At 43.6% G+C, this 52,787-nt stretch overlaps 1 protein-coding gene across 6 annotated transcripts; it reads right to left on the bottom strand.

Annotated features, from left to right (window-relative positions):
- Window positions 1-14,335: 14,335 nt before the first annotated feature.
- Window positions 14,336-45,230, bottom strand: FAM110C (family with sequence similarity 110 member C). Of its 6 annotated transcripts, none has more exons than XR_014234871.1 (3): window positions 32,191-45,230; window positions 29,567-29,891; window positions 14,336-28,340 (listed from the first exon to the last, which is right to left on the bottom strand). XR_014234871.1 is itself a non-coding variant. In XM_082357075.1 (2 exons), exon 1 carries the CDS (start codon window positions 33,183-33,185, stop codon window positions 32,220-32,222), a length of 966 nt encoding a protein of 321 aa, XP_082213201.1. In that variant the 5' UTR covers window positions 33,186-45,230; the 3' UTR covers window positions 14,336-28,340; window positions 32,191-32,219. The 6 variants fall into 6 exon arrangements, 2 of the variants coding, with proteins under 2 accessions (XP_082213201.1, XP_082213202.1); XR_014234872.1 differs by having other exon boundaries at window positions 29,567-29,854; XR_014234873.1 differs by lacking the exon at window positions 29,567-29,891 and having other exon boundaries at window positions 14,336-25,474; window positions 27,017-28,340.
- Window positions 45,231-52,787: the final 7,557 nt, after the last annotated feature.

Below are 52,787 nucleotides of genomic sequence, written 5' to 3'. Positions count from 1 at the left end.
AGAATGCAGCATTCCACCCGCCCTGGCACAGCATGGGGGAAGCACATACACATGCACACACACAGCCCTACACTAGATGCCAACCTCTTAGAACCCTCCCCTGACTCAGACTGGGGTGGCACAGGCTGTCGTAGACAAAGTGGAGTTCTCAGCCCCACCACAGGGGCAGCATACACTTCACAGGAAGGTGACGGGCTCTGCCCACAGACTGTGGCAGTTGCACCAGTGGCTACTGTATACTTTGGAAGGGCAGCAGCTGGGGGGTCCAGCACTCCAAGACTCCCTCTCACATCACTAGAGACTTTCTCAGCAAGGACACATTGTCACTCATTGTCATCTCCTGTCAGGCCAGCAGAACCACTTCAAGAGATGGCAGGACTGGGCTGCAGCTGGGGCGTTTGTGGCATGGGTAAGCAAACGCCCAACCTGAGCATTTATGGTGAGGACGGGAAAAAGTCTGCGCTGCCTCAGGCTCACCTGTTTGCCACATGAGAGGGCTCGCCTGAAGTCTGAGCCCCTCACTGTGCTGCCCAGCCTGCGACTATTGCACCCAAGTCCTGGCAAAAAAAGGTATTCATGGCATTCACCGGGCAACCTCAGTCCCTCTAGCACAGTAAGGATGACCACAATGAGGTACTTCCCCCAAAAGTGGGACAAGTGTGCCACCTTACCATCAAGGCGCCCAGGAAAGCTACTCACAGGACACACCACCACAATGGTGACACAAGGGGCTTGCTGGGAATAGGAAACAGCACTGCTTGGTTTTCAGCACCTGAGGGACAACCCGTACAACTCCAGAGGCACCACAGAGAGTAGGTGACACATGCTCACACACCAAGGAGACATGCAGCAGAGCGGTGGGATGGCTCTCCCCAGGGCACGGAGGGCCACTTGCAAGACACGCCAGGAAGGTGAAAAAAGTGTCTGTTGCATCAGAGGACCACAGCCACACTGATGCCCTGAAGCAAAGGACAAGAGACTAAGGTCGGGATAGAGTCGGCACTCCTGCGTTCCACACACCACCAATAGGCAGGGGGAGAGAGGCAAGGGCCCCAAGGGCAGGACAAGAGTTGCCCCATTTACTTTGAACTGCCAGCCCTCATCTGGTTCAGCTCAGCCCCAGCCCTGGAGAGCATGACAGAACCACCAATCCATGTGCATGGAATCCCCAAAGAGGAGACCCAGGGAGACCGTCACCAGCAGGGCCTGCTTCAGCCTCACCAGACACCTCTTCTCAGGTGACACTGCCTAACACTTCTGGGAACATTACATCTCACACATGACATGACACCTGTGAGATGAAGTTATCACAGCCACAGCAGAGTAGAGGACCCACACTGCATGGCCTCACTGCCCTTAGATTGCCAGGGGCCAGAGATGGAGTATGATGTAGGATCAGGTCAGCTGCACGCACACCTAAGAGCCAAAGCACACGCCCAGGCAGGCAGCTCAAGAAGCAAGGGGAGAGCCAGGTGCAAAGTTGTGGTCAAACCCAGAGCACTACGCGCGTCCAGAAGCCCAATGTCCCTGGCAACACGCACTGAAGAAAACCACACCTCCCTAGCAGCAAAAACAAATGCCCACATTAGGTGAAAAACTTACCACACCCAGCAATGGGGGCTGGCTATTGACAAATTGCAGGGGTCCCCCGGCACCTCAGTCCAGCCACTGGTTCCCAGCACTACCTCATCACTGCCAGCCCAGAGCCCTCACGGCCATCTCAGGGTAGCGGGGCAGCAAAGGGGGGTGGGGGGAGGAGCGGCAGGAATGAGGGAGAGAGTGGGCGGGGTATGCCCTCTCCAGTTCGCCCAAGCTGGCAGGTACCCGTCCGTCAACGTCTCCAGATGGGGACTTGGGGAAAATTCTGCAGACGCACCTCTGACGACTGGGCCCCAAGACGGACAACACCCAGACCCGTGCCACCCTATCGAGGTTATCTCTCATGGCCCGGGGCGGTCCCCACCTCCTGAGCGCGACTCCGAAAAGTCTATCAGAAAGAATCCAACCCCCAGGACTTAAGCGTGCCCGCCACTGAGTCCATTCCACGCTCCACGGGCCTCAGCACATACCGGTCAGTCTTCACCTCGGGAGCAGGAAGTGTAGAGGGAGTGGGGAAATTAGTAAGGTTGACAAAGAACCACCGCGCCACAGGCGTCTGGGTGCAGGACACTCTCGCTTTCCTCCCCGCAGCGCCGGGCCATCGTAGCGTGGGTCCGTGCAGCCAAAGGGGCGCTGGCGGATACCGGTACGCCGGCCAGGCGGCTCCACGTCCGGGCGGAAGCGCGGCGCGGACCGCTCCCCTGTGAGCCTGCGCGCCCAGCCTCCGGCGAGAGAACGACACGCCCACGCCCCTGCCTGACCAGGAGAGTTGCCGCCAGCTTCGCCGGACGCCCGGAACTCCGCTTCCCGCTTGGAGGCCGCGTCCCATCCATCGCAAAGGTCGCCGGAGCTCCAGAGAGAAGAGACGATATAAAAGAGGCCGCCAGATGGCGGCCGACAACCGGCGCGAACGTAAGCGGGAAGATCCCGAGCGCCCGGGACCGAGGACGCAGCGCTGGCCGCCCCAAAGCCAGAGCTTGTCCCGGGGCGGGTGCAGGGCGTCCGCCCCGGCCCTGAGGCATCCTCGTGGGACTTAGCTCCCGGTTTTGCGCGGCACAGCACGGCACGACCGACCCCGGCAGCACACAGGGGGAGCGGGGGCGGGGAGAGGAGGCTGGGAAGGTGTTGGCTGGCGTCTGCCGCCATGGAAACACACTACCCACGCGATTTCCAGGTGGTTAAAATTCCACGGAGACGCTGGCGCGGCCTGGTGGCCACCAAGGGCTGCCCAGAGTGCAAAAGCGAGATCCTGGCTCCTGGGAAGGAGGGAAGCCGTGGACTGGCAAACCGAAACCCAGCAAGTGCTCAGAGAACAACAATGCATGAGTCGGTTTTCATTCCATACTTTCGAACGGAGGAGGTCTTTCGAATGTACAGGGAAAGGCCAGAAGCTGGAAAGGAAAGGCTGACACGCTCACACCCATACAAGTGGAAATAAAAATCTATCTCTGCATAGACCGTGACAAAGTCCAAAGACAACAAATTGGTGTGTGGGGGACGCTGGGGAAAATGCACTTGTGGTCATGAGGACATGGATTTCAGCATGACTTACCACAATAACTGGGGGAAAAGAAGTGTGTGTGTGTCAATAGCTATCCACTATACACCGAGTTCCAGTCAATCTATACAATGCAACATTGTGTGTTGTGTGTTTGAAATATGTTAAATGATGATGATAAACTGTAGTCCAAAAAAAAAAAAAACAAAATAAAACAACCACCCAAAACTCAACATGTAGAACTTCCAATATCGGGCATTAAAAAATAAATTTTAAAAAATAGAAAAAATATATATATCTCATAAGGGGTTCCTATCCTATCCCTAACCCTAAACCTAACCGTAAACCCTAACCCTAAACCGTGCCCTAACCCGTACCCTAATCCTAACCTGAACCCTCACCCTAACCCTCCCCCTAACCCTAACCCGGACCCGAACCCGAACCCGAACCCTACCCCTAAACCCTAACCCCTCTCAGCTGCGCTCAGAATTGATTCCGCCGGGAATGCACAGGCGCTGTGGTTCGGAGGGGGGCGAACTCAGCGCCACTTTTTGGTCAGTCTCGGAAGTGCGGGCCGCGCCTCCCTCCCATGTCACTTGAGACAGCGCCCCCTGCTGGCAGAACTGCTGAATCCATTAAACTGTGGAAATTCAAACTGAACTGGAGACTATACCCCATAAGTTCTCCAAAGTAGTTAAGGAACAATTAATTGGAAACCATATGGAATGAAATGAATGTAGATGCAAACTTTAAAACTTACCCCAATTCACTCAAAATTTTTCATACACAAATTTTAAATGCAAAACTATTCAAAATTATAGAAGAAAACAGAGAAGAAAATCTACATGTCCTTGGGTTTGGTCATGTAGATCATGAGCTTCGAGTTTTAACACACAACACAAAAAGCCTATCCACAAAAAAAAGAGCAAGGAATACTGTGGACTTTATAAAATTAAAGATTTCTACTCTGTGAAAGACCTTATTCAGAAAATCAAAATACAAGCCACAAACTGGGAGAAAAAATATTTGCAAACACATATCTAATAAAGGCTCTGTCTCAAATATACAAAAAACTCTAACACAACCCCATTAAAGATAGGTAGAGATATGAACAGTCTCCTGACCAAAGAAAATATACAGAGAGTATTAAAAAATTTGCTCAACATCATACACCACTGGGGAATTACAAATTAATACTACACTGAGATATCGCTGCAAACCTATTAGAACTCTTGAGTTCTATCCCTCTTGAAATCTTGTGGCTGGACTCATAATAAAATTGACACAATACAGATCAAAAGAAGAAAAAGAAACAAATTTAATTCCTGCACACAGAGGTCTCATAGAAATGAGACGTAAGAAGTAGTCAACACAGGCAGGAAAGAAAAAAAAAAAACTCACAGATGGAATGATGTCAAAAGAAACAGGGGCCAAACAAAACGGATATCAATAGCCAAAACAGGAGTAAACTAAGCAACCAAATACTGCAGTGCTGGGTTATACCCAAAACCTTAAACTACCTATCCACGTGTCCACACTGGTAAAAATAAATGATTGCACAGGTATTTTATTAATAGGATTGAATAGAAATCTCCTATGCAGGAGAATTCCTGAGAATTGATGAGGTTAAATAGAAATCTCCTATGCCAGAGAATTCCAAATAATTCATATAGACACTCAGCCATCCTTCAAGGAGGTGGAGCTAAAACACCTCTCCTGAAGTGTGGGTTCCACATAGTGCCTTCCTCCTGTCAAGGTAATTGAAACAAAAAAAGTCTGAGCAACTGTCAAGGACAAGAGCTTAAATAGTCATGATGACTACATATCATTCAGTACCATGGATGGAATCCTGGAACAGAAAAACAGAATGAAGGGAACTGGAAAAAATACGGACTTTAGTTACTAGTAAGGTATTTATATTTGTTTGTTAGTTGTAAGAATTATGTAGAAAACTAGAAAGAGAGGAGAAAATAAAAATCAAATAAGAGAAACCTATTGCATCAAACCGAAAACCAAGAGGAAATGGGCGATTTCTTACTAAAAACACACATTAACAAGATGGACCCTAAAATAAAGAAAATATAGACAAACCAATTAGCCATCCAGGGACCTCTTTCCCCTTCTGGTCCTCCTCTCATTATTCTGGGGTTTTTCATTCCTGGGAGAGGGAAGGAACAGGGACAGAGAAGTTCGGCAGCTCCCCTAAGATCTGAGCCCAGCCACTGTCGTCACATCCCCAGTCAGGCCCCGCCCAGTGAGGACACCATGTGCGGGAGACTCAGAGAGCTTCGATGCTGATGAGTCAGCAAGGACTTTTCGGATTCCAAGGAACTGGACACACTTACTGAAGCAAGATAATTTAATATATTGTAAATGGTAGAAATAAATTCATACCTTTATGCGGCAAGTTTAACAGTGGGTTTGGACCTGGCAGGTCTAGGGGCTCACACTCGCACAGGGTGACCTGCTCCCTCTCCAGCCCTGTGTCCTGCTATGTGACTTCGGGTGGCTCCATTCACAGGCACAGTCTCACTGCATCCAGGGCCTCCACCAACTCCAGGCTGACACCAACTCACCGTCTATTCTACTAGAAAAGGTTTTTCCTTCCTTTGTGTTCCACAGAAATTCATGGCTTTAAATGCCATTGGCCTGGCTTGGGTCGTATTATCATCTTTGAACCCATCAGAGCACCCAGCGGATGGAACATGAGATTGGCTATATGTGGATGATATGCCCATCTTCACTGTGGATGGAAGATGAGGTCAGCCCTCTGGAACTGTTTGGATTGCAAGCAGGTAAGAAGTTCCCAAAGGAAAGCTGGGGTGCTGGACTTTGGCGTGAGAACAGAGGCTGGCTCGGGGAAAGCGGCATATTCCACGTCTCTGACAGCCCACTGCCCAGCTCTGGGGTCTGACGGCGTTGACTTAGGGTCAGGGCTGCAGCCACCCATCCAGTGCCCTTGCTGTCCTCCCACGACAGCAAGAAGCTCTTCCTCTTGCAAAAGGCACAGCCCTCATTGATGCCCCTGGTGGTGGGAGCCCAGAAGTCACACCTGCCCCCCGGCCACATTGCTCACCCATCCCCCAAGAACAGTGTTGCTCATTTATCCAGTCTCCTCCCTCCTTTACAGAGAGCAGAGACTAAATGCTATGGTGGTAAAGAAATTATTCCTCAATGAAGCAGTGGGAGGCTCAAGGATTATTTCATACCAGGGAATGCAGAGTTGACCGGCTTTCAGGAGGCCACATGAATGCATGTGGCTCTCTGGGACCTTCGGGCCTTAGTGTAAAACTGCCAGGTTGGAGGTACAGTTGCTCCCATACATTTGATTCTCAGTGAGTATGAATGTCAAAGGTTATTATAACCAGAAGGCCACAGGATAGCTCGCCACAATCTGCTGTGTGGTGGTTGGGACCAGGGCCATATTCAATGCTTGCTGGGTTATGACCTCTCTTGGCAGGCTAAGAGGCTGTGAGGGAGTGGACACTTGTCTCAACCACATGAATGCTGGAAACTGAAAAATTCCAGGGACTGTCTAGGCTGCCCAGGTAGCTGTTCATTTGCCCAGCAGCAAGGTCAGCTCAGTGACTGGCCACAGGAGCGTGACAGCGCCCAGACTGGCCTGAGCAGGAGGACCACAGGCGGCTGCCTGGATGTCCGGAAGCCAAGGGCTTTCCTGTCTCAGACCTGACCGTCTACTGCTGCCCACTCGGAAGGGCAGGAGGGTCCACCGCGTCCCAGGAGGGCCTCACCAGCCCTCAAGGAGGCAGCACCTGGGGCCTGGCAGCTTGCTGCACCAAGTCTACATACACCCACACCTATCTACTGAGAGCTCTGCTGGTCAAGGCTACGCAGGAACCAGGCAGAGTGGGGCCAGCACCACCTTCCCCAAGTGCGAGAGCAGAAGAAAATCAAACCTTATGTGACCTCTGGGGCCCTAACACCCTTGACTGAGGTTGAGTTGGGTTTAAAACCATCTGTGGCCTGAGCAGACATTTCATTCTTCTATATGAGCCCAGGCCTGGGGGGCAGGCAAGCAATGGTCCACATCAACCAATTTCCACCAGAGAGGTCTCTTGTCTGAGGTGTCATCTATTCATTGCTGCATACCTGTGGTCCTTCCAAGCACACTCAGAGGAATATAGGGAATTGTAAATACTGCTGCAATGAACACTGCGGTGCATGTATCTTTTTGAATTATAGTTTTCTCCAGATATATGCCCTGGATCATATGATAACTCCATTTTTAGTTTGTTAAGGAATCTCCATACTGTTCTCCACAGAGGCTGCACCAATTTACATTCCCACCAACAGTGCAAGAGGGTCCCCTTTTCTCCACACCCTTTGCAACAGTGGTCCCCAACATTTTTTGGCACCAGAGACCGCTTCTGTGGAAGACAATTTTTCCATGGACGAGGGTTGGGGGTGGTCAGGTGGTAATGCGATTGATGGGGAGTGATGGGGAATGATGGGGAGTGATGGGGAGTGATGGGGAACAGCAGATGAAGCTTCGCTTGCTTGCCCACTGCTCACCTCCTGCTGTGCAGCCTGGGGGTTGGGGACCCCTGCTCTACAGCTTTTATTATTTGTAGACTTTTTGATCATGGCCATTCTAACAGATATGAAGTGATAACTCAATGTAGTTTTGAGTTGCATTTCTCTAATAATTAGCAATGTTGAGCATTTTTTCATGTGCCTCTTGGCCATCTGTATGTCTTCTTTGGAGTAATATCTATTCAGATCTTTTGCCCGTTTTTAGACTAGGTTGTTTGTGTTTTTGATATTAAGCTGTATGAGCTGTTTGTATATTTTGGAAATTAATCCCTTGTCGGCCACAACATTTGCAAATATTTTCACTCATTCTATAGGCTGTCTTTTCATTTTGCTTATGGTTTTCTTTGCTGTGCAAAAGCTTTTAAGTTTAATTAGGTGCCATTTGTTTATTTTTGTTTTTATTTCCATTACCCTAGGAGACAGATCCAAAAAGATTTTGCTGAGATTTATGTCAAAGACTGTTCTGCCTATATTTTCCTCTAGGAGTTTTATAGTACCCAGTCTTACATTTAGGTCTTTAATCCATTTCAAGAAGATACACGCACTCTAAAGTTCATTGCAACACTATTTACAATAGCCAAGACATGGAAGCAATCTAAATGTCCATCGATACATAAATTGATAAAGATGTGGCATACACACACACACACACACACACACACACACACAATAGAATGTCATTAGCCATAAAAAAGGATGAAATAATGTCATTTGCAGCAATATAAATGGGCCTAGAGATAATCATACTAAGTGAAGTAAGCCAGATAGAGAAAGACAACTATCATATGATATCACTTATATGTGGAACCTAAAAAAATGACACAAATGAACTTATTTACAACAATAGAAATATACCCACAGACATAGAAAACAAACTTATGGTTACCAAAGGAGAATGGGAGGGAGGGATAAATTGAGAGTTTGGGATTAACATATACACACTACTATATATAAAACAGATAACTAGCAAGAACCTACTCTATAGTACAGGGAACTACACTCAATATTTTGTAATAACCTATAAGGGAAAAAAAATCTGAAAAAGAACATATATATATGTATATATATGTATACATACACACACACACACATATAGAACTGAATCACTTTGCTGTACACCTGAAACTAACACAACATTGTAAGTCAACTGTACTTCTATAAAAATATTATAAAAAAAATAAAGAACAACAACAAAAAAGAATATAGGGAAGTCTTTACTAAGGGTCAAATGCTAGTTTTGCAGAGTAACCCAGACACTTGAATTAGATCTTAGTACACTAGTATGAACCCTACAGAATATTAGACAAATTAATCATATATACATTTGAGAAAGAACCAATCATACAACATAAAGGCCTTGAGTTTCCACAGGAATACCCACAAGACACTCCATAGCAGTGATGAACAATAAAAAAGCAAATTCACATTTACCATAGAATCATTGGTGGTCACTGTGACCATCAGAGGGGCACAATGATCAAATGTGCTAGAGATATTCTGCTCACTTTCCAGAGCCACTCTCAGCCACATTTACCTGCTTAGTATCCCGGAGAGCTGGCCTGTATGGACAGTCCACAGGCTCTCCTGCCTTCTGGCTTCCCATCAGCTCAGTCAGTGGGTGTTCACTGCTCTGCACGCCAACGAGGGCCACGGTGATTCTTGACCCAAGGTCGCAGCTCCTGTCAGATCGCATATTTCACAAAGTTTTCTCTCTGGGTTTGAGTCCTATTAAGAGCCAGCTCAGGCCTGAGGAGATGATGCTTCTGTCCCCCTCATTACTCACCTGTGGTGTAGCATTATTCCTTTGGATTCCTTACACTCTGCTCTTACACCTTTGCCAGCAGTGCCTTTATCAACAGTTTTCTATCAGAACTCTGAATCATACAGTTAGCACCATTCTTCTGATTTTACAGATGAGAAAGCTGAGATAGGAAGCATTTAGAGACTTCTCAGAGATCACTCAGCTGGCATGTACCCAGGCCCAAATGCATGTTTGTCTTACTTTAAACCAGTGCTTGTGACTACTCTCATGCCTCCCCAAAGACGCGTTCCATGTAGGAGAATGCCATGAGCCATATGGGTTCAGATAAGAAATCCTAAAACTTTGCAGGAAGGATTAATATCTGCGGGCCAACTGCATGCAGTGGTGGGAATACGCCTTGTGTTTGTGACAGTCATTAGAGCCGTTCACCAAATATTTCCAGGTCTTCTTCCAGGGACGCATCTGATTGTGCTTTCCCATCTCCCTACACTCAGGCATGGTCATGCAACTTTCTTTCGCCAGTGCAGGTGAAGGGGAAATGGCATGTGAGTATTCCAGGAGAAATCTCCAAAAACCAGTGTGTGAGTCACCTCTCTTCTTTTCCATTTCATAGTAATTGGGGGGATTATTGACAACACCTCCCTCATCCTGGGGTTCTGAGTTTGGATGCCATAATATAGAGGTCCCTCCCACCTGACCTTTGAGGAGCATGTATATTATGGAGAAGCTTCTTTGAGCCACTGAGATTTGGGGGTTGCTTGTTACCACAGTATAACTGAGCCTACCTGACTGCTGCAGGCTGAAAGGTGGGCAGAAGCTGCATCTGGAGAAAAGATGCAAAGAGCAGAGTAAAATGCAAGTCTTATCTCAAAAATGACAATGAGCATTGTGTGCTGTTGAGGTGGATGAAGAACACATAAGGAAAACCACATGCAATAATGAGCAACTAGACTTCAAGAGAAAGTTTCAGTTTGGGTTCATGGAGACTCCAGTGTCTGGCTGAGCATTTGGGGCTGTGATGGCCAAACAAAGATATTAAAAGCCCTGGTTCATCCAAGGATGGACCAGAGGCTCTGCTCTAGGAGACTTCCAGAGGAGAAAATCACCCACGTCCTCCAACTACATGCAATGAGATACTCTCCTACAGCTGCACCCTCGGCAAAGCTGTCGGCTTTCATTCTCTCCTCCAAGGTTTAGGAAAACACCTTTCACTTTTTATAGACCTAAAATTACTAAGTGGTCCTTGCAATTCCCTTCTGTAGGTGGAAGAGTCTAATAATCAGGAGATCTGAAGCCAACACCAGTGCATAGGCATGCATATTCACTGCAAAATGATTCACACTTGCCAGGGCTTGTTAAATACAGATATTCTGCAGTATCGGTTAACACATAGGGTTGACCTCCTCATCTGCTCCCTTCCTTCCCCTCTTGGAACTCTTGGGGGTGATGAAATGAGTCACAGGGGTGCAAGTCAAACCACTGCAAAATGGAGATTCATAAAAAAATCCATTGCCTTGAGAGGACATTTGGCTGGGAGGTTCTAGAACATGTGTGTTTAGGGGGAGGTGTGCGCCTTCACAGTGGCTGGGAAAGAAACATGTGGGCAAACAGGTCACATTGGAGCTTTCTCACACAGACCTAGAAAGAGAGAGAAGTGCAGGTGGCACCAGTGCTGGAAATGAAAGCCGGTGTTTCGAGATCCGTTGTACTGAAGACAGAAACTAAAGTTGAGCTACAATTAATCTGACAATAGGTCAGGGGAACAGAAGGGCACAGACAGATTTGAACACTTCTCCACTAAAAATATGCTAAAATTCAGAATAAATTGATTTCAAGTTTTAAAAAATATTAAATGATTAATAATGAAAAGCAGAAGACTACAGTAGGAGCTGAAGCAAATCTCACAAAAAGGTTTTTGTTTTAAAGGAATGTCTCTGGCTTTATCTCATCTTCACGTGTTCCAATTGTATATATTATGACAAAAGAAAAAAAAAACAGAAGGATTTCACAGATTAGGTTGTGAGAATTCAGTGGATTCTCTAGGAAGTCTGGGATTCCGCTGCTGGAAAAAGAAGTTTGTTGAGAAAAACTGAGGCTGCTATTGGAATGAAGCAGAACTTCAATATCTGCTTATTACCCATTCTACAGTCTGCAGACAAAAGATTAGAGCTAGATTATTCATGAATGGGGCCCTTGCTTTCCCCAGAATGCAATGGAAAGAGAACAGACCAGTTTTGCTCCCTCAAAACACAATTGACATTTACAAACACTCAACATTAGATGAGATATTGCTTACTCATTTTCAAGAACTTATTTTTTTTAAGCTGTTATATTGTTTTGCCTTCAGTAAAACTGAACTTAAGTCAGTTGCTTAAGGAATCTAAGAATGATTACAGTGTGATTTTGGAAACAAAACTAAATTTCAAATAACACCAGAGAGGTAATACTAACATGAAAGAGAAACTTATTATGTTGTAAATCAAAATTTTAAATAAAGTTATAGATACCTGTTTTTCAAAGAAAACCAACAAAAAAAATTAGATGTAATGTTTACAATAAAATAAAGTGTGCTGGAAATAGAGGCATCTAGGCCATAACTATATTAGAGCTACATTGTTTCCCCTCTCACTGAGATTAAAACAATAACATCTTCCACAGTGCAGAAGAGACTAGAAGAGGGGAGGGATGGCCAGGCCTACAATGGTTTCAGGGTTTCGCCCCCAGAGAAGCGGCTGTGTGCATTGCAGCTGTGTACAAGGTGAAGGCTGCTGCAAGAAGAAGTGAACACAAGGGCGCCTTTGTCCATCTTGCTTCTGCAGAAGACAAAGTTTCAGGTCTGTTGCATTTTTAGTTGAAAATTTATTATAAATTTTTACTCAAAAAAGAGAAAACTCACAGTGTTTGAACTGACAAAGGCTGCTGTGTTCAAAAATCAAGGAAGAGGAGAAAAAATAAAGTTGAAACATTTGGTGGACTTGAAGCACCCGCCCACCCCCGTACTCCCATCACCACCAAAAACAGAAGAAAAAGCTGTGATTACAAAAGCACCTTTCTGTATGATTTGTGCTTGGGGAGAGATCATGGTAGAATTATGAGCTGCTGAAACTCTTCTTAGATCTCTGACACTGAAGTTATCTACTTAATAGATAGGTTCCCTACGTTTCTATTTTCATTTTGTCTTACTTAGTAAAGGTGGTCTTCAGTGCTTCCAGAATTGCTCAGTTGCACCATTTCCAAGACATTATTTTCCTTTGTATTGAACACGGCTGGTTACAAACTAGCTGTGCTATTGCAGAGCCTATGGGTCACACATCTTTTAGCAGGGAAATGCATGTAGTAGGTGGGAGCAGGCCTTACTTCAGGATTTCTCTTTGCTCCAACACCTGTTCTGTGCAGGTTTTCCATCATTTTAGCCCTGCCTTCACATCCAGCCTCACTCATTTCCACTCCTTCTTGGCACTTTCCTTGTAACCATACCTATGGAATAGCAGCCCCCAAATGTGATATAATCTCTCACTCATTCTGGGCATTGTACTCTAACTAACTCCAAATACCTTTCTGTTCTGGGACAAATTCCTTCTTTACTCTTGAAGAGGCAGCCCATGTGTCCCCACCTCACACATGTCTGTCTGCCACCCCAGTGTCTCCTAGACAGTCTGGGCACTCACTGCACCTCTTTATGTCTGTTTCTTGCTTCTGTGCAGGAACACGTCAGAGTTTGTGGTGGCAGCAGTAACCAGCTGGTGCGCTCATGCGTGGTTCAGTTCTAGATTCCCGCCTGCCACTCTAAAAGTGTTTGAAGTTTAAAATTCACATGAAGATTTTCCTTAGGAAGAGAATAGTTGACTTGAGTAGGCTCTTGAGTCTAGCTCATTTCTGTGTTCGGCAGCTATTGAGATGCAGGTCTAAGCCATGATTCTGCCCCTAGCAGCTGTGTGGCCCTGGGAGGTCACTTGGTGTTTCTCACCTTAAGTCCCAGCATGAGTAACACTTTCTCATGGCCTTGTCAGTTGTATCTGGTGAATAATAAACAAGCACACAAAACAGTTAGTTTTCTGGAACCTGGAACGCAGCAGTTCCTTGCTAAGTATCAGCTGTGTTGACAAGATTGGACTGAAAGGAGCTTTCAGAAGTAATGGGAATATCGTTGAGGTAAAGTATATAGAAGAAAAACATCTGCTGTAGTGTGCCTTTTGTTGAAAGGCACGTTTCATCAGCTATTCAGCAAGAAAAGAAGTACTGCCTATAGACACTGAGGTCAGTCTTTGAAGAGAAACATGTTCTAATAGCCTTTAAAATTATCTACACCATGCTTTTTAAGGGCCTTTACACCTGGAAATTCTGGAGAAAGAAGACTTTGAGTGGGATCAAGAGTGATGACTCACATGTTTTGATCTAGGGTCCAAAAGCCAGGAGCACTCCTGCGATTTGTGCATTTCAAATGCACCAGGATGCCTCAGGAGTGCATTTTCCTGCCATCCAAGAGTCCAACAAGTTCCTATGGCCACAGTGTATCCAGACAGCCATTCTATTAACTCACTGAGAGACAAGAATGTTGCCCACTTAAGCAATGGTTTTACTTTTATATAGGAAGACAACCCTAACCCTAACTTTTGAGGCTATTGGTTCACATAGCTCATTTTCAAAATTTTCTCAAATTATCAGGGTCATAGCTAATGTCACTGGCACCTACGATAAGAGGGCTATTTTTAAAGAAACATTTTGTGAGAGGAAAAGATCACCACATTTCAAACTTTAATGTCTCATATTATGCATTGGTAAATTAGAAATGAACACGTTCCCCTTCCAGCCCTCGTCATAGCTAATGATCAAGATCTCCTGCCTGAGTATTTTTAAACCCAGCATTTGCTGGCTGGCTGTGGGCAGTAGGTAGCACAGCTAACACCTCATTTCTCTTTGCCCTCCTGCCACACAGTTGAGGACAAACCTGAAGCAGCGTGGATGGCGACTGGCTGAACACAATGGCAGCAGCAGACCTGGTTCTGGTCTCTCCTGATTTTTGCATTATCATCTTGATTTAACACAGGTGCCTCACATGTGGGGATTAGGAGGACACCTCTTTCTGGATGAGCACATAGCACTGAAAAGGACTTTTGTTTCTGTGATTTGCAGACTTTGGAATATAGTGTGTCTACACACTGAGGCAGGTGGTTCTGTGGTAGCACCACCTGTGTAGGTCTCAGGCCCACAGTGGCTGAGTCGCCTCACTGCCTGGCCCACTGCCAACCTGGACCATGCAAAGCTTCGCCCAACACATCTGTAACTTCTGAGCACATCTCTCCCCCAGCCGCAGGTGACAAATTGACAGTGGAGCCGAAGGGAACAGGCTCCAGGAAATGGGATGTAATTCTTAGAAATGAAGGGTTGAGTCTTGGACAAGCCTGGTGGACAGAGGCAAACTTGTGTAATGAGTAAACACAATGTGTGTCTTTTAATTAAATATTAAACCATAATGGAATGAGTGTAGAGAAGTGCCTAACATGGCTCAAATCCCAGATTTCAGATGCAGAAGTGCTGCTGTTTCAATCTGAACGAGCATAGCCATGGTTGAGGGGCTAGGGACTAAGGGATGGGCTGCACTCCCAGCCCCCTTCAATCAGCACTGCACCAGTTTTATTTATTTTCTAAATAAGGATTCTCTTTGAAAAATGATTTAAACAACTCATTCCAATTTCCTATTTTACAAATGAAATGTAATGAAGCCCAGAGTGGTGAACTGCTTTGGTCACAGTCATCTAGTGCTCAGTCTTCTTTCATCTACAAAAGCAGAAAAGCAGTAAAACCTCCTGTGGTGATGGAATTTAGATATAACACTGTTGTCTCCCAACCTCCATCCAGCCATTCTGCTCATGTGAGGATGGCTAAAGTCCTCATCTTTTGGGGAAGGGGTGGCTAGAAAGGGACTAGCTCTTGATTACTTCAGATGTAATGCAGTTGTAAACAGCATAAGTTTTAGTGTTGTTATTTTTGTGCTTTTTGTCATAGTAATGACCAACAGCAAATTACTTTTCATTTACCTTGCGAAGACAAGACTCCATATTTCACACAGTTGAATTTTTTGGATCCTATTCATTGAATAATGGTAGAGTTTTACTATACTAACAGTGACATTTGAACCGGTAACTCTTCCAGCTTTAGATCAGAGTCAAAAGTGAAAATGAAAGAAACAATGACCCACAAAGGAAACAGTGGACTGTTTACTTAATTTCTGCCTGTCCTAGGTAACATTCAACACTGGCAGTGCTTGGTCCAGCCCCACATCTTGCTCATAGGTGAGACCGGTCCTATTACCTAAAGCCTCCATAAGCTGGTTTCTTTCTGTTCACTCAATTTTAGTTCTAATTCCCAAGGAACACTATTTTCTACGTTACGAGCATTTTCTGTAATAAAATAAGTGTTCTAATTTAAATTTAATTTAAATTAAATTCATACTTTTAATTTAACTATGTTTTTTTCCCAGTTTTATTGAGCTATGATTGACATATAACATTGTACAAGATTGTGTACAACATAATGATTTTATATTTGTATACAGTGCAGAATGATTACCACAATAAATTTAGTTGATGTCCATCACCTCACATATTATATTTTTTTTCTTGTGATAAGAAGTTTTAAGATCTACAATCTTATCAACTTTCAAATATACAATCCAGTATTGTTAACTATAGTCATTATACTATATGCTATCAATACATTCTTGACTGTGTCCTTCTGGGTGGCCAATCATTCCAAATATCCAGGACAGTCCTGGGCAAACCAGAGCAGCTGGTCACCTACTGTGACATAACTTTCCACTACCAATTGGAATTTAGCCAAATCAGAGTGTTTTCAAACTAGATTAGTTTTCCAAGTCTTTATACCCGGTACTCTTTAGTACTACACTTGTGTTTTGATTTATCAGAGTGCTTTCAGCCCCACACAATGGAGTCACATTGGAACTCCATTGCATGTGTCCAACTTAGTAAAGTAGCAAACATACACAAAAAAAGTTGCTAAGAGTCCTTGGAGTTCCACCTCAGCGCAGACCCTCTTTGTACACACTGCCTTATCTTCATGGAAGTGGGAGGTACTAACCCCACAGTTTTACCTGGAAATTAGCAGATTAAGCAGTAATGGGGCCACTTGAACTCCTTGAGGAAATAAATAACTCCTTTATTTCCCACTTGGCCCCTGAGGCACCACAGCCGATTGTGATTTATTCCTTAATTATTTTACCGCCTCCCATTAATCACTTGGATCTAGTCTGGGCTTGTACAGCCCTGTTCAGAGTGGCTGATTTGCAGAAACCTGATCAGGGCTCTCCTAGTTAAAGGGAAGTTCTTTGCTAATGGTAATAGAGTACGCAAAAAAGCTGGAGCTATAGGAACACCTTGGCATTCAAGGACCAAGGGTGCTACGGGGCTGGCTGAGAACACTGGGTGGAGGGGAGAGAGAGCTTATTCTCATTGATTCGGCAATTTTACTTACTTAAGGGTGTGGTGACACTTGGGGCTTCTCAGGGCCTCTCTCAGAGAGTCAATAAAGAGCCATCTCCTAATTCTGCGTATTTATTTTAACTCTCCTTCTGGACCTTTTGCCAGATGAACATGGGGAAAAGGCGGGGACAGGGATGTTGACAGAGGAAAGTTAAGATAAAGTCTGAATCCATTATTTATTGAGCATCTACCAGAAACGATTCACCACAAAACAGTTATTTCCTGAGATGGTGGGTGATCCTGCAACTGGTCCAGTGGGACAAATAAAGCAGACTCAGCAGCTGGGATCCTGTTTTTGGAAGATTCTTCCTCAATCAGTCTTATTCTGCAATCGTGCCTCATTCCATCTCTTTATTCAGTTCACTCTCCCCTCAGTGCACACACATGCACGTACACATGCATGTTCAAACACACACACACACTGCCCACAGCAGGTTTCAGTCTTATCCTGAGAGTCAGAGCAGTGTCAGTATCAGTCTGGATAATTGTTTGTTCTTGAGTCACTTCACCCATTGGCTTCTAATTATACTAAGTTATTTGTCACTCTCTGCATGTGCTAGAGGATCCCATGCCTATCAACCTTTGGAAACGTTATTCTCTCTGCCTCAGATGCAACCCTCCTCTTCCATGAAAACGAATTCCCATTGATCCTTTTGGACTCAGAAGCAGTTCATGACTGTGGCTGGGCATCACCAGTCTGGAGTGAGAGGGTCTGGATCTAAACATGGTTCTGTGGATCAGTAGCTTGTGACCATAGGCCACCTGCTTCATCTCAGCAAGCCTCCATTTTCACCTACTGATGAAATGATGTGATGATAATAACTGTAGCCAAGCAGAGTTGTGTAAAGGATGGTGATGGGCCGAAGAACACCAGGGGCCTCTAGCTGGGGCACCTTACTATGGCAGCTCCTGGGACCTTGACAGCCCGCAAGTCTCCTTTTGCCGTTACTCACACTGACTGTTCAACATTATTGCCTGTGCAATCTCGGCCTCAGAGTTTTCCTCCATCGCATATCTTCACGGTAGTGCTTGCAAGTTCCAACTCAGAAGAGGAGACATCCAAGTGCAATGTGCGTTGACCAGTGAGTGGGATCAAGAAGACACCAGGGATGGAAGCCAAAGATCAGCTAAAGAGACTGGATGCCACAAGAGAGAGGGCATGTTTCTTGGCAATTTTAATGAGGATACAGTATGTCCGGGCAGTTTATCAAGTAGGACTTGCATTTAACCTAGGCTCATTCTAATTGTGTCTGGTTTTCCATGAACATCTCTCATCAGGAAACCCAAGCTTATTCCCTGAGGCTGAGAACACCTTTGTATAAACGTACATATCTGCCTCTGATTTCAGTAAACCATTAAATTTTTTAGACTTTCCTATTCTTCAAATTGAGATTTTAACTTTAATTGTCAACTGAGGAGTACCAGGGGGGTAAAAGGCCTGTCAATGAGGGTTTACCTCTTCTGGCTGATAATCAATTCAGGGAAATGAACTGGAGAGCCCACAAGTCTGAGAAAATTAAAAGACACTATTCTCATCTACATAGAAATACACTTCAGGATGAAAAGGAGGAGAATAAACTGTCATGACAAAGCAATACTACTGATGCATATTGGCCCAGTTACAAAGGGGATAAATGGCTCACAAAAGTAGTTAATCCCTTTTGCTTTTAATAAAAGGAACAGACAGAAATCTGGGTGTGTACAATGCTGATTAATCATTTCCCAAATACTTTATGGTGCAGGTCTTGTTTTGAGTTGTCCTAGAATTAAATAAAGATCTCAGCCTTGGGAAATATTGTTTTTGAGCTCTTTAACTGTAATAACCCATCCTTCTAAATGAGGTTCAAGTCCTTGCAATGAGGCCCTAGGCTGGTACAATTTTCCTAGACGCTTTCACTGGGGAATCTTAAGAAGTGCACAGTGTGGGTACTCTGGACACACACAACACACTTGAAAAGTGCCAAAATATGTCAAATAGACCTCAGAGAGTGAGAAGAGATGAAACTGAAGGAGAATTAGAAATTGGAAGCTCATGGGAGGACACACTAGGAATTTTTTGAGTAACTCTAGAAGATCACACTGAAGTCTAACTGTTGGGCATTTTCCTTTCTGCATTTCAAAAGAGTGAAGAGGACCCCCCCATAACTTTTGCTAAGAGATATAAAATAACACAAAGAATTGGCATTCCTGGGTGGAACAAATCCAGTAATATTTCTAAGTGATGATTTTTTAAAAAAACAGAACTAGCAACGACTGTAAAGGCAATGATTTAGTTTCTTTCCTCACAACTTAGATTTATACTTGCATTTTATAAACGTTTGTCTTTAAATCCTGCTGTGAACACAAAAGTAAAGACAGATCTATAGAGCTTCAGATAAGCATATAATGGACGTGATAGAGGGATGTCTTGAAGGACAATGAAGAGGAGACGAAGGGACTTGAAACCCTGTGAACAGAAAACAAAAAGGGCAACAGTGTAACAGAGCTTTACAAATACCACGCAATTGCAAATGTGGGGTAACACCTAATGAAGCTACTGTTGTATTCATTAAGCAGCTCTTTCTGATTGGTATGTTCACTAACCAACTATGCTAATATTTAATATTAGGTATAAAAGAAAGTAGGCAAAGTTGCACCACACTACTCCAGGTATAACAAGGAGAATTTACAGAGTCATACATGAACTCTCCAAATCAAAGAAACATTCACCTGTAAACGGTTATGTTGTACAATTGTGAGTAATGTAAATACCTAAAACTTGGTGCTCTGAGAAGCCGGCAGGAATGTCTTTTGGTGCAAGAAAGATTCTCCAACCATCCTCCATGTCCTTTGACTTAGGTGGTTCTCTTTTCTTTGTATGATGAAATCAAGGATCTAAAATTGTCTGAAAAACTAGACATGCACAGTTTGTCTCATGCAGAATGACTGGCTTTACAGCAATTGTTGTTTACAGATTATAAAACTGTTGAACAGAGAAAACAGTCAGCCTCTGCCTACAGGTTTTGTCCACATGGGATGCATACCTTACCAAGTATGGGGTCTTCCGAGCAAGCCAGTGGAGCCCCTTAATGGAAGGTGATTTTGAAATCTTGTGGCTAATTAGTAACAATATCTTTGAACCCTAAAATTTTGGTTGCAGAGTGTTTACGGAGTGTGAGGACTGGAAGCTTCCATTTGGCAACATCCAGAAAATCAGTCCATTGCTTCCAAGTCTGTCTGAAAACCGGTCAATTATTTCCACTCCAGCTATGCCACAGGGGAGCGGCATTTTAAATGAGATGGCAGTGTATGTGAAGACCCTTGTAAACATGCTCTGCAGATGTGAAGAATAATCTAGGCTTAAAATAATGTGGCGTAGGTTTTCCTTCCACTAAGGGTAAAAAACTATTTGTGTGTATGACACACAAGCTGCTATGTGCATGTGTGACCATTCAGAGCACACAAGAGAACAATCATGTCAAAATGGAACAAACATATGCACACACACACTGCACTCAACATATAAAAGGTTTTATGCAAAAGGATGAATTAGAAAATTTAATCAGGTCTCTCACTGAACTGGATAAGGTAATTAGTGGAGAATCTCATGAGAAAGCTATAGGGGCTTTTGACAGAAAGCTCTAGGTAAACCCAGAGGCCAAGACACAAAGCAGAGATGCCTCCGATAAGTTCTTGAATGATTCACTTAACCATTTAGTGAGGCTAATAGATGATCACTCCTCCACAACCGCAGGCCAATTATATCACTAAATGGAGGTGTCAGCAACTTGACTCTTTCCTCCTCTGCAAAACAGAAGCAGTAGCAATACTTGCCCCGACTACCTCAAAGATGTTTGTGAAGATCAAATGAGAAAATAGATATCAAGAGAGCCTAGTAAACTTTAAACTTCTAGATAAGTTCAAGGTAGCGGTGCTTTGCCATTAATATGCCTTGATACCTTCCAAATATTTCACTAAATGATCAGAAAAATCACACAATACTTTTTCAGAATTTCCTAGTGCAGTTTCGGTGCTTTCTCTAGACCAGAAGAATGTGTTCGCTTTCTTTCTTGTTCTCTGTTTTGAAATTCTAACCCACTCTTACTTTACTAAACCATGGTGGTGAGAGAACTTTATACACCCACTGGACCTATCACCACTGATTCCCCTTCTGCTGGAAGTAGATCCTACACAGGGAAATGGCTAGCTAAACGCAGAGCCAATTAGCAAGTCCCACGTTCCAGAGCCGTGAAACCTGGAGAACTCCAGAAAAGAAAAAAACATTGATACCAAGTGATGGCAGCTTGAATATATAAACTGGTTCATAAATATTTAGACAAATCATTGAGTGATAAATATATATTGAATCATTAGGGGACTAATATGATGAGAATAATAATAACTATTCAGTGTCTCCTCTGCACTAAGTGCCTTTAAAAACATTCTTCACCCTCTAAACTGCCCGTTTACCTTTTAATAAAAAGGAGACTGAGAGATGGTTTACTGCTGTCCCAGTTGCTCCAGAGGCACTTGCCTTCTGCGAGCCTCTGTTTCCATGAGCTCCCGCTCTACTGTACGGACACCACTCACGTTCGCTCTTTCAGAGCTCAGAGCTTAATCTCTCCGCAGATGCATTTTTATTAGAAAATGTTCTTCCTCGGAAAAGGCCCTGTAGCTGTCTGACAGGGTTCCTCACATCATGGACCACTGTGGGTTTACTACGCTGACCACATAAGTACATCCTGTGACCAGGGTTAGTATTGGGTGAGCAATCCTGAGGATGCTGGCAGAGTGGGTGCAACGACTTCCTGTGGCCTTCAAGTCTGAGTTCACTCAGCCCGGAGGCAACAGGAAAAGGTGACTCAGGCTTCCTTCTGCCTCTACCTGCATGGGGAAAATGTTGACTGTCGGCTATGTGCCGTAGCTTTAAAAGGCACTCGAGACTTAGTGCATATCTTGCTCTTCTCTTTTACTATTGCTGAAAAAATTCCACAAACCAAAAGACGTGCCAAAGTTCCCAGTACTTCAAAGTGACCTTAAAGGAGTTCGTCCTCCTCCTTTTACAACTGTGGCCATTTCTCATTTACCTAAAAGTCTCTGGGTAGCCGCTGCAATAATCATGGTTCTGCCAGACTTCGCTGAGACGATCCAGAAGGCCTTGAGCTTCTTATCTGGCGCTGGAATTCTGTGATGTATGTGAGGTGGATGCACTCTGGGTTCGCAACACTCGTTCGTGGAGCTTGTGATGCAGCAGGTGGGCCGTCACCCACTTTGGCATTTTGCCTCACTGGCCCAAGCTCTTCTGGCACAGCTTCCTTGCTCCCCCTCCGATTTTCTCTTTATTTAAGACTCTATTTCTAAGGCACATGCCGTCTCATGTAAAATGACCAACACACCCTACACCATGAGAGCCTGTCCCGTAGCGTGGACATTTGCACGCTGCCCCGAGCCTTCTCAGCGCGTGAGACGTGGGGCAGCGTCTCCACCCTCACCGGAGCCACTCAGCGGACGGAAATGGGGACAGTCATGTAATGCGGGAGTGGCTGCTTGGATAGAATCCTGCTTACGTTCTGATCTGTTGAATCAGTCTGCGCCCTTGAGAAGTTACGGAACTCTTCAAGGCTTCTGGCTCTCCTTTACTTCTTAAAAGAGAGAGTGCGGCGGCTTTTGGAACCAGGCAGATTTAGGTCCATACTCTGACTTCTCCAGCATATTAGTTCCCTGACCCGAGCAGGTACTAAATCTCTCCACACCTCAGCTACCTCACAGGTTAAAATGGTGCTCCTGATAGACTGGTGTGAGGCTAAGGTAGAATAACGAAGGGGAGCGCTTCGTCCTGCTCCTGCTGCAGGCGCCCAGGAAGTGCGGGCCCCCTCCTGGGCTGTGGTGACCAGCTTCTTCCAGGGAGCTAGGCCCTCCCAGGAGCAGGACTAACACCAGAGAAGCACCTAACCCTTCTTCATCCTCACCACATGACCTTCCCCACCAGACAGGAAACACTCTACCTTAGCTGCCCTAATTTAAGGCAAGAGTGAAAATGCCAAACCCTTAACGCCATGAACTTCAAGTTCTCGTGTGCTCACGGTAGTTTTGGCATTAATTTCCTCAGAGTGGGAATTAAAGTGAAATCGAGAGCTTGGCATGGAGATGTGTGCTGAGCAAGGTTCTCTCTTAGGGTGTCCCATCTTCCCAGCTGGCTGGGGACTGAAGATTCTCCGAGGACACCAGAAAGTTCCCGGCAGACAGGGACAGCTGGTTGCCCGGCTCACGTTCAGCAACTAGGGCAGGGCTGGGAAGGAGCCTGGACAGACGCGGGGGCGTCCCCCGGCTGGAGGCTGGGGCGGTGGTACACGAGTCCTAACATTCCTTCCAGCTTTGACGGTCTGTGGTCCCGGGTCCCTGCCCACCTCCGCAGATGCCGCACGGACATTCTCTCTGGCGCCTGACTCACCCCCGCAAGGAAGCGGCCTGAGAGCTCTCTACTGGCACTTCGGATGCACCCCTCTCCGGACTGTGGGTGCTGCAGTCCTGACTGCCAAGCACAGGAGGCCCAGCCTGCACCCAGCTGTGTACCTCCAAGGGCGTGTCCTTGACGCAGCCTCAGAGGTCACCAGAGGCAACACCGCCCCTTCGCGAGAGCGGGCCTGCTCTGGCCTCTGGCAGTCACCGCTTCTTTGCTATCTCGACTTTTTATTCTATTTGAAAAGAGGACTTCCTCTAAGAGCCAGGAAAGCCACACAGTCCTTTATCAACAACGTTCTGACTGGATACAGACCAAGCCCCGAGGCCCCATTTGTAATGCGTTCTGCTTTTTATTCAATTTAGACTTCACATGAATTTGGAGGGTGAAGGGCCTCCAGGGATTAAAATAAACCATTTGTAACTTGCATGTTTTATTTCCCAGTAGCTTGACTCTTTTTATGATTTGGACTTTGGGTTCCATTTATGGTTCAGACAGATTGGCCAATAAATAGAAACTACAAAACGAAGGGTCCTATTGAAATCCGTGAGGCTGGCTCATGGCGCCGCTCGCTTCTGTCTGCTCGACTTTACTCTGCTTTATCCCCTCCCCCACCTTCCATCTGCGTGTTTCCCACGTCTGTCATCTAACTGTTGGCCTATCTACCCTTTACTGAGTATCTGACCTTCCTCCTAGAACATACGCCGTCATGGCAGGGCGCCTGGGGAGCCCCAGTGCCTACTGTGGTATCTGGCTCCTCAATACATGAACGTGGGTAAATCTGCTTGTTATCAGTGGGTTGTCCTTGATTATAGCCGCTACTGCTCAGGACCATGAGTGTTTCAACAGCAGGGTATGCATTTAGTGGATACCATAATTTCCATTCTGGCACTTGTAGCAAGAGTCCTACTTAAGCTCAAAATTGAGTATCCCACAGGCTATATACTAAAGTCAAGATTCCAATCTTTCCATATCTGTTTCTGTGGCTCGGTTTCTCACTTTCTAAAGACATCAATATTCTGTTTCGACTTAAAGATGAATAGTTATCAATGGTTTAATACATTCTCCCCTGCAGAAAGCATTTCAATTTTAATGACAATTTTCAAGGAGATAACACAAAGATGACAATTGTAGGATTGGGGACATTGTAGCAGAGATAATGAGGAAAATATTACTGGATAGGAGCACATTGTCTGGTGTTTCTGTATTTTCTCCCCATGAACTGTTCCTTCCTACTTCCATGACCAGAGTTATAAGCTCCTGGTTGAGACCTTAATTTCCTTCTTGCTCGATATTTCCAACCTGGAACATTTAACTATTATATAAATTAATTTATCTCATCACAGAAAACGCAAGCAAAGTCGAAACATCTAACCACTGTGCATCACTTCATTGTTTCTGTCTTACCAAATTTTCAAAAAGGGAAACAGAAAGGTGAGAACTCATGTTTACCTGAAGGAAGACAATGACAGGTGCTGTTGGATTCTGTGACGGAAGCCACATAGCACGATGTCTGGACAGTTTCTGAACAGTTACAATCAGAGAGTTTCTACAGTCCCTGGGGGCTTGTCCATGGTCTTCGTGGAAATACAGGGTAAACTATTCTCCTCAAGAATCCTGTCTTTGGACGCTTGTGTGGATTTGTGCATAAGCCACTGCAGGACTGAAAGAGAAGCTGGCCTGGCTCAACCAGATCAGCAATTTAGAGACTGGACTTCCCCACTGGCTGAGGCCTACATCTCCAGTCCCAGCAGATACAGAGAGCAAACCTGATGTACGTAGAGTTTGCCTTCACCAAGCAGTTAACGGGAAAGGTAACAAACTATACTCTCATTTTTATCTTTGGACCCATTTTACAATGATAGTATTAATAAACCATGAAGAAAAAAAATTTAAACAAAAGACTGATGAAACAAAGAAAACCAACGTGCTAAATATTCAAACTGTTTTTATTGCATTCCGTCTCCAGGGAGAACTGGAGACTTTGGGTACCACATGGCTCTCCAGGGAGAACTGGAGACTTTGGGTACCACATGGCTCTCCAGGGAGAACTGGAGACGTTGGGTACCACATGGCTCTCCTGGGTCAAGTTTTAGAATGCGCTCCTCATTTCTACTGATAATCTGTTGAGATGATATTAGGAAAAAAGGGAGAAAGCCAAAGATTTGAGTAATTATAATAAGCATACTCTTGCTTCAGTTTTTTCACATTGTACAAATTCATAAAGTAATACTAAAAATGATAAAAAATACTTTATTTCTTTGATACAGAATGTACAATATTGCACTCATGTCGCAAGTAGTGTGTAGAAAAAATGAACTCTATTCAGAAACAGCCATAACAATTGTCTGGGCCTGATATTTTATGGAATCACCAACTATAACTACAGCACTGCACCTTTAACCCACTGAAAAGGGCAACGTTTGATAAAGCCTTCTTTGTAGTCCAGTGTCAGTGACCAGCAGTTTAGAAACTATATGCATCAGTATATAGTGAGGAAACTTTCCAGTTACATAAATACCTTTCACTCTGAGGCACTGATGACCTGTACCCACGTATTAATGAAATAGATACTATCAAGATATTTTCCATGCTGTATCAATAATTTTTTCTCTCCATTGTGCTTAATCATATTATCTGAGAAGCTATTCTTTTGTGAACAAAAGAAACTATTTTGCAGCAATAGTGAAAAGCAATTACAAGCTTTTTCATTCAGATTGAGCAACAAAGTTTGATTTTCTCAAAGTCACTCAGCAAATTGGGGTAATTCAGTTAGGAAAGGACCCCTGGCCTCCAACCACACACTCAGACCCAGAGCTTAGGCATGAATCTGAACGGACAAGAGGGAGCGTTAACCCATCCTGCTGGGGTCTGGGGATTCCCTGTTCCTGGCAGCTACTTCCAGGAGTCGCCTCCACTGAAGTGCAAATGCTTCTCGAAGATCTTGGTGCTTTTAAATGGTAACCAATTTGTTTTTCTCTTTTTTCATCTATTACATGGATGGTAGAGTCTGCACCACTTTGATCTCAGATAAATCTGAGCTAGCTTTCGGTTCATCCTATTCTGACAATAGAAAGGCACATAACAATTTTACTTAAAGCATTCACATATAAAATTAATGGAACCTGTAAACAAGGGAACTGCATATATGAAAAGGCCCTTTAAAGAAAACTCCTCTCATCTTTGACATTATCTTTTAAACTAAGTGTAATCCAGTGAACAGCAAAACAGCAGCATTTTTAAAAAAAACAACAGGGAAAAATTTCTTAGAGCAGGGAATCTTTGTCTTTCTAGAGACTACATTGACAGAGGTACGTCCGTCAGCCAACAGAGCCTCCCCAAATGCGCATCTGTGTTTTACTTAAAAACAAGTCCCCACAGTACTGAGCACTTTATAGAGTAGTGAACGCTCTGCTTACACTCAAATTTGGAAATTCAGTTAAACAACATACAAAAACATAACCAAGGAGAGAATGATTTTAAATTATCCTGATAAAAACTAAAACCATATGAAGTGTAGGAAAACTATTTGAAGACCAATAACTATGTAAAAATAAATATTTAAGTAACTCAAGGACTTATTCTCACAGTAAAAGTTACAAAAATAGAATACAATATTAAACAAATACATGAATATATCAAAATTGGTTTATAAAATATTTTACCATTGAGAAACCTATTTCTCTTCCCTCCCGATTCTTCTAATAATTTTATTCTTGAAGGGACATATTTTGATAAAACATTGTAAGCTTTGACCAGGTGACAAATTTTCTTTGGGTTGTCATCATGGATACAAAATTCCTCTCAGAAGTTTCTGAATCTGAAATCTATTTACTCTGAGTGTCATGAGCTGGTTCAGATTTAGGGTCACAGTAACTCCTTACCGACACCCAGAGGCTAACCCTTGTCTCAAACACACCCTTTTCAGAGAAGGGTGAACTGTTGCCAAGTTTGGAATGATTGCCTGATAGGTGGGTGTGTGAATTAGACCAGAGAGCAGGGCATGTCACATGTCATGAGTCCATGTTCTGTCTAAACCGAGGCTTTTTATCCTTTTGGAAGCTGGGAACAAGAGAACCATGGAGGCACATTCTAAACGGTGCTGCAGAAGAGGACCACTGCTGTTGATCTGAAGGAACGAAGCTCCAATATTCTTCTGCCAACTCTCAAGGAACTGTCCAAGTACAAGAAAAGGTTTCCTAACAGTATTTCAGCTCTTTATCTTTTAATGGTACCTCTGCATGTCTACAACCCAACAGGAGTGGCGTTCACAGAATGACCTTGCAGCTCACAAGTGGTTTTAAAAGTGCTTTCTGATTCATTTCATAAGATGATCAGTTGCACAGTTTGGCAATTCACTGTAGTTTACAGGGCAGTGGTGCTTAGAAATTGAGGTCTACCTGTGAGTATGCAAGTGTGAGCATGTGTTTGCTCTTTGTTAGCCAGAGAATTTGTGTAGAATATAACTTCTTCTGATCACAGAACTTTGATCTAGATGGTGCCAATCCATCCAATATGATTGAAGAAGTAAATACCGTGGCATTCATGTTTGCTTTTCATGCTCTTTGCCTTTTTTTCTTTTTAAAATTAATTTAGATATCATTAAAATGTATCATTGTACCTCTTTGTCAGCAAGCCACTCAAAAAGATGCCCTTGAAAATATTTCCAAGCCGCTTTTCCCTCTTCTGCTGCTCTCTGGAAGCAAGAATAGGTCTACCTAACACAAGAAAATATCTTCCAGAGCTTCAGCTGTGTCATAACAGTTATAACTCAGCTAATTTCCAAGTTCTATGCTCCCATCTTCTCCATAGCACTTCAAACCTTCTGAAATTGCTTAGGCTTCTTCAATGGTGTGCTTTATTCCTGGGAAAACAGCAATCATATGGACACCTGGGTACACTGGACAAAACCTGGCAGTGAGGATGGCCTGGGGTCCCAATCATCCAGATGTACTTCAAGGAGTCCCAACTGTCGGGAAGGCTTGCTTCCTGAGGAGTAAGGAAAGAGCTGTCAATCAACACCAGTCTAGGCAAAAGTTATAAAGCCAAGCATTGAACTACAAAGTCTGGTCCCTGCAGTTTTTGGTTTTGTGATATTTTCTGCATTTTAAACATCTCCTTTGCACATTTTAAATTCTGAAAAGAATCAGGAGCAAAAGCAGCCATCATCTGGTTTCTCTGTATCCATCTCCCTGCAGGCCTTTTTCTGGGGCAGTAAAGAAAACTTTCTTTGAATGTTGATTGGTAAGGCCCAGTGCCCACTAGCACACAGCTGGACAACAAAATAGAACACAAAGCAAGCAGTACAAATAAATTTTTAGAGGCAAACAGATTCTTCGCTTTCAAATACAAATCTCTCTAAAAGGCCCAGGGGCTGGCCTGAAGACAGAGTAGGTAGCCTTATTACAGCTCAAGCCACTAGTTTACCTAAAATGCACTCTTAGTTGGTGACTACAGAGCTTCCCAGCTAGTCAAAAAAGAAAGAAGCAGAAAGTCAGGAGTGTCCCAGTTTGTTTGCTCTATCTCCCCATGGCACCTTTGCAGATGGTGAGACAGTTCCACCCCCTAGCTTTTCAGTTGCCCACATCTACCAAAGAGAAATCTGAAGAGAGCTGGGCAATGTCTGAGATTTTGGCCTTAAAACCAAACAATGTTTATCCCTAATTAATTCAAAGGACAAGTTACCATTCTTTCATAACAATATTAAAATCAGTAACATATAGTCTGTGCAAAAGATAGAAAACCAGAAACCTAAATTTTGGCAGGCCTATCATTTTAATGAATTGAATGACAGGAAGATGATTAAACACCAGTAGACAGAAGAGCAGTTTTCAGGAATTATGCACTGGGAAACAGCATACCAAAATTATCCACATGTGACTATCTATCACTAATGGATCCCAGGGGGACTGCGTGCAGATTCTACAAGTCATTCTCCAGCTCTGATATTCTCAGTTTGGGAAAGCAAATATTTTTACTCCATGGGGTAATAAATTTGTGAACCTTTTATTTAATTCTGGATGGGATATTTTTATTTTACTTTATAATATCTCTATCTACCAAGGGGACAAAAACCTCCATATAAAATGTTTTCTTTTTCACTTAGAAAGCATGTATTTGTTCATCTCAAATTTTCTGAATTTTTCATGACATCTTAAAATGAATCCGTATGGACTCCAACACAAATGTCCTGATAAACTAGAGAAAAATTACACCTTGTAGTCTTGCTTCCACAGCTCCCAGAAGTTATGGAATTAATCTCGGGCAAGTAATCCTGTGAGAAAAGGTCAGCTGCATTTTGTTCAAGCTGCCAGAAGACCCTCACCAATGAAGGCAAAGGGTCTGAGCTCTCTCCTGGCTCTTCTTCAGAGGGGACTTCGTGTCTGCGGACGGCGAGTCGAGGGGCCAGGATCGTGGGCAGACATCGTCCCAGTCCCAGTGAGCTGGAGAAAGGACGTGCATTTCTTCCTCACAATTCTCCGAGCAGCCAGCCCTTAGGTGTCCTGGGTGGAAGTTCAAATAACCTGAGCTGTTTTGGGTCTAGAAGAGTAAATTTGTAGAGAAAATCTTTACAGTGCTGGTGCTTGCCAATGCCATACAGCAAACTGGGCAGGTTCCGTGTCAATTCCATCTCCCTTCTCTGAGCGGTAATATGAAACAGCTCAGGATACAGGTGACACCGTCCCCCGCTTGAACAAACAGGGTTACGCAGAGGGAGGGAGGGGGGAGTGAGTGACCTCTGTTCTCCTGCAGAGGCTCACGCTGGGCAGTTTCCTAAACCTGTGTCACTTTCTCTCTTGCCTCAACTACTTCTCTGTCATAAAAGTGAAAGTTGTTACAGGCTAACCAACCTTCTTAAATCTTTCACAGGCTCAGACCTAAAAGGAAAGGTTATTTGGAAAGTTACTTCATGGACTGAATCCTAAACTCCCTCTCAGGCTTTCACACTGGAGCACTGCGGGTGAGCGTGGGGCTGGGTCTCCACGGATCAGAGGAGAGTGCTTTTATTTTGTTGGTGTCAGGTTTTATTTTGGTGTGTTTGTGCACCATTGTGTTACTTCAGCACTATTTGCACCACCAATTTTACCTATACTCTTTGCATAAAATACAGTGCACTCTGGCCACCTGGAAGGAGCTTATTTATAAGTTTACTTTTTACATACTACAATAGACGACAGTTTTTTTGTTTTCCTTTTCTGGGTTACAGTGGTGGAACACAGACATACAGACTACTGACTATATGGAATCATAAAGCATAGAGGTTGGAAAGCATCTGCTATCTGCCTTCGTTTTATGGACAATGGGAGCCTAAGCTAGAAGTGCGGGAGTGGCTGCTACCAGAAGCCCTCCCCACGCCCGCTGACAGCTCCATCCCACACAACATCCCTCTGGGACATGCTGGCCCCTGCCGCTTCCTTCCTCCACATCAGGGTGTTCATGGCCAACCCTAACCCTCGCCAGCATTCACTCATCTCAGTTCCCAAGACAACCGGTGAAAAGTACCAGTTAATGTGTGCTTTTAGTTTAAATTCTGACTGCCTATATACATTCCTTGGGGATTCAGGCTAGTGGAAATGCAACAATCCTCAATGAACTACAAGGGAGCACTTAAGTCATGACCCTTCTGAGTCCAAGAGAAACAATGAACTCCTCTCTTTTTGCGAATGTCACAACCGTACCAAGACCATGGCCACTGGGGGAAGTTAGGCTTTTTCCAGGCCTCAAACACAGGTGAGCTGTGTGCATCGTGTCTGCGGCAGACTCCCTCACCATGCTGAAGACTGATACTGTGTGTTCAATTACTCATCTCAAGGGCAGAAAAAATACTTCCACCACATGAATTTCACAAACACCTGTAGCAAGTTTTCAGTGCAGGGTCAGAGAAAACAAGATATTGCAATGTTTAAAATCTTGGTTCCCAAAGAGAACCCTGAAAAGCTACCTTCCCTTCTCTCTTCACTACCCCCGGAAATGCCCTCTCCACAGAGGTGACAGTGAGGATAAGCATTCCTTAGTTCCCCAGGGAAAAAGAACTTCTCGAGATCAACCCTGAGCTACTGATGTCCAAGGGGAAGAAACTTATCTCCCAAATTATCATCAGAGGCAAATAAAATACAGAATCACTGCCGAGTAGAACTCTAAGATGCTAGTTATGATCTAGTCCAGCTCCCAGTTCAACAAACTGAAGCTCCTTCTTGTGAACTAAGCTGCTCCAGCGACTCTCCGTAGGAAGGTCTTCAAACAATTTGAACAAAATTTAGCCAAATAAAGATCTTTGCAGCTAAATGAATGTCAAACTGCTGACAAGATCCTCTAGAGAAGTTCTCCTCCCTCCCACTTGGGTAAAGGCCTCCAGGAAGTGCAGGGCCTTCCTTTCTGCTGGAGGGGAGCTGGCAGCCCCACCCCAGGGCCACAGGCTGACCAGTCAACTCACATCAAAGCTCTGGATGCCCACAGGAACTGGGGCCCTCAGGCTATGTTGAAATCAGGATTACAGCTGAGGTGTAAAACCACTCCCTAACTGAGCATTTATAATCCCAATGTCTCCACTTTTCACAGTAGTAGACCAACTGGGATGGTGTTAGTGTTCACAATTACCTTTCCAGGCAGCCAGAAACCGCACACTCAGAAGAACTGGTGCAGGCCCTGCGGGCACCTGGCCTGGCGGCCCTTCTGCTCTTCAGCAGCGGCCTCTCTGACGCAGGAGCCTCTGCGTCTCCATCGCTAGGGTCCCTCGCTACTCGAGAAGGCTGGAGCTACCCGGCTCGCTCGGTCACTCCCCAAGCCCTCACAGGCTCGCCACACACACACACCCCTCCCGGCCTCTCTGGACGCAAACCTCGGTCCGGGTATCCCGGGGCGCAGCGGTCACGCCGGGCCCTGCAGCCCCTGGCCGGGGGTCTCCTTGGCCTTCTTACAGGTGTACAGCCACTTGATGATGCGGGCGTTCCTCTCGACCACCGAGGTGGTGCTGGGCACCTGCTCCGTCAGCTCTCCCTCCTGCAGCCCCTCGTCGCCGCCGCTGTGCCGGGAGAAGCCGCTGTCGGAGGTGGCGACGCTCACGCTGCGGACCTTGCGGGCGACGAGGTCCGACCCGGCGGAGAAGTTCTCCCGCCCGAGCGCCTCCACCACCTCGGGCTCCAGGCCGCAGTACTGGAAGAAGGTGTCAAATTCGGCCAAGGACGCGGAGTAGCGCGCGCTGAGGTCGGACTGCGAGCGCTGCAGCCCCCGGTGCCTCGCCCCGAGCAGCTCCGGACCCCGGGGCGCAGCCGGGACTCTGGAGGGCGCCCTGACCGGCGGGGCGGGGGCCGGGGGCGCGGAGGGCCCTGGCACCGCGGGAGCCGCGACGGGGCCGGGCTCGGTCGGGGCGGCCTCCGGGGCCCTGGCCCCGCCCTCCTCCCCCACCCGGGACGTGCCGGGCGACCCCGGCGTCTTGTCCTTGCCCGGCCCCTGGAAGAGCTTCTTCACCAGGCCTCCCCTGGGGCTGTCGGTTCCCGACCCTCGGACGAACTCGCATTTCTGTCGGTAGATAACCAGCGAGTCCGGCCTCAGCGGCTTCCGCGCTACGGCCCTGCGCGCCACCGGACCGGGGACGCGCGCCGGGGGCCGAGGGTCGCCCGCCTGCCCTTGGCTCGCCCCGGGGCTGCTGCCCTCGCAAGCCGGGCCTGGGCCGGCTCCCGGCGGGCCCCGCACGTACTTGGAGCGGTCGGCTGCCAGCCTTTCCACCGCGCTCCTGCGCGTCGGCCCCGCCGCGTCCCGGGCCCGGGGGGCCCCGGAGTCCCGGGACAGGAGGCGCTCGCTCGGGGGCGCGTCCAGGGCTGGCAGGGCGCGCATCCTCGGGGCTCGACAAACTGCGGAAACGCGCTGCGGCCGCGGCGCCCGTCAGGCCGCCAGCCAATTCCGAAGTCCGCGAGAGGTGGGGAGCGGCTCCCCAGTTCCCGCCGGCCGGTCGGGAGCCTGGGCGAACACGAGTCCGCGCGGATTGGCTAGTTGCCTCGGTCCCCGCCCCGCCGGCTCCGCCCCGCCTGCTGCCGCCCCCGCCCCTCTCCGCGCGCCTGGTTCCCGGGTCCCCGCCCCGCCCACACTGGCTCCGGGCAGCCAGTAGCCGGGAGGACAGCGGGCGGACCTGCCCCGAGGGGGCTGCGCGCGGAGCCCGGCGCTCCGCAGCTGGGAGGGCCAGCCTGCGCCACAGGGCAGAGGAACGGGGAGGGACCGCGTTGGTTCAGATCCAGGTATCAACCGCCTCCTCCCAGCCTGGGAGTGCCTCGGGTCCCCGTTGGACGCTGGCATTTCCGGACTGGGGGAGGGCAGAGCGGCTCACGGGCTCCCCCCTCGGCAGGTGTCTCGTGTCCTTTGAATTCTTAAAGTGACCTCAGCGTGTTTGGAAACTTCTGACTCTTTGATTTCTTAAATCTCTACCTGAGCACTACTCTTAACTGTCAGAAAGAAAAGTCTATAAAAGGAAAGGAAACGCATCGCAGGACAGGTCAGTCTATGTGTTAGGTAGAAAGAACCCAGGAACCGGGTAGGGACCTGGATTGCGTCCAGACTCCGTCAGGAGGCCGACGGGGGGCCTAACCAGACCGGAGCACCTGGTGCCGGGACCCGCTGGAGAGCAGTGGTGTCGGAGGCGAGGCTCAGTGGATTTGGAAAAAAACCTGAACAAATTCCCAGAATGACTGCTGTTTTTACCGTAATCAGTGCAGCGGGGAAACCACGGGTTCACCGGGGTAGTGGATCAGCCTAGGAATGCTAAAAGTCTAAGGCGAAACATTTCCAAAATTCCATTCTTTCAAAAGTTGGACAAAGGACTAAAAATATCTGCCAGACGAGTGAAATATCCACGTTATCTCATGTTAAGGCTGACTCCAAGACAGGCTGACCTTCCAAGTTGTGGTCGAGTGCGCCTGGTGCAGGGCAACACAGCAGCCCGTGGGCTGCAGGCAGGAAGGTGCCTTAGGTCTGGGTCTGATTATGTTTCCAGAAATGCCAGTGGGCACCAAGAGGGGGCTTGTGGTGAGTCAGCAGGAGCCGCAGCTGAATGATTTCAAACAGGTTTGGCAAACTGGCGCCTACTGACCACCAACCCCCCAGGATCGCAGCAGGTGCCAAATGCGTCCTTGCACCGTGAGTTTCCGTGAGGCCAAATCCTGTCGTCAGTGACAGAAACACAAGAAACCAGGTCTCCTGAGAATCGGACTACCCAGTTAGTGTGACCAGAAAATGCCACACTGATGCGAAAAGATGACTGTGGTCCTGAAGGTGAGAGAGAGAGAGATGGAGCCGGTGCCAGCTCCTGGGTTGGACACACTGTTTCCCACAGTAGGATACTACTGGTGGAGGGGGACCAGGTGGGAGCCCAAAATCCAGGCTTTTCTCTGCTCAGGCGGCCTGGTCTATTGTCAGTCAGAGAAAAAAAATCTTCTTAATTGCTTAGCCCAAAGTGGCTCCTTTTCCTCCTTTGCACTTCATGTGCAATTGCAGCAGGTCAGAGAGGGAGAACTCCTAAGCATAGTATACCCAGAAATAGTCTGAGCCTGGGTCCACCATTTATTAGCTATGTTCCATTGGACAGATAACAAAGCTCTCAGGATCTTTGTTTTGTCATTTGTAAAAACCCTCATTTTTATAGCTTAGAACATTCATTGCTTTGTAGTGAGCACTAAAGGAATGTTAAAGAAAGACCTAGGCTTAGGTCTCTGCTCTAGCTTCTGGAGAGGCTGTCAGGTTGGACTTCTCAATGACTCTGGTTGCTCCTCTGTAAACTAGAGCTCCTTACATCCACCTGTTAGGGTATTTGTTAATGAGATTATGCATATAAAGGGCTTAGCACTATGTCTGGTACAGATCAAATTTTCAATAAATAAATGTTTTGATTATGATGGTTATGATTAGTGGTTTATCACATTTTAAATAATGTTAGTGAATTCACATATGAGTACTGAACATAAGAATAAAAACTACTATAAAGTTGTATTTAAGATTTATTGCTATTAATGCAAATTATATTTATATCCATAATTTTCTATCTATTAAGCAGATAACTAACTGGATAAATAGAACTGGAGTAATAAGATACTGACAAGAAAATTTTCTAAATAAATTGTTCTCATTGCTCAACTGGTAGCTTAGACTTTGAGCCTAATTTCCTCTTCAGCATCATCTCAAAAGATTTGGTCAGAGCAGGAAATAATGCTTACAGACGCAATGATCCAGGAACTCTACTCCAAGGAATATATCCTAAGGAACTAAGAAGAGATGTGTGCACAGAATGAGGATATTCGTTGCAGACAAACAGTTGAAATCAACCTGCATTTAACAACAGGAAGAAGGTTAGATAATGTATGACATACTTGTGGGATGGAGTATTACACAACCATTTAGTCATGCTTCCACAGGATATTTTATGGAATGGGAAATGATCATGATGTATGTGAAATTTTAAAAATAGGACAAATATAGTGCCAGTCTTGAATAAATTTCTAGAAACATAAAACCTCCCAAGACTAAATCGTGAAGAAACAGAAAATCCAAATAGACCTATAACTAGTAGGAGATTGAATCAGAAATCAAATGTCTCCCATCAAAGAAAAGCCCTGAACCTGATTATTCACTGACCAAACTTTTAAAGAAGAACTAATACCAATCCGTCTTAACCTTTTCCCAAAAAGTGAAGAGGAGGGAACACTTCCTAACTCATTCTATAAGGTCTGCATTACCCTGATACCAAAGCCAGACAGAGACAACAAAAGAAATCTACAGATCCTTATCTCTTATCAACAATGATGCAAAAATGCTTAACAAAATACTAGCAAGCATAATTCAGCAGCATATTGAAAGGATTATCCACCATAACCAAGTGGGATTTATTCCTGGAATGCAAGGGTGGTTCAACATATGAAAATCAATCAATGTAATATGCCATATCAACAGAATGAAGAGAAAAAAAAAACACACACATGGTCATCTCAATTGATGCAGAAAAGGCACTTGACAAAATTCAGCATCCTTTAATGATAAAAACACTCAACAAACTAGGAATAGAAGGAAACAACTTCAACATAATAAAAGTCGTATGTGAAAAAACTAGAATGAACATTATGCTCAGTGGTGAGAGACTGAAAGCTTTTTCTCTAAGATTAGAAACAAGGCAAGGATGCGTGCTTTCACCACTTCTAGTCAATGTAACACTGAAAGTTCAAGCCAGAGTAATTGGGCAAGAAAAAGACACAAAAGCCATACAAATTGGAAAGAAAGAGGTAAATTTTCCTCTGTTTGCAGATAATATGATCTTATATGTAGTAAACTCTGAAGATTCTGGAAAAAAAAAAACCTGTTACAATGAAAAATTTCAGCAAAGTAGGAGGATACAGGTCAACACAGAAAAATCAGTGGCATTTCTATACACTAACAATGATCAATCTAAAAAGAAACTTACAAAACAATTGCATTCACTACAGTATCCAAAAAAAGAGTAAAAAACTTAGGAATTAACTTAAACAAGGAGGTAAAAGACTTGTATGATGAAAACTACAAAACGCCACTGAAAGAAATGAAAGAAGACATAAATAAATTGAAATACATCCCATGTTAATGGTTTGCAAGACTTAATCTTGTTAAAAAGCCAATACTACCCAAAACGATCTACAGATTAAATGTGATCCCTATGAAAATCCCCATGATACTTTTGCAGAAATACAAAAAAAACTATCCTAAAATTCATATAAAATCTCAAGGAACCCCAAATAGCAAAAGCAAACTTGAAAAAGAAGAACAAAACTGGAGGACTTACACTCCTGATTTAATAACTTACTACCAAGCTAAATCAAAAGAGTGTGGCATTGACATAAAGACAGGTATAAAGACCAATGGAATAGAATAGAGAGTCTGAAAATAAGCCCTCACATATATGGTCAAATGAATTTTTACAAGGGTGCCAAGACCAGTCAATAGGGAAGGGACAGTCTTTGCAACAAACGATGCTGGGAAAACTGGATATCCACATGCAAAAGGATGAAGTTGGACTTTTACCGAACTCCATATACAAAAATTAACTCATATTGGATCAAGAACCTAAATATAAGCCTTAACACAATACAAGTCTTAGAAGAAAACATAGGACAAAACTTTATGACATTGGATTTGGCAATGTTTTCTTGGATATGACACCAAAGGCACAGGTAACAACAACAAAAAAAATAGATTGCAATTCATGAAAATGTTTTAAAATGTGTGCATCAAAGACACTTATCCACAGAGTAAAATGGCAACCCATAGAATGGGACAAAATATTTGCTAATCATGTATCTGATACAGGATTAATAGTCAGAATATATAGAGAACTCCCAAAACTCAACAACACAAAAACAAAAACCCAATTCAAAAGTGGACAAAGGATTCAGACATTTCTCCAAAAAAAGATTATACAAATGGCCAATAAGCACATGAAGAAATGTTCAACATCAGTAATCATTAGGAAAATGTAAATCAAAAGTGCAAAGAAATACCACCTCACACCCATTAGGATGGCTACAAGGAAGGAAGGAAAGAAGGAAGGAAGGAAGTCCAGAAAACAAGTGCAGGTAAAGATCTGGAGAAATTGGGACTCTTATGCTCTCTTGGTGGGAATGTAGAATGATGAAACTGCTGTGGGAAACAGCATGGCCTTCATCAAAAACTTAAAAATAGAATTACTGTATGTTCCAACAATTCCACTTCTGGTTATATATCCAAAAGAATTGAAAGCAAGATCTGGAAGAATATTTGTACCCCGTGTTCATAGTAGCATTATTCACAATAGCTAAAATGTTGAAGCAACCCAAGTGTCCATCAACAGATGAAAGGATATGCAAAAAAGTATATACATGCAAGAGAATATCATTCAGCCTTAAAAATGAAGAAAATTTTGCAATAGACTGCAACACAGTTGAAGCTTGAGGACATTATGCCAAGTGAAATAAGCCGGTCACAAAAAGACAACTACAGTGTGACTCCACTTACATAAGGTACCTAGAGTAGTCAAAATTATAAAGACAGAAAGTATAATAGTGGTTGCCATGGGCTAGGGGAGAGGATTCTGGGGAGTTATTGTTTAATGGGTAGAGATTCAGTTTTACGAGATAGAAAGAGTTATGGAGATGGATGGTGGTGATGGTTGCACAACAATGTGAATGCATTTAAAACCACTGAACTGAACACTTAAAATGGTTAAGATGGTAATTGTCATGTTATACACATAACAATAAATATTTTACCACAATAAAAGAGTGGAAAAAAAGCAAGAACTGTGGTACAATCATACTATGGAACATCACTCAACAATAGAAAGGAATGAACTGATACACCCAACCTGGATGAATCTACAGTGAATTATGTTGAAGAAAAGCCCATCCCAAAAGTTTACATACTGTATGGTTTTATTTGTATAGCTTTATCACAATGACAAAGTTATAGAAATGAAGAACAAATTAGTGGTCCCAGGGCTTAGGGAAGAAGTAGGAGAGAAGTGGGTCTAACTATAAGAGGACAACGTGACACATGATAGAAATGTATCTTCACTGTATGAATGTCAATATCCTGGTTGTGATATTTTATTACAGTTTTGCAAATATCACCATTGGGGAAAACTGGGTGAACAGCACGCTGGATATCGCTGTATTTTTTCTTACATCAGCATGTGAATCTATCTTTTTTATCTCAAAATATGTTTAATCATTCAAAAATTAAAATACTAATATAAATAAGTGAATAAATAAATAGGTGTGTCAGTTGCTCCAGTACTTCAGCTTCTGAGTACATTCTAGAACATAATAAATATTTACTGGCACTAACTGTATGCAGAACACTGTTCCAGCTACCAAAGATACAGCAACAAACAAAGATACTAAAAAAAAAAAAAAAGCATAAGCCATACTTCAATGTATGTATCTCTTTTCAAGTTGATTTAATGTTAGCTTTTCTGCCTTAATGATCAAAGTGTTTGCTGAGTTTGTTTTCTGAGAGGAATAACTGTTGATTTTAAAATAATACATGAGTTATAAACACATTTATGAACAAATAACCACAATTACTCAGAAGCATATCATTTAATTATCTTTGGATCAGATTTGTAAACAGCAATACACTTCACTGATGTGCTCATTCACCTCTCCTGTGACAGACTCTGGCTACAACATTTATTCACATAATGATTATAAACATTTGTTTGATTAAAATAGTGCTGGACTATTTTAATAAATGTTGTAATAGAAAGTTTGTATATTTTAAAAATTTATTTATTATTGGAATAAATTTGGCAATATGTCTTCCTCTCTCAATTTATGAGCCAATAAACATGGAGAATCTATCTTTGAATTTATCAGTCACTTAAAACTCTGCAAAATGATTATGATACAAAGTATTTTGATTCCTAGCTGTTTTTTGCAATATTTATCACCTATTGATGGTAAATTATTAAAATTCCTCTGGGGGATAGTCTTCAATTTGAAGTTAACTAAAATGAAAATATATAAATAGTTTTATAAATGCATGTGAAAAGTATTGATAAGGCTAATGCCTTGTAATGCAAGATGGTTCAGATAAAAATTAAGGGATCCTTCTGCCTTCCTAATATATGTACACACTCATCCATGTGTGAATGTGTGTATAATATGGGTTATGTATTTAATATATATGGTTCAAAAGAGAGAACATTATAGTTAAAATTATAAAACTTAAGTCCTAATTCTAGGTATTTCCATAAATAACTGAATGAATGTGTTCACATCATTTAATTGTTTTTTGAGTCTCAGTTTCCTCATCAGTAAAATGGAATAATAATACCTGCCTTTTATCTTTTACAGGGTCATTATAAAAATAAAATTAAGTAGTATACATAGAAAGGGCTTTGGAAAATAGGGTTCTTCAAACACAAGCTTTTATTGTAGAACACAGCAGAATTTTGTGATAGGTTGACTCAAATTACTTAATAATTTTTGAATGACTAAATAAATCTTTTAAACATGTGATTAGTAAAAAAGTAAGGGAAAGTTAAAGATGTCCATAAGTGACTTTCCAAATGTTTACCAGTGTTCCTGTGCTAATTCATCCTCTTCTAATTAAGCTTGTTTTGTTTCAATATATGAACAATCAGGAAAAATGAAAATTTATTTATTATGTGTTTTGTTCTGTGTTGTGTTTAGTTATAGGGGCTCCCTGACTTATCAACACCTAATTTAAAAGTTATTAGCTAATTCTATCCTGAGAATAAATTAAGAGACTAGGAAAAGCATAACCACCCTGCTGTAGTGAGACATTCCCCCCTTAGACACATTACGCAAAATCATAGTATTTAATAATAGTGCCAGGGCTTCCCTGATGCGGCAGTGGTTAAGAATCCACCTGCCAATGCAGGCGACACGGGTTCGAGCCCTGGTCTGGGAAGATCCCACATGCCGTGGAGCAATTAAGCCCGTGCACCACAACTACAGAGCCTGCACTCTAGAGCCCACGAACCACAGCTACTGAGCCCGTGCACCACAACTACTGAAGCCTGCACGCCTAGAACCCGTGCTCCACAACAAGAGAAGCCACCACAACGAGAAGACCGTGCACTGCAACGAAGAGTGGCCCCCGCTCGCCTCAACTAGAGAAAGCCCGTGTGCTGCAAGGAAGACCCAATGCAGCCAATAAATAAATATATAAATAAATAAATAAGTTTATAAAAAAATAAAAATAGTTCCAGTGCTATTACTAGTATAGTAGCTTACACCATTCAACCAGCACCACACTATTAATATGATAGTTCTGTTTGTTTCTGACACAGCTGAAATTGACACAGTTTCATCTACTTATGGGCTAAATAGTGGTTGTGGTGGATTATCCATGATATCAACTGTTTATACTGTTTTTTCTGTAAGAAGGTATATTTGGAGTTCCCTTAAGTTTATTTATAAAGGGATTTTGGAAACATATTCTTTTATAATATGCCTATCCTCTTATTGTAACAATATTGCTCTGTTTTTTATTGGAAATGCATTGCATTGAACTACATATGACATGATAATATTTGAAAATATTAAAGGCTTTTCCAGTGTTTCCTTTTCCTATTTAGGAGCATCTAGGTCACTCTCTGCTCTGTGCTTCAGAAGAAGGTGGATGACAAAAGAAAGATAGATTCAAGACGATATTTCCTGACATTTGGGGACCAGCATCTCAGCCCTGGGTAAAGGGGCGAATGGGGAGGAAGTGACATAAACTCAGTTCAAAGACAATAAAGCTGATTCAGGGCAGCACATGGTGTTGTAAGGGTAAACTTTCCTGGCTCCTTTCTACCTCCAGACTAGATCAAAATCTCCTGGACCCAGATTGGAAGAAGTATCAGAAAGGAAACTAGAAGTGAGTAGATATTGATAATGGCGGGTGTCATGATGCTGCCTTTCTCCCCACAGCTGAGCTCTGGAAATTGGCAAGGATGAGACAAATGTCATGATAGGCTTGAGCTCTGAAAGCAGAGGTCATCCCTAGAGACCATCTCTTGGCAGGGGACATGCATCGTAGTGCAGTGCCTCAGAGCTGGACCTGGACCCCTATTGGTGGCGAACAGGACCCAGCAAAGAGCGACATGGATGGATGACCAGCGGGCAGAGGGAGCAAGCACAGCTCAGTAGATGAGTGTAGACAGATGACAGCCAGAAATCCACCTGCCTCACGTCCTCCCTGTGCCTGAGGTAGCCTCCAGGAACCTACACGGGATCCTGGGTAAATACGTGGGCCGAAAATCCCACGTGAGTGAGCAAAAAGAGAGCTGGAATTGTTTTCCTGCAGACATTAGGAGCTAAATGGACATGTGTGAGCAAGGCTGTCATCATAAACATTCTAACACTCCTCTTGAGAAAGAGTATTTTGGTTATAAACCATAGACTTACAAATAATTTATTTTGCATTAAAATAAATGTTTAAAGTTAAGAATTGTATTCATTTTTTTTGTATGAATCTCTTATTTGAGTAGAAAGTAAATTACAGAATGTTATGTACATTTTGATATCTAAATAAATTAAACAGAATAGAATATGCTATTCTGCATATGTAACTATAAAAAGAATATAAAAATGTGGTATGAATGTACACCAAATTTACCACAGAAGTTTCCTCTGAGGAGGGCAAGAATGGGACAGGGGCTTCAACTATAGCTGCAATGTTTGTTTTTAGAAAAAAATATTTAAAACAAACATAAAAATATGTAAATCTCACTCTTTCTCACTGTTTCTTGCTCTCAGAATAAGCCTTTGGTATAAAGTGCTGATGTATCATCTACTAGTTTTCTTTTTTCCTCAGTTGCAGTTGATATTGATGATGATGTGACAGTTGGAGTGTCTTAAAACGTGTTGGAGTGTAAGTATTATGGTAACTTTGAGGTAGTGGTAGCTGAGTTGCATGTTACAAACAGAATTTCAGCATGAGGAGATTGGGGTGAAAGTTCCCTGCTACAGGGAACTGAGACAAAGTCTTCAACCTGAAACAGTTGACTGTCATTTTCAAAGGGGGACATCTGGTGGTGGGGAAAAATAGAATGATAATAACCTGAAAAGATGGCCAAAAGAAAGATGCTGCTTTGGCTGGTGAGAGGTGAACATACAGTAAACACGAGGCAAAGAACCACTGAAGGTGCGTGTAAAGAGGAGGTGGCTGGGGGGATGGTGAGGGGAAGAGATAGTTAGGTAGTTTGGGATTGACATGTACACACTGCTATATTTAAAGTGGATAACCAACAAGGACCTACTGTATAGCATGGGGAACTCTGCTCAGTGATATGTGGCAGCCTGGATGGGAGGGGAATTTGAGGGAGAATGGGTGATTTGCTTTGCTGTGCACCTGAAACTATCACAACGTTGTTAATCGACTATACTCCAATGTAATATAAAAAGTTAAAATGAAACAAAAACAAAACAAAAATAAATAAATAAAAACAACACCATCAAAAAAAAAGATTGAGTGGAGATTCACTTTCTTTAATTATGACAGTGACTAAGAAAACAAATAAACATATCTACAAATAAGCATAAAAAAGAGGAGGTGGCTGGCTGGCTAAAGTACCTGGGGAGGTGAGAGTGACAAGAGCCAAGCCTGGAAGGGGAAAATCAACTCCAGAGAGAAAATAGTGGAGTAAAGTAAGAATTCAAACAAAAGAAGACAAACCATGAGACAAGCTCTCCCCAGCCTCAGCGTACACTCTACCCTCCTTCCTGCTACGGGTACTGTCAGCGGACTCCACAGAAGAAGTTCAAGGTAGAATATTTAAAAATAAAAAAGGATACTGGGTTCTGGTTTCTCTTTAAGATTAGAAATACCTGATATACTCTAGATAAATACATTTAACTAAATTAAGACTAAACCACATTTTGAAGCATAAGATTGAATCCTATTGTTTTCTAAACACAGTAATCAAGTCAGTTAAGCAAAAAAAGCCACCACAAAACTCTCAAAACTTAGATGAACCCCAACTGTTGAAACCTGACTAGTTTGTTACAGCAAACACACAGACAAAATCACAGATGGTATCCGATCTTCACATCTCAATTTGGTTACAATAACTCTGGCAAGGGTCTTAGGAAGTTCTTTAACAGGTGAGTGAAACTTATCAAATTTCCAGGAGGTATTGTTGTCTTCTTTCTTTTTCTTTCTTTCTTTCTCTATTATTTAAGAAGAATGAACCTTGAGTATAAGATGTCCATGCATCATTTACTAACTTTTTTCCCCTTTGAATTGAATTTGATATTGGTGGTGCTATGGGCAGTTCAAGTGTCTACAGAAATGTGCTAGAGTGTAACTGTTATTGTAAAGCTGCCCCCAAACCAGGAAGGTAAACATTCTCTACCATGGGACACGTAAGTAAGTGCCTTGTTGAACGCTCTTTAGGAGAAGTAATGAGTAGACACTAGAAACCAAGGCATGAATGATGCTGTTCAGATGAGCTCTCTCTCCTGCCCACGATGGCCAGACTATGGCTTTAAAATTAAATATCCTCAGATGAGTGCATAAAGTTATGTTAAAATAAAACTACTGGCTTTCATTCCAACAGACAGAACGTCAAATAAAAATTACCAAAAATACCTTCCCATAGTCAAAGAGCCATCAATGCAAGAAGCTGATCAAATTAGGGAAGTTTTGACACGGTGCTTCTTTAAATATTTCACAAAGATTATAATGAAAAGATGACATTATTTGGGGGAGATGGTTTAATATCTACCCAGTAGGAGAGACTGAAGTTATTTCCATATCTCTTTATTATTTTTAAAGTTTATTTTTTCTCATTCCAAATGTAACACAGAAATGAAACAAAACAAAATGAATCAATACTGCCCATGGTACCTCATATGCCTGAACTTACAGGGCACGAATACACTGGTTCCAGACCACTGCCTGGTTTAGCCTAAGCCCTGCAAGCTGGTACTTGGGGCCCCTGCTGATGTTGGGTGTTTCCCTGCAGCTCAACCAAACCTCCCTAGTGATCTCTGCTTCCAGCCACACACCCCAGCAGCCCAGCTCCATCCTTTCTGCTCTTTGTCTGCCTTTGCTCTCCCTCTGAAATTATCCAGCAGCCCTACTCACAGGGCTCAGAATCTGCCTGGTGCTGTCAGGTGTACTGTTTTTGAAACTATATGCAGTATGTTTTCTAATCAACATTATGTAGGTTCCTCAAGACCAGAACCTTTATTTTTCCATAATTGAATCCCTAACTAGCAGAGTTATCTGCATTCATTAAGTAACCAATAGAAGTGTGTCAGTTGATTTGTATCTGTATTTTCTTGGTCAATTATTGACATCTCTGCTTTTCAGTTACTTCTTGAAATAAGTCATTAAAATGCATCACTCAGATTTTTATTATAACAATATATTTTCATGTTTAGTGTTTAGTAACAAAACATTTTCATGTTTCACTCCATAATCAGAAGTTTAATTACAGTAGCCATATTTTTGTTTATAGACCTTGACACATGTTTCTACATATAGATAATGACCAATCTCTGAATCTAATATGAAAGCTAAATTAACTTTCAAAGTCATTAAAATATAAATCTTTGATGAATGGGTTCTTTGCCTTCTTTTATTCAATCTGAGGAATTTGAAAAATGACATTATTACTTAAGTGCTTTGTTGTGTTCTTGTTATAATAATGCAAAGTTATAATATTACAGTAATGCCAATGAAGGTGGAGTCAGGATTTATTATAGTTCATTGCATAAACATTAGAATAATCTTTGCGAATAGAGTTTGTGAAACAAAAAATAAGTTATTTTCTCCATCAAAAACCACTTTTATTTTCAATAAAACCATTGCACAAAAGTTTTTCTTACTATTTGTACTAATCGGTGTTAGGGTAGGCTGACTATTAGTTGCAGAAGATCTGATTACAGTTAGGGGGACCATGGATCTCTGTTTGCCTGGAGCAGTCCTAATTTATACCTACTATTCTGACACAATTATTAATACCGCCCCTTTACTTAACAAAAAATCTTAGTTTGGATAGTCGCTCTAGCTATGCTGCCAGTTCAAACCAATTGTGTCTTTATGTAGATTAATTAACTTCTATTGGGCTCAATTTCCCATTTTTAAAATGACGAGGTCGACCTAGGTGATATGTCAGGCCTGTTCAGCTCTACCATTATGACCTGTGAAGAGAGCATAGGTAGGTCTGAAGAATGATGTTGCTTACAGTTTTCTAGTTCTTGGGATAACAAACTTCCTCACCAAAGATTCACAGAAAGGCTCCCTTAAAACAGCTACTTAATACAAGACAAAAATCCAAATTCTGCTCTCTGATCTGACTCTGGCATGCTGTTATTTGCTAAGCTCTATGTGACTCATTCCTCTTGTAAAGACTTGTCAAGAAAGACAAAACTCTTTCAACAATCAATCGTTTTCTTACGTAGGTCTTTAAGTTAAATAAACTTTACCTCTTCTGTGGATGTAATCTGGGGAAGGAGGTAGAGAGCTGGGGAAAAGCAGGAAGAAGCAATATGAACCAACAGCAAAGCCGGTAAAGGAGTATTTGCATATTCAGCAACAGCTAAACGGGGGTGTGCAGGAGGGGGCTGAGTGCTGCCTCGGGCCTGTTTGTTAACAGTACATCCACTAGAAGAGGGATTTCTAACCCAAATGCCCAGGATATTTGAGATCCTCAAAAGTAATACAAGGGATCTATAAACTATTTCAATATTTTGAAAATCCAAATGGAAAGTGGTCATCAACTTTATAGCTGTATTAGCTTATCCAGAGGATTGGATTCCTGTGCTTTCAGCCAGCATTCTGTGAACCCATTGTGATGGGAGCAGGACAGGACAGATAACCAGACAGAAGAAAGCCTAGTTGAGACAATTCTGTAACGAAGGACTGCTGACCTCACGCTATTCATTTTTGACAAGACATTTTTACTATAGAAGTCAGAGTCACATGCAGTCCAGGTGTACATATAACACCCCGTGAGTAGTTCTTCAGCTTGGGAATTTATGAGGAAGAATATAGGTTTTGTTGAGAATAACTGAAAGCAATCTGCAGTGAGAAGGATACAGACTGCTAGGTTACAAGGTTTGCATGCAAACTTACATCAAGTGGACACTGATGTCAGACAGTAATTCCTTCTTCTTCACGCTCTCCTCCGTAACTGCCCTTTCAGGGCAGCTGGGGACACTGCTCTGGTTTGGAAGCTGTTTCTTCTGGACACAGAAAATCCTCCTGTGTGTGTTGTGGTCATTGCTCTGTGCCGTCTCTGCTGCACACTTGCTCCTGTCTAGGGTTTACTACTAATTACAGAGAGTTCTTGGATTTTACTAAGGCATTTTCTCAAGATGCAGTCACTATATGCAATTTTTTTCCTGTTGACTTCCATCTGATTTGCTCTAAAATTTGCTGGATGCCTGCTTTGCTAGTTGCAGAGGTCAGTGTTTCTTGTATAGTAAATCTGACCCAGTAGAAGGAGGCCCTGGACAGGTTGTGGGGAACGATGATGGCTAAATGTGGCAGGGCAAGTTTGGAGGGGGCCTTGAAGGCCAGGCAGGGGTGAGGTTTGAAATGCTAGGAGACAGGACTCACCAAATGTCTCTGGTTAGGAGAAGGACAAAATAGTGGGGCCCTAAATAAATTAGAGTAGTCTAATTTTCTTGGGTCCTAAATTAAAGTCATATGTAAAAAGGGACTTTTTATTTAAGCCCCCGACTCCAAGAAGAAAAGTGTTTTCCCAAGTGGTCTACAGAACTCTTGAAGGAGATGTTTATAGGAATGCCCAGGGAAACAGGTTTTGTCATGAGGTAAGTTTGGGAAATTGCCTCTTAAATTATCCTTTGTATGCCTAAGATTGCACAATAACATTTTAAACATCTTCTACACTAAAGAAATCCATTTAATTTTGGTTGCCATGTAACTTTCAAACTTACTGGAGAGCAAGATTTGTGCTTGCACATATGTGTCATAAAGCATCAGTCAATGTTCTGCAAAACTCTGACACATAGGCCTTGTTCACAAAGAACAAAATAATTCAGTATAAAAGCCCTTTTAATGCTGAAAAATCTGACAAGATAATGCATTTGTTAAATTCTTCCTATACGTCAGGAGCTGTGTTTTCTACATGCTGCCTCCCACACAGCTGGACATCACTGGAACCCATGTCAGTTATAGAAAGATGAACGTCCTTTCTCTAGACTACTAAAATATCTCTGCTTTAGTTTAAGCCTATTTCCTCTTGCTGATATTCACACACTTTTGGAAAGAAAAGGATCAATATCCTGTTTATATAATAAGGAGAAAACTTTCCTTTTAATAACTTCCTTTTAAGTTTTCTCTTACTATTCAGTCATCAGTTTGAATCACTTTGGTCCCCATTTTTGAACTCTCACTAGTGTTCCATCCTCTTTCTTACAATCACTCTAAGGCAGCTTTGAAGTTCATCAGAAAACAAGAAACAGGGAACAGAGACTTCCTAGCACAAAAGAGGCAGCTGAGTCATAGGTCCTGGAGCAGAAAACTCCGGGTCCTGTGGACGTGAAGGCTCAGAGGCATGTGGGCTGAGAGGGGAGGGCAGAGGGGAAGCGTGCCTCAACCCAGCCATGGAGGGACGAGATCCACGCGCCTGCCCAAGGCCCTCAGAAGTTCCAGAGCTGAAACATTACCCCACAGCCACCTGACGGGCACTGAAGCAAACACACAAAGACTCCTCAGGAATATTATGGGAAGCCAGTCAAGATGATAAAGTGACACAATTGTTCTTTCTTAACAAGAGCCTAGTGTGCTTAATCTTGAGTTTAATACCTCAAATAGTGACATTTTAACCTGAGTGGAAAAAAACATCAGTGTCAAATTGAAGTCACATGTTTATAATTCTCTCTATAAAGACGTAGAGGCTTTGTGCAGATGTTAATCTTCAATAAATATGATTTCACGTAATCGACTGGCGGTTCACACATTACCTGAACTTGTTCTGAGGGGCAGGTGAGAGTTACAACCCTAAAGACCTATATCAGGGCACTAATTACTTTGTCCACGCCTGTGCCAAGAAATGAAGGGCAGCCGGGGAGGCAGGGGTGGCGTATTTGCTTTGGGCGGCCGCAGGACGCAACCTCCTGTGACACAGTGGAGGGTTAGTAGTGTCACACCTAAGCAGCATTACATCCCCTCTGAATCAAAGCGATTAGGAAGTTTCCAAAACTGATGCCTAAGAACTGGATATTAATTAAACAGGAAAGTAAATGATAAATTACCTTTACAAAGATACACTTTCCGAGATAATTGAAAAGTTTAATAATTTATTTTGTACTTTAAGAAGGAAGTTTATTCATTTTCAGAAATTTTTTTCTTAAAGATCTAGGACGTGATAGACCAGGAGAAACAGCTGCATGGGCATGCCTGCTCCAATGTCTGGACCATAGAGCAGATTCTGATGGTGGATCAACCAGGTATGGGGAAGGGCACTGGTTTTAAAGCCAGGAAGTCTGGAACCGAATCCTGGCTCTGCCAGCTACTAGTTACATGGCCTGGATGTATGGCATGGGATAAGTCTACCTTCCTAGTATGGCTTCGTAGGGATGGTGAAGGGCAATGTGTAGAAAAGTCTCTGACATAGTCGACAGCTTCTCCTCTTCCTCTAATGAATTCTTTTGCCGTTTACCCACACATATCCTCTTTCCCTCAACCCTGGGGCTCCTTAAGCTACAAAGTGTGTTGGGTGAAGGCAGCCGAGGGAGTGTGGGCGCTCTTTCCCCGGCGGCTTCCCATAGGACACCTGGGGCAGGAAAGTCTATAGGAAATTTGTTAAAGCCATCAATTTCGTGTTCCAGCTGAGCAGACTGGTACTGGTTTTTATACTAAGAACTCAATCTTTTCTGTCCCGGGGTACCCTCGGGCTCCAGTGATGGGGAATTTGCATCCATGTATTATGAAAGAGCCACATCAATCATTAGGATTCTAGTTTTTGATTAGACAAGGATGAAATAACATACATGGAGACTTCTCTATCAACCATTTTAATTTCTAGGAAAGCCAGAAGTGGGTACTGAGGCAAGTTATCTGTACTCATGGCACAACCCTTCAACTCTCACTTTTCTGGCGCCCTTTACTTTGCCGCTTTGCAACCCCTGTCTTCAAGGGCAGAGGCCCCTCCCCCGCTTCGACCTCAGCTGGTCATGTGACTCACTTTGGCCGACAGAATGTTAGCTGACCCGGAGCAGGTAGGGGTCTGAGACGCCCTTGCTATTCCCGCTGCCTCCCTCACTCCTCTGCCTCACGACGGGTATATCGTATTCCCGTTATAATTGCAATGTTAACAGAAGGATATGTGTGTATGTACAGAGGGGTTGCATATCTTGTACACGTTTCCCTGCTATCCCAAAGTAGAGTGTTCCTGCGCAGCCTTTTGTAAACCAGAATAGCATAAGGCGAAGAGCAATTAACTAATCACGGTGAAGCACAGGTACTCACAGACGCAGTGCACAGCGCTGGCGGCCTGGGCGCATGGGAACAGTAAGCGTTGGAGATTGTACCATGAGTACAGATAACCTACCACGGTTCACACTTCTGGTTTTCCTGGAAATTAAAATGGTTGATAGCGAAATCTCCACGTGCATTATTTCATCCTTACTTTATTAAAAACTAGAATAAAGTTATAACAATTGATGTGGCTCTTTCACAACACATTTGGGGTTGTTAAGAGGTTATAATCGATGCAGAAACATCAGCTCTGGCCTCAGTGATCATTGTGCAGTCTTCTTTCATGCAAAAACAGTTACAGGGCCAACTGTAAAATGTAAAAAAAGCAACAAATCCCCCAGGGCCCGAAAATGTGTCTGTGTGAGAGTATAAATGTGAGTAACTATAAAGGGCTGGAATAAACTGTCTTAGGGCTTCATCAAGGAAGGTACTGGGACATCAGTCTCTTCTGTATAAAGCTCTGAGCATTCTGGCTGGTTGCCCGCACCCCTCCCCACCACCCCCCAACCCCCCGAAGGCAATGTCTTACAAACGAATGTGCTGCCAGATAGATTTTACTCATGACACAGACCGCCTTGAAGTCCCCGGCCCTGTGGGGAAGCGAGGCAAGTCCTAGCACACTTTAGTCCTTCGGATGCCCATGTAGACACCGTCTTGGTGGGCTGGTGCTCTGGGTTGCCATGTCACTATTCTGGACTAGGAGTGCAGAGTCTGAAGAGCTGGCATTGATCAGAGACAGACTGCTAGACCCTAGAAACTTAAAGACTCTCAAGGACAGTCCAGGTAGAAGGTGGGGTAGAAAGGTGGCAATCTTTATGATCTCTAGGGTTTCCAGTCTTTCGACCAAGCAACGGGTGCTCATCATGTGCCAAAACCAACAGCCAATCACATGCCCTATTTTCTTTTTTTTTTTTAAATAAATTTATTTATTTATTTATTTTTGGCTGCTTTGGGTCTTCGTTGCTGCATGCGGGCTTTCTCTAGTTGCGGCGAGCAGGGACTACTCTTCGTTTTGGTGCGTGGGCTTTTCATTGTGGTGGCTTCTCTTGTTGCGGAGCACGGGCTCTAGGCGCACGGGCTTCCATATCTGTGGCACACAGGCTCAGTAGTTGTGGCGCAAACCCCCCAAAAGCTGTCTTTTTGGGATTTCTGTTTCATCTGAGTTAAAATTGCATGATAGTTTACTACATATCTGTTGGTATTATGGAGACACCTGAAGAAGCTTTCTGGTTAGCATTCTGTCAACATAATATTTTTTTTCTACTAGATTTTGGAATAGAAATCATTTGATTTGAGTCGTGAAGAATAAAATGCCTTTTGGTTGCATCTCAGTGATTCATAGTGGAAAGGTATTATTTAGGAATTTTGAATAAGTACCTTAAAATGAGGTGATTGAATATAATAGTATCCGAAAAATAGAAAATAGATTTGGTTTACTTTCCTCTTTAATGCTCTATTTTGGGTAAATGAATCAATAGTAATCTCTCCCTCCTTCCAAAAGAAAAAAAAAGGGACAGTTGGGAAAGGGCAAAATGGAGAGTTTTAAAGTCAGAGACAGTACCGTCCACCCATCACATTTGGAGAAATGCAGGATTCCTTGTCTCTGAGCTCCCTCAGCATTTTGGGTGTTTGGCCACCTCAGCCTGATGCCAACCCTTCGACTGCCTTGGAGATGATTCCTCACTTGCTCTCAGAATCTCCTAAGTTGATGAGCCCTCTTTCCTGAGGCAGCAACGTGCAAAGCCCAGAGCAGGGGATCTGGGGCCATTTGGCTGGTTTAATCCTGACCCTGACTTGCTAGCTAAGGAGTATTGAGGAGTACTGAGTACCCTCCCTCTACCTTAGCTGCATGGGGATAGGCAAGTAGCCTCTAAGCTATGTGACGATTAAATAGGTTTTGTAAGAAAGAGAAAGGTTTTAGTATACCACCTGGTTCATGGTAGGTGTGCTATTCTTTTTTGATGAATGAAGGAGCTTGTTCTCAGGCTCATATGGCCTGGTCTCTTTAAAGACCCACCTTTGTTACTTCTCTGCTGCTTTATCTTCTTTCCCCCTACTTCCAAATCTTGATAATAGACAACTAGTAGTTGTTGGCCATCCCTCTGAGGTATGGAATGGTCTCTGTGGTATCAGTTAAGAAGGAAACACAAGTTGAGATACTGAAAAAAAAACCCAAACTTACAGGGGCTTCACATAACAGAAGTCACATTTCTCACTCATATAGGGGCAAGGATGGGTAGGTGGAGAGCCCTCCACCAAAGATGTGTGCTCCCTCTGTAGTGCAAATGTTTAGCTGAAAAGTTGCTGCACACGAGGACTACATTCACCAGCCCATCTTGCATGGTGAACCCAAGTAACTGAGTCCCAGTCAACAGAATATGGACAGAGTGATGTATACGTCTCTAGGGCTGAGCCATAAAGGCATCCTTTGATCCCCCACTCTGACCTTGACTCCATTGGCTGCTGGGTGTTGATGGAGCT

This window comes from Balaenoptera borealis, assembly GCF_965194805.1.
Source record: "Balaenoptera borealis genome assembly, chromosome: 15".
Lineage (NCBI taxonomy): Eukaryota > Metazoa > Chordata > Mammalia > Artiodactyla > Balaenopteridae > Balaenoptera > Balaenoptera borealis.
Note: the sequence above shows the minus strand (reverse complement) of the source record. Positions and strands in the feature narration are given on the sequence as shown.

What these genes read in the sequence shown, in the direction of transcription:
- FAM110C (XM_082357075.1), bottom strand. Translation starts at nt 33,185, where the DNA reads ATGCGCGCCCTGCCAGCCCTGGACGCGCCCCCGAGCGAGCGCCTCCTG.